Here is a 72,089-nt window from a genome sequence, read left to right on the forward strand (position 1 = left end):
ATGTCCGTCTTGTGATCAATGCTCTGCTCCCATAGAGCCAACGTATTTTCAGGTAATTTTGTCGAACATAAATAGGTAATAATCGCATCCCAATTTGAAACATCGATCTGATGTGTTTTTAAAGATGCCAAGCAATTATTTATGTCGCGCTGTAAGGTTTTGATAAAGCTGCCGCACTCACTATCTATCTTTTTTAAATTAAACAAAATTTGTAGTTGTGAGTTTACGAGAATCCGTTTATTCTCGTATCTCTCACATAGGTTTTTCCAGGCTGTTTCGAAGCCTTCATTTGTCAAAGGACATTTCTTGACAATGTCCTTTGCCTCACCTTGGGTTTTTTGGTTAAGGTGGAATAACTTTTCTACCGGGCTTAAGCGACTGTTATTTTTATAGATGGCCGTGAACAGGTCACGAAACGTTGGCCATCGCACGCTGGCAGGCGGATACTGTGTTCGCGCCCGCGTTCTCCCTCAGGTTTGACTGCCCTATCTTTTTCCTCCTTCAATTTGGCTTGAAGTTCAGCCATGTTTGACATGCATCTCAGGAATACGGCATATGCCGCTTTATGCTTGATCTTGACCGCTGCAATTTTCTTTGCGTCGAGCGTGTCAGAGCCAAGCAACTCATCTAGGGCGTTCTCTGCTTTTTCCCACTTAGCTTGCAACTCTTTTTGCTGTATTGCAAGAGTGTGTACAGTGTGCAGGGCCGCATTGATGTCATTAAAATCGGCCTCGAATTCGATTATTCGATCGGCCAATCTAATATATGATTCCATGTTCATGGATTAAAATTTGTGATCAAATTAAAAGGGGTTGTAACACTGAAAAAACCTGTGCGAATCACCCAACCAACAACGATTAAAATATAGAAAAAACTCTTTATTTAACGCTTTCAATTTGTTTATTTTTTCACTGACTTTGCAGCTTATTTGTGCCGAAAACCAGGGAGAAGGGGAGAGCAACAACAACGTCTTTTGTGGAATTAAAGGGGGCCACTCGCCACTTCAACGTTCAAATTTGTTATAAATAAGTGCGCGCGCTGATATAACAACTCGACGAAAAGTGTAAAAACTCAGTGAAAACTGTTGTAAAAACTGTGTCGATTGAATTAGTGAAAATTAAAGTGCTCGAAAGAAAATGAAAATTGCCACAGCCGTATGGCGTGAGATTTTAATGTGAATGTGAGGTTATGTACACCTCTTCCTTGTGCTGTGTCCGGAGAGCCTTACCGCTGGTGGGGGGACAGACCAGATAGTCACAAGGAATGTTAAACGACGTTTATGCAACGCGTTTGCACTTATTTTCCTTTTCGGCACTAAATTTTTTACACTTTTCGCGGTCAATCAGAAATCACTTCGCACTTTAAATTGATTTTTCGCACTTTTTATTTGTTGTTTTAACCAAAAAAAAATGTGGCAAGAAATATTGCACTTACTCAGGTATTTTTTGGTGACTTGTATTCCGGTGTGGCAAGTAGCTTGCGATGGTGCTGATGTGGCAAGATGGCTTAATCTCTCAGTGTTTTTTTTTCACGCTGGTATGATATCATAGACTTTTCGTTGGTGGGCAAACTTCTTTTTCGGATGAATTTTTTGTGAGGAATTTGAAATTAGTGCGGTCAGCTATGATCTTATGTTGTGGACTGTAATTTATATCGCTGTGGTTCCTTTTTCGGGGAGAAGGACCAAATGTTCGGCCGGTGTGCGTCTAATCCTGGAGAGGTGGGCGCACCGGGTCGATCTCAGTGGGAAGAGAAGATTCACACAAACGAGACAAATAAGAAGCACAGGAGGATTTTCCTCGTTATAATGGGTGAACTTTATTATGTGAATAGATATATATAACCTGGTTACAATATTACCTGAATATATTCTGGAAAACAGTGGAGATCGTTGGCGGCAGATGCGTGCTGGTTGGCGGTTGAAATCAAAGAGACCGGTTGTATAGCAAGCTACAACCGTTGACCCGCAAAATCCTCCGTTTTGGAGGGGAAAGGCACCCACACATCAACCCCGACATGCATATGCATGAGTGCTGACTAAAAGCACACATACACGTGCATGTACATGCATGCACATGCATGAGGGTGATGGTGTGGGTGGTTATAAATTAATTCGAGTATCGAGTATCGATTTGCAGAGTTGCATTGGGGGGGGGGGGGGGGGGGGGGGTCGCAATCAGATGCGGAAAAGTTAGGCATCCTGCCTAAACAAAAACTTTTAAGAACTATATCAAAAATTATTGTTCTGAAGCCAACAACTGCTGAGTGATCTACTCAAATTTGTTGAACGAAACGACTTAAGTATTCTAACCATGCTTAACCTTTAGGCCGGTAAATTTTAAAGAAAAACGCAATATGTAAGCTAACGAGAAAGGAGCGGGCGAGTAAACAAAACAAAATGGTTAAAAAAAATCGTTTGCGATATTTATCAGATTTAACTCTAGAATTAAAGGATATAGAACGAGAAACAACGTTTTAAACCCTTTAAAAACTTTTAATAACTATATAAAAATTATTGTTCTGAAGCTAACAACTGCTGTGTGATCTACTCAAATTTGTTGAACGAAACGACTTAAGTATTCTAACCATGCTTAACCTTTAGGCCTTTAAGTTTATTTAGAAAAACGCAATATGTAGGCTACACGGGGATGGAGCAGTCGAGTAACCAAAACGAATGGGTTAAAAAAATGCGTACGCAGTTTTTATCATATTCAGCTCTAATATTAAAGGATATAGAACGAGAAACAACGTTGGAAACCCTTTAAAAACTTTTAATAACTATTTCAAAAATTATTGTTCTGAAGCCAACAACTGCTGAGTGATCTACTCAAATTTGTTAAACGAAACGACTTAAGTATTCTAACCATGCTTAACCTTTATGCCGGTAAGTTTATTTAGAAAAACGCAATATGTAGGCTACACGGGCATGGAGCGGAAGAGTAACCAAAACGAATGGGTTAAAAAATTCGTACGCAGTTTTTATCATATTTAGCTCTAATATTATAGGATATAGAAAGAGAAACAACGTTTGAAACCCTTTAAAAGCTTTTAATAACTATATCAAAAATTATTGTTGTGAAGCCAACAACTGCTGAGTGATCTACTCAAATTTGTTTAAACGAAACGACTTAAGTATTCTAACCATGCTTAACCTTTATGCCGGTAAGTTTATTTAGAAAAACGCAATATGTAGGCTACACGGGGATGGAGCAGCCGAGTAATCAAAACGAATGGGTTAAAAAAATTCGTACACGGTATTTATCATATCTAACTCTAATATTAAAGGATATAAAACGAGAAACAACGTTTGACACCCTTTAAAAAGTTTTAATAACTATCTCAAAAATTGTCGCTCTGAAGCAAACAACTGCTGAGCGATCTACTCAAATTTGTTAAACGAAACGACTTAAGTATTCTAACCATGCTTAACCTTTAGGCAGGTAAATTTATTTAGAAAAACGCAGTTTTTATAAGATTTAACTCTAGAATTAAAGGATATAGAACAAGAAACAACGTTTGAAACCCTTTAAAAACTTTTAAGAACTATATCAAAAATTATTTTTCTGAAGCCAACAACTGCTGAGTGATCTACTCAAATTTGTTGAACGAAACGACTTAAGTATTCTAACCATGCTTAACCTTTATGCCGGTAAATTTGTTTAGAAAAACGCAATATGTAAGCTAACGAGAACGGGGCGTTCGAGTAAACAAAACAAAATTTTGAAAAAATTCGTTTGCGGTATTTATCAGGTTTAACTTTAGAATTAAAGGATATAGAACGAGAAACAACGTTTGAAACCCTTTAAAAACTTTTACTAACTATATCAAAAATTATTGTTCTGAAGCTAACAACTGCTGAGTGATCTACTCAAATTTGTTGAACGAACCGATATAAGTATTTTAACCATGCTTAACCTTTAGGCCGGTAAGTTTATTTAGAAAAACGCAATATGTAAGCTAACGAGGAAGGAGCCGTCGAGTAAACAAAACAAAATCGTTAAAAAAATTCGTACGCGGTATTTATCAGATTTAATTCTAGAACTAAAGGATATAGAACGAGAAACAACGTTTGAAACCCTTTAAAAACTTTTAATAACTATATCAAAAATTATTGTTCTGAAGCCAACAACTGCTGAGTGATCTACTCAAATTTGTTAAACGAAACGACTTAAGTATTCTAACCATGCTTAACCTTTAGGTCGGTAAGTTTATGTAGAAAAACGCAATATGTAGGCTACACGGGGATGGAGCAGCCGAGTAATAAAAACGAATGGGTTAAAAAAATTCGTACACGGTATTTATCATATTTAACTCTAATATTAAAGGATATAAAACGAGAAACAACGTTTGACACCCTTTAAAAAGTTTTAATAACTATCTCAAAAATTGTCGCTCTGAAGCAAACAACTGCTGAGCGATCTACTCAAAATTGTTAAACGAAACGACTTACCAACCAACAACTGCTGAGTGATCTACTCAAATTTGTTGAACGAAACGACTTAAGTATTCTAACCATGCTTAACCTTTATGCCGGTAAATTTGTTTAGAAAAACGCAATATGTAAGCTAACGAGAACGGAGCGTTCGAGTAAACAAAACAAAATGGTGAAAAATTCGTATGCGGTATTTATCAGGTTTAACTTTAGAATTAAAGGATATAGAACGAGAAACAACGTTTGAAACCCTTTAAAAACTTTTACTAAATATATAAAAAATTATTGTTCTGAAGCTAACAACTGCTGAGTGATCTACTCAAATTTGTTGAACGAACCGACTTACGTATTTTAAGCATGCTAACCTTTAGCCCGGTAAGCAAATTAAAAAAACAAAACGCAATATGTAGGCTACACGAGAACGGAGCCGTTGAGTAACCAAAACAAATGGGTTAAACAAATTCGTACACGGTATTTATCAATTTAACTCTTAAATTAAAGGATATACAGCGAGAAACAACGTTTGACAACCTTTAAACAGTTTTAATAACTATCTCAAAAATTGTCGCTCTGATGCAAACAACTGTTGAGTTATCTACTCAAATTTGTTGAACAAAACGACTTACGTATTTTAAGCATGCTAACCTTTAGCCCGGGAAGCAAATTAAAAAAAACGCAATATGTAGGCTACACGAGAACGGAGCAGTCGAGTAACCAAAACAAATAGGTTAAACAAATTCGTACACGGTATTTATCAATTTAACTCTAGAATTAAAGGATATACAGCGAGAAACAACGTTTGACAACCTTTAAACAGTTTTAATAACTATCTCAAAAATTGTCGCTCTGATGCAAACAACTGCTGAGTTATCTACTCAAATTTGTTGAACAAAACGACTTACGTATTTTAAGCATGCTAAACTTTAGCCCGGGAAGCAAATTAAAAAAAAACGCAATATGTAGGCTACACGAGAACGGAGCAGTCGAGTAACCAAAACAAATAGGTTAAACAAATTCGTACACGGTATTTATCAATTTAACTCTAGAATTAAAGGATATACAACGAGAAACATCGTTTGACAACCTTTAAATAGTTTTAATAACTATCTCAAAAATTGTAGCTCTGATGCAAACAACTGCTGAGTTATCTACTCAAATTTGTTGAACAAAACGACTTACGTATTTTAAGCATGCTAACCTTTAGCCCGGTAAGCAAATTTAAAAAAAACGCAATATGTAGGCTACACGAGAACGGAGCCATCGAATAACCAAAACAAATGGGTTAAACAAGTTCGTACACGTTATTTATCAATTTAACTCTAGAAATAAAGGATATACAACGAGAAACAACGTTTGACAACCTTTAAACAGTTTTAATAACTTTCTCAAAAATTGTCGCTCTGATGCAAACAACTGCTGAGTTATCTACTCAAATTTGTTGAACAAAACGACTTACGTATTTTAAGCATGCTAACCTTTAGCCCGGTAAGCAAATTAAAAAAAAAACGCAATATGTAGGCTACACGAGAACGGAGCCGTCGAGTAACCAAAACAAATGCGTTAAACAAGTTCGTACACGTTATTTATCAATTTAACTCTAGAATTAAAGGATATACAACGAGAAACATCGTTTGACAACCTTTAAACAGTTTTAATAACTATCTCAAAAATTGTCGCTCTGATGGAAACAACTGCTGAGTTATCTACTCAAATTTGTTGAACAAAACGACTTACGTATTTTAAGCATGCTAACCTTTAGCCCGGTAAGCAAATTAAAAAAAAAAACGCAATATGTAGGCTACACGAGAACGGAGACGTCGAGTAACCAAAACAAATGCGTTAAACAAATTCGTACACGTTATTTAACAATTTAACTCTAGAATTAAAGGATATACAACGAGAAACATCGTTTGACAACCTTTAAATAGTTTTAATAACTATCTCAAAAATTGTCGCTCTGATGCAAACAACTGCTGAGTTATCTACTCAAATTTGTTGAACAAAACGACTTACGTATTTTAAGCATGCTAACCTTTAGCCCGGTAAGCAAATTAAAAAAAAAAACGCAATATGTAGGCTACACGAGAACGGAGCCGTCGAGTAACAAAAACAAATGCGTTAAACAAATTCGTACACGTTATTTATCAATTTAACTCTAGAATTAAAGGATATACAACGAGAAACATCGTTTGACAACCTTTAAATAGTTTTAATAACTATCTCAAAAATTGGCGCTCTGATGCAAACAACTGCTGAGTTATCTACTCAAATTTGTTGAACAAAACGACTTACGTATTTTAAGCATGCTAACCTTTAGCCCGGTAAGCAAATTAAAAAAAAAACGCAATATGTAGGCTACACGAGAACGGAGCCGTCGAGTAACCAAAACAAATGCGTTAAACAAGTTCGTACACGTTATTTATCAATTTAACTCTAGAATTAAAGGATATACAACGAGAAACATCGTTTGACAACCTTTAAACAGTTTTAATAACTATCTCAAAAATTGTCGCTCTGATGGAAACAACTGCTGAGTTATCTACTCAAATTTGTTGAACAAAACGACTTACGTATTTTAAGCATGCTAACCTTTAGCCCGGTAAGCAAATTAAAAAAAAAAACGCAATATGTAGGCTACACGAGAACGGAGACGTCGAGTAACCAAAACAAATGCGTTAAACAAATTCGTACACGTTATTTATCAATTCAACTCTAGAATTAAAGGATATACAACGAGAAACAACGTTTCACAACCTTTAAACAGTTTTAATAACTATCTCAAAAATTGTCGCTCTGATGCAAACAACTGCTGAGTTATCTACTCAAATTTGTTGAACAAAACGACTTACGTATTTTAAGCATGCTAACCTTTAGCCCGGTAAGCAAATTAAAAAAAAAACGCAATATGTAGGCTACACGAGAACGGAGACGTCGAGTAACCAAAACAAATGCGTTAAACAAATTCGTACACGTTATTTATCAATTTAACTCTAGAATTAAAGGATATACGACGAGAAACATCGTTTGACAACCTTTAAACAGTTTTAATAACTATCTCAAAAATTGTCGCTCTGCTGGAAACAACTGCTGAGTTATCTACTCAAATTTGTTGAACAAAACGACTTACGTATTTTAAGCATGCTAACCTTTAGCCCGGTAAGCAAATTAAAAAAAAACACGCAATATGTAGGCTACGCGAGAACGGAGACGTCGAGTAACCAAAACAAATGCGTTAAACAAATTCGTACACGTTATTTATCAATTTAACTCTAGAATTAAAGGATATACAACGAGAAACAACGTTTGACAATCTTTAAACAGTTTTAATAACTATCTCAAAAATTGTCGCTCTGATGCAAACAACTGCTGAGTTATCTACTCAAATTAGTTGAACAAAACGACTTACGTATTTTAAGCATGCTAACCTTTAGCCCGGTAAGCAAATTAAAAAAAAACGCAATATGTAGGCTACACGAGAACGGAGCCGTCGAGTAACCAAAACAAATGCGTTAAACAAATTCGTACACGGTATTTATAAATTTAACACTAGAATTAAAGGATATACAACGAGAAACAACGTTTGACAACCTTTAAACAGCTTTAATAACTATCTCAAAAATTGTCGCTCTGATGCAAACAAATGCCGAGTTATCTACTCAAATTTGTTGAACAAAATGACTTAGGTATTTTAAGCATGATAACCTTTAGCCCGGTAAGCAAATTAAAAAAAACGCAATATGTAGGCAACACGAGAACGGAGACGTCGAGTAACCAAAACAAATGCGTTAAACAAATTCGTACACGTTAATTATCAATTTAACTCTAGAATTAAAGGATATACAACGAGAAACAACGTTTGACAACCTTTAAACAGTTTTAATAACTATCTCAAAAATTGTCGCTCTGATGGAAACAACTGCTGAGTTATCTACTCAAATTTGTCGACTTACGTATTTTAAGCATGCTTACCTTTAGCCCGGTAAGCAAATTAAAATAAAAACGCAATATGCAGGCTACACGAGAACGGAGCCGTCGAGTAACCAAAACAAATGCGTTAAACAAATTCGTACACGTTATTTATCAATTTATCTCTAGAATTAAAGGATATACAACGAGAAACAACGTTTGACAACCTTTAAACAGTTTTAATAAATATCTCAAAAATTGTCGCTCTGATGCAAACAACTGCTGAGTTATCTACTCAAATTTGTTGAACAAAACGACTTACGTATTTTAAGCATGCTAACCTTTAGCCCGGTAAGCAAATTAAGCAAAAAAACGCAATATGTAGGCTACACGAGAACGGAGCCGTCGAGTAACCAAAACAAATGGGTTAAACAAATTCGTACAAGGTATTTATCAATTTAACTCTAGAATTAAAGGATATACAACGAGAAACATCGTTTGACAACCTTTAAATAGTTTTAATAACTATCTCAAAAATTGCCGCTCTGATGCAAACAACTGCTGAGTTATCTACTAAATTTGTTGAACAAAACGACTTACGTATTTTAAGCATGCTAACCTTTAGCCCGGTAAGCAAATTTAAAAAAAAAACGCAATATGTAGGCTACACGAGAACGGAGCCGTCGAGTAACCAAAACAAATGCGTTAAACAAATTCGTACACGTTATTTATCAATTTAACTCTAGAATTAAAGGATATACAACGAGAAACAACGTTTGACAACCTTTAAACAGTTTTAATAACTATCTCAAAAATTGTCGCTCTGATGGAAACAACTGCTGAGTTATCTACTCAAATTTGTTGAACAAAACGACTTACGTATTTTAAGCATGCTAACCTTTAGCCCGGTAAGCAAATTAAAATAAAACGCAATATGAAGGCTACACGAGAACGGAGCCGTCGAATAACCAAAACAAATGCGTTAAACAAATTCGTACACGTTATTTATCAATTTAACTCTAGAATTAAAGGATATACAACGAGAAACATCGTTTGACAACCTTTAAACAGTTTTAATAACTATCTCAAAAATTGTCGCTCTGATGGAAACAACTGCTGAGTTATCTACTCAAATTTGTTGAACAAAACGACTTACGTATTTTAAGCATGCTAACCTTTAGCCCGGTAAGCAAATTAAAATAAAACGCAATATGAAGGCTACACGAGAACGGAGCCGTCGAATAACCAAAACAAATGCGTTAAACAAATTCGTACACGTTATTTATCAATTTATCTCTAGAATTAAAGGATATACAACGAGAAACAACGTTTGACAACCTTTAAACAGTTTTAATAAATATCTCAAAAATTGTCGCTCTGATGCAAACAACTGCTGAGTTATCTACTCAAATTTGTTGAACAAAACGACTTACGTATTTTAAGCATGCTAACCTTTAGCCCGGTAAGCAAATTAAAAAAAAAAACGCAATATGTAGGCTACACGAGAACGGAGCCGTCGAGTAACCAAAACAAATGCGTTAAACAAATTCGTACACGTTATTTATCAATTTAACACTAGATTTAAAGGATATACAACGAGAAACAACGTTTGACAACCTTTAAACAGTTTTAATAACTATCTCAAAAATTGTCGCTCTGATGCAAACAACTGCCGAGTTATCTACTCAAATTTGTTGAACAAAACGACTTAGGTATTTTAAGCATGCTAACCTTTAGCCCGGTAAGCAAATTAAAATAAAACGCAATATGAAGGCTACACGAGAACGGAGCCGTCGAATAACCAAAACAAATGCGTTAAACAAATTCGTACACGTTATTTATCAATTTAACTCTAGAATTAAAGGATATACAACGAGAAACATCGTTTGACAACCTTTAAACAGTTTTAATAACTATCTCAAAAATTGTCGCTCTGATGGAAACAACTGCTGAGTTATCTACTCAAATTTGTTGAACAAAACGACTTACGTATTTTAAGCATGCTAACCTTTAGCCCGGTAAGCAAATTAAAAAAAAAAAAAACGCAATATGTAGGCTACACGAGAACGGAGACGTCGAGTAACCAAAACAAATGCGTTAAACAAATTCGTACACGTTATTTAACAATTTAACTCTAGAATTAAAGGATATACAACGAGAAACATCGTTTGACAATCTTTAAATAGTTTTAATAACTATCTCAAAAATTGTCGCTCTGATGCAAACAACTGCTGAGTTATCTACTCAAATTTGTTGAACAAAACGACTTACGTATTTTAAGCAATCTAACCTTTAGCCCGGTAAGCAAATTAAAAAAAAAACGCAATATGTAGGCTACACGAGAACGGAGCCGTCGAATAACCAAAACAAATGCGTTAAACAAATTCGTACACGTTATTTATCAATTTAACTCTAGAATTAAAGGATATACAACGAGAAACATCGTTTGACAACCTTTAAACAGTTTTAATAACTATCTCAAAAATTGTCGCTCTGATGGAAACAACTGCTGAGTTATCTACTCAAATTTGTTGAACAAAACGACTTACGTATTTTAAGCATGCTAACCTTTAGCCCGGTAAGCAAATTAAAAAAAAAAACGCAATATGTAGGCTACACGAGAACGGAGCCGTCGAGTAACCAAAACAAATGCGTTAAACAAGTTCGTACACGTTATTTATCAATTTAACTCTAGAATTAAAGGATATACAACGAGAAACATCGTTTGACAACCTTTAAACAGTTTTAATAACTATCTCAAAAATTGTCGCTCTGATGGAAACAACTACTGAGTTATCTACTCAAATTTGTTGAACAAAACGACTTACGTATTTTAAGCATGCTAACCTTTAGCCCGGTAAGCAAATTAAAAAAAAAAACGCAATATGTAGGCTACACGAGAACGGAGACGTCGAGTAACCAAAACAAATGCGTTAAACAAATTCGTACACGTTATTTATCAATTCAACTCTAGAATTAAAGGATATACAACGAGAAACAACGTTTCACAACCTTTAAACAGTTTTAATAACTATCTCAAAAATTGTCGCTCTGATGCAAACAACTGCTGAGTTATCTACTCAAATTTGTTGAACAAAACGACTTACGTATTTTAAGCATGCTAACCTTTAGCCCGGTAAGCAAATTAAAAAAAAAACGCAATATGTAGGCTACACGAGAACGGAGACGTCGAGTAACCAAAACAAATGCGTTAAACAAATTCGTACACGTTATTTATCAATTTAACTCTAGAATTAAAGGATATACGACGAGAAACATCGTTTGACAACCTTTAAACAGTTTTAATAACTATCTCAAAAATTGTCGCTCTGCTGGAAACAACTGCTGAGTTATCTACTCAAATTTGTTGAACTAAACGACTTACGTATTTTAAGCATGCTAACCTTTAGCCCGGTAAGCAAATTAAAAAAAAACACGCAATATGTAGGCTACGCGAGAACGGAGACGTCGAGTAACCAAAACAAATGCGTTAAACAAATTCGTACACGTTATTTATCAATTTAACTCTAGAATTAAAGGATATACAACGAGAAACAACGTTTGACAATCTTTAAACAGTTTTAATAACTATCTCAAAAATTGTCGCTCTGATGCAAACAACTGCTGAGTTATCTACTCAAATTAGTTGAACAAAACGACTTACGTATTTTAAGCATGCTAACCTTTAGCCCGGTAAGCAAATTAAAAAAAAAACGCAATATGTAGGCTACACGAGAACGGAGCCGTCGAGTAACCAAAACAAATGCGTTAAACAAATTCGTACACGGTATTTATAAATTTAACACTAGAATTAAAGGATATACAACGAGAAACAACGTTTGACAACCTTTAAACAGCTTTAATAACTATCTCAAAAATTGTGGCTCTGATGCAAACAAATGCCGAGTTATCTACTCAAATTTGTTGAACAAAATGACTTAGGTATTTTAAGCATGATAACCTTTAGCCCGGTAAGCAAATTAAAAAAAACGCAATATGTAGGCAACACGAGAACGGAGACGTCGAGTAACCAAAACAAATGCGTTAAACAAATTCGTACACGTTAATTATCAATTTAACTCTAGAATTAAAGGATATACAACGAGAAACAACGTTTGACAACCTTTAAACAGTTTTAATAACTATCTCAAAAATTGTCGCTCTGATGGAAACAACTGCTGAGTTATCTACTCAAATTTGTCGACTTACGTATTTTAAGCATGCTTACCTTTAGCCCGGTAAGCAAATTAAAATAAAAACGCAATATGCAGGCTACACGAGAACGGAGCCGTCGAGTAACCAAAACAAATGCGTTAAACAAATTCGTACATGTTATTTATCAATTTATCTCTAGAATTAAAGGATATACAACGAGAAACAACGTTTGACAACCTTTAAACAGTTTTAATAAATATCTCAAAAATTGTCGCTCTGATGCAAACAACTGCTGAGTTATCTACTCAAATTTGTTGAACAAAACGACTTACGTATTTTAAGCATGCTAACCTTTAGCCCGGTAAGCAAATTAAGCAAAAAAACGCAATATGTAGGCTACACGAGAACGGAGCCGTCGAGTAACCAAAACAAATGGGTTAAACAAATTCGTACAAGGTATTTATCAATTTAACTCTAGAATTAAAGGATATACAACGAGAAACATCGTTTGACAACCTTTAAATAGTTTTAATAACTATCTCAAAAATTGTCGCTCTGATGCAAACAACTGCTGAGTTATCTACTCAAATTTGTTGAACAAAACGACTTACGTATTTTAAGCATGCTAACCTTTAGCCCGGTAAGCAAATTAAAAAAAAAAAACGCAATATGTAGGCTACACGAGAACGGAGCCGTCGAGTAACCAAAACAAATGCGTTAAACAAATTCGTACACGGTATTTATCAATTTAACACTAGATTTAAAGGATATACAACGAGAAACAACGTTTGACAACCTTTAAACAGTTTTAATAACTATCTCAAAAATTGTCGCTCTGATGCAAACAACTGCCGAGTTATCTACTCAAATTTGTTGAACAAAACGACTTAGGTATTTTAAGCATGCTAACCTTTAGCCCGGTAAGCAAATTAAAATAAAACGCAATATGAAGGCTACACGAGAACGGAGCCGTCGAATAACCAAAACAAATGCGTTAAACAAATTCGTACACGTTATTTATCAATTTAACTCTAGAATTAAAGGATATACAACGAGAAACATCGTTTGACAACCTTTAAACAGTTTTAATAACTATCTCAAAAATTGTCGCTCTGATGGAAACAACTGCTGAGTTATCTACTCAAATTTGTTGAACAAAACGACTTACGTATTTTAAGCATGCTAACCTTTAGCCCGGTAAGCAAATTAAAAAAAAAAAAAACGCAATATGTAGGCTACACGAGAACGGAGACGTCGAGTAACCAAAACAAATGCGTTAAACAAATTCGTACACGTTATTTAACAATTTAACTCTAGAATTAAAGGATATACAACGAGAAACATCGTTTGACAACCTTTAAATAGTTTTAATAACTATCTCAAAAATTGTCGCTCTGATGCAAACAACTGCTGAGTTATCTACTCAAATTTGTTGAACAAAACGACTTACGTATTTTAAGCATGCTAACCTTTAGCCCGGTAAGCAAATTAAAAAAAAAACGCAATATGTAGGCTACACGAGAACGGAGCCGTCGAATAACCAAAACAAATGCGTTAAACAAATTCGTACACGTTATTTATCAATTTAACTCTAGAATTAAAGGATATACAACGAGAAACATCGTTTGACAACCTTTAAACAGTTTTAATAACTATCTCAAAAATTGGCGCTCTGATGCAAACAACTGCTGAGTTATCTACTCAAATTTGTTGAACAAAACGACTTAGGTATTTTAAGCATGCTAACTTTTAGCCCGGTAAGCAAATTAAAAAAAAACGCAATATGAAGGCTACACGAGAACGGAGCCATCGAATAACCAAAACAAATGCGTTAAACAAATTCGTACACGTTATTTATCAATTTAACTCTAGAATTAAAGGATATACAACGAGAAACATCGTTTGACAACCTTTAAACAGTTTTAATAACTATCTCAAAAATTGTCGCTCTGATGGAAACAACTGCTGAGTTATCTACTCAAATTTGTTGAACAAAACGACTTACGTATTTTAAGCATGCTAACCTTTAGCCCGGTAAGCAAATTAAAAAAAAAAAACGCAATATGTAGGCTACACGAGAACGGAGCCGTCGAGTAACAAAAACAAATGCGTTAAACAAATTCGTACACGTTATTTATCAATTTAACTCTAGAATTAAAGGATATACAACGAGAAACATCGTTTGACAACCTTTAAATAGTTTTAATAACTATCTCAAAAATTGGCGCTCTGATGCAAACAACTGCTGAGTTATCTACTCAAATTTGTTGAACAAAACGACTTACGTATTTTAAGCATGCTAACATTTAGCCCGGGAAGCAAATTAAAAAAAAAACGCAATATGTAGGCTACACGAGAACGGAGCCGTCGAGTAACCAAAACAAATGGGTTAAACAAATTCGTACACGGTGTTTATCAATTTAACTCTAGAAATAAAGGATATACAACGAGAAACATCGTTTGACAACCTTTAAATAGTTTTAATAACTATCTCAAAAATTGTCGCTCTGATGCAAACAACTGCTGAGTTATCTACTCAAATTTGTTGAACAAAACGACTTACGTATTTTAAGCATGCTAACCTTTAGCCCGGTAAGCAAATTAAAAAAAAAAAACGCAATATGTAGGCTACACGAGAACGGAGACGTCGAGTAACCAAAACAAATGCGTTAAACAAATTCGTACACGTTATTTATCAATTTAACTCTAGAATTAAAGGATATACAACGAGAAATAACGTTTGACAACCTTTAAACAGTTTTAATAACTATCTCAAAAATTGTCGCTCTGATGCACACAACTGCTGAGTTATCTACTCAAATTTGTTGAACAAAACGACTTACGTATTTTAAGCATGCTAAACTTTAGCCCGGTAAGCAAATTAAAAAAAAAAACCCAATATGTAGGCTACACGAGAACGGAGCCGTCGAGTAACCAAAACAAATGCGTTAAACAAATTCGTGCACGTTATTTATCAATTTAACTATAGAATTAAAGGATATACAACGAGAAACATTGTTTGACAACCTTTAAATAGTTTTAATAACTATCTCAAAAATTGTCGCTCTGATGCAAACAACTGCTGAGTTATCTACTCAAATTTGTTGAACAAAACGACTTAAGTATTTTAAGCATGCTAACCTTTAGCCCGGTAAGCAAATTAAAAAAAAAACGCAATATGTAGGCTACACGAGAACGGAGACGTCGAGTAACCAAAACAAATGCGTTAAACAAATTCGTACACGTTATTTATCAATTTAACTCTAGAATTAAAGGATATACAACGAGAAACAACGTTTGACAACCTTTAAACAGTTTTAATAACTATCTCAAAAATTGTCGCTCTGATGCAAACAACTGCTGAGTTATCTACTCAAATTTGTTGAACAAAACGACTTACGTATTTTAAGCATGCTAACCTTTAGCCCGGTAAGCAAATTAAAAAAAAAAAACGCAATATGTAGGCTACACGAGAACGGAGACGTCGAGTAACCAAAACAAATGCGTTAAACAAATTCGAACACGTTATTTATCAACTTAACTCTAGAATTAAAGGATATACAACGAGAAACATCGTTTGACAACCTTTAAGCAGTTTTAATAACTATCTCAAAAATTGTCGCTCTGATGGAAACAACTGCTGAGTTATCTACTCAAATTTGTTGAACAAAACGACTTACGTATTTTAAGCATGCTAACCTTTAGCCCGGTAAGCAAATTAAAAAAAAAACGCACTATGTAGGCTACACGAGAACGGAGACGTCGAGTAACCAAAACAAATGCGTTAAACAAATTCGTACACGTTATTTATCAATTTAACTCTAGAATTAAAGGATGTACAACGAGAAACAACGTTTGACAACCTTTAAACAGTTTTAATAACTATCTCAAAAATTGTCGCTCTGATGCAAACAACTGCTAAGTTATCTACTCAAATTTGTTGAACAAAACGACTTACGTATTTTAAGCATGCTAACCTTTAGCCCGGTAAGCAAATTAAAAAAAAAACCCAATATGTAGGCTACACGAGAACGGAGCCGTCGAGTAACCAAAACAAATAGGTTAAACAAATTCGTACACGGTATTTATCAATTTAACTCTAGAATTAAAGGATATACAACGAGAAACCACGTTTGACAACCTTTAAACCGTTTTAATAACTATCTCAAAAATTGTCGCTCTGATGCAAACAACTGCTGAGTTATCTACTCAAATTTGTTTAACAAAACGACTTACGTATTTTAAGCATGCTAACCTTTAGCCCGGTAAGCAAATTAAAAAAAAAAACGCAATATGTAGGCTACACGAGAACGGAGCCGTCGAGTAACCAAAACAAATGCGTTAAACAAATTCGTACACGTTTTTTATCAATTTAACTCTAGAATTAAAGGATACACAACGAGAAACATCGTTTGACAACCTTTAAATAGTTTTAATAACTATCTCAAAAATTGTCGCTCTGATTCAAACAACTGCCGAGTTATCTACGCAAATTTGTTGAACAAAACGACTTACGTATTTTAAGCATGCTAATCTTTAGCCCGGTAAACAAGGTAAAAAAAAAACGCAATATGTAGGCTACACGAGAACGGAGCCGTCGAGTAACCAAAACAAATGGGTTAAACAAATTCGTACACGTTATTTATCAATTTAACTCTAGAATTAAAGGATATACAACGAGAAACATCGTTTGACAACCTTTAAACAATTTTAATAACTATCTCAAAAATTGTCGCTCTGATGGAAACAACTGCTGAGTTATCTACTCAAATTTGTTGAACAAAACGACTTACGTATTTTAAGCATGCTAACCTTTAGTCCGGTAAGCAAATTAAAAAAAAAACGCAATATGTAGGCTACACGAGAACGGAGCCGTCGAGTAACCAAAACAAATGCGTTAAACAAATTCGTACACGTTATTTATCAATTTAACTCTAGAATTAAAGGATATACAACGAGAAACATCGTTTGACAACCTTTAAATAGTTTTAATAACTATCTCAAAAATTGTCGCTCTGATGCAAACAACTGCTGAGTTATCTACTCAAATTTGTTGAACAAAACGACTTACGTATTTTAAGCATGCTAACTTTTAGCCCGGTAAGCAAATTAAAAAAAAACGCAATATGTAGGCTACACGAGAACGGAGCCGTCGAGTAACCAAAACAAATGGGTTAAACAAATTCGTACACGGTATTTATCAATTTAACTCTAGAAATAAAGGATATACAACGAGAAACAACGTTTGACAACCTTTAAACAGTTTTAATAACTTTCTCAAAAATTGTCGCTCTGATGCAAACAACTGCTGAGTTATCTACTCAAATTTGTTGAACAAAACGACTTACGTATTTTAAGCATGCTAACCTTTAGCCCGGTAAGCAAATTAAAAAAAAAAACGCAATATGTAGGCTACACGAGAACGGAGACGTCGAGTAACCAAAACAAATGCGTTAAACAAATTCGTACACGTTATTTATCAATTTAACTCTAGAATTAAAGGATATACAACGAGAAACAACGTTTCACAACCTTTAAACAGTTTTAATAACTATCTCAAAAATTGTCGCTCTGAAGCAAACAACTGCTGAGTTATCTACTCAAATTTGTTGAACAAAACGACTTACGTATTTTAAGCATGCTAACCTTTCGCCCGGTAAGAAAATTAAAAAAAAACGCAATATGTAGGCTACACGAGAACGGAGACGTCGAGTAACCAAAACAAATGCGTTAAACAAATTCGTACACGCTATTTATCAATTTAACTCTAGAATTAAAGGATATACAACGAGAAACATCGTTTGACAACCTTTAAACAGTTTTAATAACTATCTCAAAAATTGTCGCTCTGATGGAAACAACTGCTGAGTTATCTACTCAAATTTGTTGAACAAAACGACTTACGTATTTTAAGCATGCTAAGCTTTAGCCCGGTAAGCAAATTAAAAAAAAAACGCAATATGTAGGCTACACGAGAACGGAGACGTCGAGTAACCAAAACAAATGCGTTAAACAAATTCGTCCACGTTATTTATCAATTTAACTCTAGAATTAAAGGATATACAACGAGAAACAACGTTTGCCAACCTTTAAACAGTTTTAATAACTATCTCAAAAATTGTCGCTCTGATGCAAACAACTGCTGAGTTATCTACTCAAATTAGTTGAACAAAACGACTTACGTATTTTAAGCATGCTAACATTTAGCCCGGTAAGCAAATTAAAAAAAAAAAAAAACCCAATATGTAGGCTACACGAGAACGGAGCCGTCGAGTAACCAAAACAAATGCGTTAAACAAATTCGTACACGTTATTTATCAATTTAATTCTAGAAATAAAGGATATACGACGAGAAACAACGTTTGACAACCTTTAAACAGTTTTAATAACTATCTCAAAAATTGTCGCTCTGATGCAAACAACTGCTGAGTTATCTACTCAAATTTGTTGAACAAAACGACTTACGCATTTTAATCATGCTAACCTTTAGCCCGGTAAGCAAATTAAAAAAAAAACGCAATAAGTAGGCTACACGAGAACGGAGCCGTCGAGTAACCAATACAAATACATTAAACAAATTCGTACACGTTATTTATCAATTTAACTCTAGAAATTAAGGATATACAACGAGAAACAACGTTTGACAACCTTTAAACAGTTTTAATAACTATCTCAAAAATTGTCGCTCTGATGCAAACAACTGCTGAGTTATCTACTCAAATTTGTTGAACAAAACGACTTACGTATTTTAAGCATGCTAACTTTTAGCCCGGTAAGGAAATTAAAAATAAAAAAACGCAATATGTAGGCTACACGAGAACGGAGCCGTCGAGTAACCAAAACAAATACGTTAAACAAATTCGTACACGTTATTTATCAATTTAACTCTAGAAATAAAGGATATACAACGAGAAACAACGTTTGACAACCTTTAAACAGTTTTAATAACTATCTCAAAAATTGTCGCTCTGATGCAAACAACTGCTGAGTTATCTACTCAAATTTGTTGAACAAAACGACTTACGTATTTTAAGCATGCTAACCTTTAGCCCGGGAAACAAATTAAAAAAAAACGCAATATGTAGGCTACACGAGAACGCAGCCGTCGAGTAACCAAAACAAATAGGTTAAACAAATTCGTACACGGTATTTATCAATTTAACACTAGAATTAAAGGATATACAACGAGAAACCACTTTGGACAACCTTTAAACAGTTTTAATAACTATCTCAAAAATTGTCGCTCAGATGCAAACAACTGCTGAGTTATCTACTCAAATTTGTTGAACAAAACGACTTACGCATTTTAAGCATGCTAACCTTTAGCCCGGTAAGCAAATTAAAAAAAAAACGCAATATGTAGGCTACACGAGAACGGAGCCGTCGAGTAACCAAAACAAATGCGTTAAACAAATTCGTACACGTTATTTATCAATTTAACTCTAGAATTAAAGGATATACAACGAGAAACATCGTTTGACAACCTTTAAATAGTTTTAATAACTATCTCAAAAATTGTCGCTCTGATGCAAACAACTGCTGAGTTATCTACTCAAATTTGTTGAACAAAACGACTTACGTATTTTAAGCATGCTAACCTTTAGCCCGGTAAGCAAATTAAAAAAAAACGCAATATGTAGGCTACACGAGAACGGAGCCGTCGAGTAACCAAAACAAATGGTTAAACAAATTCGTACACGGTATTTATCAATTTAACTCTAGAAATAAAGGATATACAACGAGAAACAACGTTTGACAACCTTTAAACAGTTTTAATAACTTTCTCAAAAATTGTCGCTCTGATGCAAACAACTGCTGAGTTATCTACTCAAATTTGTTGAACAAAACGACTTACGTATTTTAAGCATGCTAACCTTTAGCCCGGTAAGCAAATTAAAAAAAAAAACGCAATATGTAGGCTACACGAGAACGGAGACGTCGAGTAACAAAAACAAATGCGTTAAACAAATTCGTACACGTTATTTATCAATTTAACTCTAGAATTAAAGGATATACAACGAGAAACAACGTTTCACAACCTTTAAACAGTTTTAATAACTATCTCAAAAATTGTCGCTCTGAAGCAAACAACTGCTGAGTTATCTACTCAAATTTGTTGAACAAAACGACTTACGTATTTTAAGCATGCTAACCTTTCGCCCGGTAAGCAAATTAAAAAAAAACGCAATATGTAGGCTACACGAGAACGGAGACGTCGAGTAACCAAAACAAATGCGTTAAACAAAATCCTACACGCTATTTATCAATTTAACTCTAGAATTAAAGGATATACAACGAGAAACATCGTTTGACAACCTTTAAACAGTTTTAATAACTATCTCAAAAATTGTCGCTCTGATGGAAACAACTGCTGAGTTATCTACTCAAATTTGTTGAACAAAACGACTTACGTATTTTAAGCATGCTAACCTTTAGCCCGGTAAGCAAATTAAAAAAAAAAACGCTATATGTAAGCTACACGAGAACGGAGACGTCGAGTAACCAAAACAAATGCGTTAAACAAATTCGTCCACGTTATTTATCAATTTAACTCTAGAATTAAAGGATATACAACGAGAAACAACGTTTGACAACCTTTAAACAGTTTTAATAACTATCTCAAAAATTGTCGCTCTGATGCAAACAACTGCTGAGTTATCTACTCAAATTAGTTGAACAAAACGACTTACGTATTTTAAGCATGCTAACCTTTAGCTCGGTAAGCAAATTAAAAAAAAAAACCCAATATGTAGGCTACACGAGAACGGAGCCGTCGAGTAATCAAAACAAATACGTTAAACAAATTCGTACACGTTATTTATCAATTTAACTCTAGAAATAAAGCATATACAACGAGAAACAACGTTTGACAACCTTTAAACAGTTTTAATAACTATCTCAAAAATTGTCGCTCTGATGCAAACAACTGCTGAGTTATCTACTCAAATTTGTTGAACAAAACGACTTACGTATTTTAAGCATGCTAACCTTTAGCCCGGGAAACAAATAAAAAAAAACGCAATATGTAGGCTACACGAGAACGCAGCCGTCGAGTAACCAAAACAAATAGGTTAAACAAATTCGTACACGGTATTTATCAATTTGACACTAGAATTAAAGGATATACAACGAGAAACCACTTTTGACAACCTTTAAACAGTTTTAATAACTATCTCAAAAATTGTCGCTCTGATGCAAACAACTGCTGAGTTATCTACTCAAATTTGTTGAACAAAACGACTTACGTATTTTAAGCATGCTAACTTTTAGCCCGGTAAGGAAATTAAAAATAAAAAAACGCAATATGTAGGCTACACGAGAACGGAGCCGTCGAGTAACCAAAACAAATGCGTTAAACAAATTCGTACACGTTATTTATCAATTTAACTCTAGAAATAAAGGATATACGACGAGAAACAAGGTTTGACAACCTTTAAACAGTTTTAATAACTATCTCAAAAATTGTCGCTCTGATGCAAACAACTGCTGAGTTATCTACACAAATTTGTTGAACAAAACGACTTACGCATTTTAAGCATGCTAACCTTTAGCCCGGTAAGCAAATTAAAAAAAAAACGCAATATGTAGGCTACACGAGAACGGAGCCGTCGAGTAACCAAAGCAAATACATTAAACAAATTCGTACACGTTATTTATCAATTTAACTCTAGAAATAAAGGATATACAACGAGAAATAACGTTTGACAACCTTTAAACAGTTTTAATAACTATCTCAAAAAATGTCGCTCTGATGCAAACAACTGCTGAGTTATCTACTCAAATTTGTTGAACAAAACGACTTACGTATTTTAAGCATGCTAACTTTTAGCCCGGTAAGGAAATTAAAAATAAAAAACGCAATATGTAGGCTACACGAGAACGGAGCCGTCGAGTAACCAAAACAAATACGTTAAACAAATTCGTACACGTTATTTATCAATTTAACTCTAGAAATAAAGGATATACAACGAGAAACAACGTTTGACAACCTTTAAACAGTTTTAATAACTATCTCAAAAATTGTCGCTCTGATGCAAACAACTGCTGAGTTATCTACTCAAATTTGTTGAACAAAACGACTTACGTATTTTAAGCATGCTAACCTTTAGCCCGGGAAACAAATTAAAAAAAAAACGCAATATGTAGGCTACACGAGAACGCAGCCGTCGAGTAACCAAAACAAATAGGTTAAACAAATTCGTACACGGTATTTATCAATTTAACACTAGAATTAAAGGATATACAACGAGAAACCACTTTTGACAACCTTTAAACAGTTTTAATAACTATCTCAAAAATTGTCGCTCTGATGCAAACAACTGCTGAGTTATCTACTCAAATTTGTTGAACAAAACGACTTACGTATTTTAAGCATGCTAACCTTTCGCCCGGGAAACAAATTAAAAAAAAACGCAATATGTAGGCTACACGAGAACGGAGCCGTCGAGTAACCAAAACAAATACATTAAACAAATTCGTACACGTTATTTATCAATTTAACTCTAGAAATAAAGGATATATAACGAGAAACAACGTTTGACAACCTTTAAACAGTTTTAATAACTATCTCAAAAATTGTCGCTCTGATGCAAACAACTGCTGAGTTATCTACTCAAATTTGTTGAACAAAACGACTTACGCATTTTAAGCATGCTAACCTTTAGCCCGGTAAGCAAATTAAAAAAAAAAACGCAATATGTAGGCTACACGAGAACGGAGCCGTCGAGTAACCAAAACAAATACGTTAAACAAATTCGTACACGTTATTTATCAATTTAACTCTAGAAATAAAGAATATACAACGAGAAACAACGTTTGACAACCTTTAAACAGTTTTAATAACTATCTCAAAAATTGTCGCTCTGATGCAAACAACTGCTGAGTTATCTACTCAAATTTATTGAACAAAACGACTTACGTATTTTAAGCATGCTAACCTTTAGCCCGGTAAGCAAATTAAAAAAAAACGCAATATGTAGGCTACACGAGAACGGAGCCGTCGAGTAACTAAAACAAATGCGTTAAACAAATTCGTACACGTTATTTATCAATTTAACTCTAAAATTAAAGGATATACAACGAGAAACATCGTTTGACAACCTTTAAATAGTTTTAATAACTATCTCAAAAATTGTCGCTCTGATACAAACAACTGCTGAGTTATCTACTCAAATTTATTGAACAAAACGACTTACGTATTTTAAGCATGCCCACCTTTAGCCCGGTAAGCAAATTAAAAAAAAAACGCAATATGTAGGCTACACGAGAACGGAGCCGTCGAGTAACCAAAACAAATGGGTGAAACAAATTCGTACACGGTATTTATCAATTTAACTCTAGAAATAAAGGATATACAACGAGAAACAACGTTTGACAACCTTTAAACAGTTTTAATAACTATCTCAAAAATTGTCGCTCTGATGCAAACAACTGCTGAGTTATCTACTCAAATTAGTTGAACAAAACGACTTACGTATTTTAAGCATGCTAACCTTTAGCCCGGTAAGCAAATTAAAAAAAAAAACGCAATATGTAGGCCACACGAGAACGGAGACGTCGAGTAACCAAAACAAATGCGTTAAACAAATTCGTACACGTTATTTATCAATTTAACTCTAGAATTAAAGGATATACAACGAGAAACAACGTTTCACAACCTTTAAACAGTTTTAATAACTATCTCAAAAATTGTCGCTCTGAAGCAAACAACTGCTGAGTTATCTACTCAAATTTGTTGAACAAAACGACTTACGTATTTTAAGCATGCTAACCTTTCGCCCGGTAAGCAAATTAAAAAAAAACGCAATATGTAGGCTACACGAGAACGGAGACGTCGAGTAACCAAAACAAATGCGTTAAACAAATTCGTACACGCTATTTATCAATTTAACTCTAGAATTAAAGGATATACAACGAGAAACATCGTTTGACAACCTTTAAACAGTTTTAATAACTAACTCAAAAATTGTCGCTCTGATGGAAACAACTGCTGAGTTATCTACTCAAATTTGTTGAACAAAACGACTTACGTATTTTAAGCATGCTAACCTTTAGCCCGGTAAGCAAATTAAAAAAAAAACGCAATATGTAAGCTACACGAGAACGGAGACGTCGAGTAACCAAAACAAATGCGTTAAACAAATTCGTCCACGTTATTTATCAATTTAACTCTAGAATTAAAGGATATACAACGAGAAACAACGTTTGACAACCTTTAAACAGTTTTAATAACTATCTCAAAAATTGTCGCACTGATGCAAACAACTGCTGAGTTATCTACTCAAATTAGTTGAACAAAACGACTTACGTATTTTAAGCATGCTAACCTTTAGCCCGGTAAGCAAATTAAAAAAAAAACCCAATATGTAGGCTACACGAGAACGGAGCCGTCGAGTAACCAAAACAAATACGTTAAACAAATTCGTACACGTTATTTATCAATTTAACTCTAGAAATAAAGCATATACAACGAGAAACAACGTTTGACAACCTTTAAACAGTTTTAATAACTATCTCAAAAATTGTCGCTCTGATGCAAACAACTGCTGAGTTATCTACTCAAATTTGTTGAACAAAACGACTTACGTATTTTAAGCATGCTAACCTTTAGCCCGGGAAACAAATTAAAAAAAAACGCAATATGTAGGCTACACGAGAACGCAGCCGTCGAGTAACCAAAACAAATAGGTTAAACAAATTCGTACACGGTATTTATCAATTTAACACTAGAATTAAAGGATATACAAAGAGAAACCACTTTTGACAACCTTTAAACAGTTTTAATAACTATCTCAAAAATTGTCGCTCTGATGCAAACAACTGCTGAGTTATCTACTCAAATTTGTTGAACAAAACGACTTACGTATTTTAAGCATGCTAACTTTTAGCCCGGTAAGGAAATTAAAAATAAAAAAACGCAATATGTAGGCTACACGAGAACGGAGCCGTCGAGTAACCAAAACAAATGCGTTAAACAAATTCGTACACGGTATTTATCAATTTAACACTAGAATTAAAGGAACAACGAGAAACAACGTTTGACAACCTTTAAACAGTTTTAATAACTATCTCAAAAATTGTCGCTCTGATGCAAACAACTGCCGAGTTATCTACTCAAATTTGTTGAACAAAACGACTTAGGTATTTTAAGCATGCTAACCTTTAGCCTGGTAAGCAAATTAAAAAAAACGCAATATGTAGGCTACACGAGAACGGAGACGTCGAGTAACCAAAACAAATGCGTTAAACAAATTCGTACACGTTATTTATCAATTTAACTCTAGAATTAAAGGATATACAACGAGAAACATCGTTTGACAACCTTTAAACAGTTTTAATAACTATCTCAAAAATTGTCGCTCTGATGGAAACAACTGCTGAGTTATCTACTCAAATTTGTTGAACAAAACGACTTACGTATTTTAAGCATGCTAACCTTTAGCCCGGTAAGCAAATTAAAAAAAAAACGCAATATGTAGGCTACACGAGAACGGAGCCGTCGAGTAACCAAAACAAATGCGTTAAACAAATTCGTACACGTTATTTATCAATTTAACTCTAAAATTAAAGGATATACAACGAGAAACAACGTTTGACAACCTTTAAACAGTTTTAATAACTATCTCAAAAATTGTCGCTCTGATGCAAACAACTGCCGAGTTATCTACTCAAATTTGTTGAACAAAACGACTTACGTATTTTAAGCATGCTAACCTTTAGCCCGGTAAGCAAATTAAAAAAAAACGCAATATGTAGGCTACAGAAACGGAGCCGTCGAGTAACCAAAACAAATGCGTTAAACAAATTCGTACACGTTATTCATCAATTTAACTCTAGAAATAAAGGATATACAACGAGAAACATCGTTTGACAACCTTTAAACAGTTTTAATAACTATCTCAAAAATTGTCGCTCTGATGGAAACAACTGCTGAGTTATCTACTCAAATTTGTTGAACAAAACGACTTACGTATTTTAAGCATGCTAACCTTTAGCCCGGTAAGCAAATTAAAAAAAAAACGCAATATGTAGGCTACACGAGAACGGAGCCGTCGAGTAACCAAAACAAATGCGTTAAACAAATTCGTACACGTTATTTATCAATTTAACTCTAAAATTAAAGGATATACAATGAGAAACAACGTTTGACAACCTTTAAACAGTTTTAATAACTATCTCAAAAATTGTCGCTCTGATGCAAACAACTTCTGAGTTATCTACTCAAATTTGTTGAACAAAACGACTTACGTATTTTAAGCATGCTAACTTTAGCCCGGTAAGCAAATTAAAAAAAAAACGCAATATGTAGGATAAACGAGAATGGAGCCGTCGAGTAACCAAAGCAAATGGGTTAAACAAATTCGTACACGGTATTTATCAATTTAACTCTAGAATTAAAGGATATACAACGAGAAACAACGTTTGACAACCTTTAAACAGTTTTAATAACTATCTCAAAAATTGTCGCTCTGATGCAAACAACTGCTGAGTTATCTACTCAAATTTGTTGAACAAAACGACTTACGTATTTTAAGCATGCTAACCTTTAGCCCGGGAAGCAAATTAAAAAAAAAACGCAATATGCAGGCTACACGAGAATGGAGCCGTCGAGTAACCAAAACAAATAGGTTAAACAAATTCGTACACGGTATTTATCAATTTAACTCTAGAATTAAAGGATATACAACGAGAAACCACGTTTGACAACCTTTAAACAGTTTTAATAACTATCTCAAAAATTGTCGCTCTGATGCAAACAACTGCTGAGTTATCTACTCAAATTTGTTGAACAAAACGACTTACGTATTTTAAGCATGCTAACCTTTAGCCCGGTAAGCAAATTAAAAAAAAAAAAAACGCTATATGTAGGCTACACGAGAACGGAGCCGTCGAGTAACCAAAACAAATGCGTTAAACAAATCCGTGCACGTTATTTATCAATTTAACTCTAGAATTAAAGGATATACAACGAGAAACATCGTTTGACAACCTTTAAATAGTTTTAATAAATATCTCAAAAATTGTCGCTCTGATGCAAACAACTGCCGAGTTATCTACTAAAATTTGTTGAACAAAACGACTTACGTATTTTAAGCATGCTAACCTTTAGCCCGGTAAGCAAATTAAAAAAAAACGCAATATGTAGGCTACACGAGAAAGGAGCCGTTGAGTAACCAAAACAAATGGGTTAAACAAATTCGTACACGGTATTTATCAATTTAACTCTAGAATTAAAGGATATACAACGAGAAACATCGTTTGACAACCTTTAAATAGTTTTAATAACTATCTCAAAAATTTTCGCTCTGATGCAAACAACTGCTGAGTTATCTACTCAAATTTGTTGAACAAAACGACTTACGTATTTTAAGCATGCTAACCTTTAGCCCGGTAAGTAAATTAAAAAAAAACGCAATATGTAGGCTACACGAGAACGGAGCCGTCGAGTAACCAAAACAAATGCGTTAAACAAATTCGTACACATTATTTATCAATTTAACTCTAGAATTAAAGGATATACAACGAGAAACATCGTTTGACAACCTTTAAATAGTTTTAATAACTATCTCAAAAATTGTCGCTCTGATGCAAACAATTGCTGAGTTATCTACTCAAATTTGTTGAACAAAACGACTTACGTATTTTAAGCATGCTAACCTTTAGCCCGGTAAGCAAATTAAAAAAAAAAAACGCAATATGTAGGCTACACGAGAAAGGAGCCGTCGAGTAACCAAAACAAATGGGTTAAACAAATTCGTACACGGTATTTATCAATTTAACTCTAGAATTAAAGGATATACAACGAGAAACATCGTTTGACAACCTTTAAATAGTTTTAATAACTATCTCAAAAATTGTCGCTCTGATGCAAACTGCTGAGTTATCTACTCAAATTTGTTGAACAAAACGACTTACGTTTTTTAAGCATGCTAAACTTTAGCTGGTAAGCAATTTAAAAAACAAAACGCAATATGTAGGCTACACGAGAACGGAGACGTCGAGTAACCAAAACAAATGCGTTAAACAAATTTGTACACGTTATTTATCAATTTAACTCTAGAATTAAAGGATATACAACGAGAAACAACGTTTGACAACCTTTAAATAGTTTTAATGACTATCTCAAAAATTGTCGCTCTGATGCAAACAACTGCTGAGTTATCTACTCAAATTTGTTGAACAAAACGACTTACGTATTTTAAGCATGCTAACCTTTAGCCCGGTAAGCAAATTAAAAAAAAAACGCAATATGTAGGCTACACGAGAACGGAGGCGTCGAGTAACGAAAACAAATGCGTTAAACAAATTCCTACACGTTATTTATCAATTTAACTCTAGAATTAAAGGATATACAACGAGAAACAACGTTTGACAACCTTTAAACAGTTTTAATAACTATCTCAAAAATTGTCGCTCTGATGCAAACAACTGCTGAGTTATCTACTCAAATTTGTTGAACAAAACGACTTACGTATTTTAAGCATGCTAATCTTTAGTCCGGTAAGCAAATTAAAAAAAAAAACGCAATATGTAGGCTACACGAGAACGGAGACGTCGAGTAACCAAAACAAATGCGTTAAACAAATTCGTACACGTTATTTATCAATTTAACTCTAGAATTAAAGGATATACAACGAGAAACAACGTTTGACAACCTTTAAGCAGTTTTAATAACTATCTCAAAAATTGTCGCTCTGATGGAAACAACTGCTGAGTTGTCTACTCAAATTTGTTGAACAAAACGACTTACGTATTTTAAGCATGCTAACCTTTAGCCCGGTAAGCAAATTAAAAAAAAAAACGCAATATGTAGGCTACACGAGAACGGAGACGTCGAGTAACCAAAACAAATGGGTTAAACAAATTCGTACACGGTATTTATCAATTTAACTCTAGAATTAAAGGATATACAACGAGAAACAACGTTTGACAACCTTTAAACAGTTTTAATAACTATCTCAAAAATTGTCGCTCTGATGCAAACAACTGCTGAGTTATCTACTCAAATTTGTTGAACAAATCGACTTACGTATTTTAAGCATGCTAACCTTTAGCCCGGTAAGCAAATTAAAAAAAAAACGCAATATGTAGGCTACACGAGAACGGAGCCGGCGAGTAACCAAAACAAATGGGTTAAACAAATTCGTACATGGTATTTATCAATTTAACTCTAGAATTAAAGGATATACAACGAGAAACAACGTTTGACAACCTTTAAACAGTTTTAATAACTATCTCAAAAATTGTCGCTCTGATGCAAACAACTGCCGATTTATCTACTCAAATTTGTTGAACAAAACGACTTACGTATTTTAAGCATGCTAACTTTTAGCCCGGTAAGCAAATTAAAAAAAACGCAATATGTAGGCTACACGAAAACGGAGCCGTCGAGTAACCAAAACAAATGCGTTAAACAAATTCGTATACGGTATTTATCAATTTAACACTAGAATTAAAGGATATACAACGAGAAACAACGTTTGACAACCTTAAACAGTTTTAATAACTATCTCAAAAATTGTCGCTCTGATGCAAACAACTGCCGAGTTATCTACTCAAATTTGTTGAACAAAACGACTTAGGTATTTTAAGCATGCTAACCTTTAGCCCAGTAAGCAAATTAAAAAAAAAAACGCAATATGTAGGCTACACGAGAACGGAGACGTCGAGTAACCAAAACAAATGCGTTAAACAAATTCGTACACGTTTTTTATCAATTTAACTCTAGAATTAAAGGATATACAACGAGAAACATCGTTTGACAACCTTTAAACAGTTTTAATAACTATCTCAAAAATTGTCGCTCTGATGGAAACAACTGCTGAGTTATCTACTCAAATTTGTTGAACAAAACGACTTACGTATTTTAAGCATGCTAACCTTTAGCCCGGTAAGCAAATTAAAAAAAAAAAAACGCAATATGTAGGCTACACGAGAAAGGAGACGTCGAGTAACCAAAACAAATGCGTTAAACAAATTCGTACACGTTATTTATCAATTTAACTCTAGAATTAAAGGATATACAACGAGAAACATCGTTTGACAACCTTTAAATAGTTTTAATAACTATCTCAAAAATTGTCGCTCTGATGCAAACAACTGCTGAGTTATCTACTCAAATTTGTTGAACAAAACGACTTACGTATTTTAAGCATGCTAACCTTTAGCCCGGTAAGCAAATTAAAAAAAAAACGCAATATGTAGGCTACACGAGAACGGAGCCGTCGAGTAACCAAAACAAATGCGTTAAACAAATTCGTACACGTTATTTATCAATTTAACTCTAGAATTAAAGGATATACAACGAGAAACATCGTTTGACAACCTTTAAATAGTTTTAATAACTATCTCAAAAATTGTCGCTCTGATGCAAACAACTGCTGAGTTATCTACTCAAATTTGTTGAACAAAACGACTTAGGTACGTATTTTAAGCATGCTAACCTTTAGCCCGGTAAGCAAATTAAAAAAAAAAAACGTAATATGTAGGCTACACGAGAACGGAGACGTCGAGTAACCAAAACAAATGGGTTAAACAAATTCGTACACGGTATTTATCAATTTAACTCTAGAGTTAAAGGATATACAACGAGAAACCACGTTTGACAACCTTTAAACAGTTTTAATAACTATCTCAAAAATTGTCGCTCTGATGCAAACAACTGCTGAGTTATCTACTCAAATTTGTTGAACAAAACGACTTACGCATTTTAAGCATGCTAACCTTTAGCCCGGTAAGCAAATTAAAAAAAAAAAACGCAATATGTAGGCTACACGACAACGGAGACGTCGAGTAACCAAAACAAATGTGTTAAACAAATTCGTACACGTTATTTATCAATTTAACTCTAGAATTAAAGGATATACAACGAGAAACAACGTTTGACAACCTTTAAACAGTTTTAATAACTATCTCAAAAATTGTCGCTCTGATGGAAACAACTGCTGAGTTATCTACTCAAATTTGTTGAACAAAACGGCTTACGTATTTTAAGCATGCTAACATTTAGCCCGGTAAGCAAATTAAAAAAAAAAAAACGCAATATGTAGGCTACACGAGAACGGAGACGTCGAGTAACCAAAACAAATGGGTTAAACAAATTCGTACACGGTATTTATCAATTTAACACTAGAATTAAAGGATATACAACGAGAAACAACGTTTGACGACCTTTAAACAGTTTTAATAACTATCTCAAAAATTGTCGCTCTGATGCAAACAACTGCCGAGTTATCTACTCAAATTTGTTGAACAAAACGACTTAGGTATTTTAAGCATGCTAACCTTTAGCCCGGTAAGCAAATTAAAAAAAAAAAACGCAATATGTAGGCTACACGAGAACGGAGACGTCGAGTAACCAAAACAAATGGGTTAAACAAATTCGTACACGGTATTTATCAATTTAACTCTAGAATTAAAGGATATACAACGAGAAATAACGTTTGACAACCTTTAAACAGTTTTAATAACTATCTCAAAAATTGTCGCTCTGATGCAAACAACTGCTGAGTTATCTACTCAAATTTGTTGAACAAAACGACTTACGTATTTTAAGCATGCTAACCTTTAGCCCGGTAAGCAAATTAAAAACAAGTAAGGAAGGCTAAGTTCGGGTGTAACCGAACATAACATACTCAGTTGAGAGCTATGGAGACAAAATAAGGAAAATCAATCTGGGGTAACCCTGGAATGTGGTTGTATAACATGTGTATCAAATGAAAGGTATTAAAGAGTATTTTAAGAGAGAATAGGCCATAGTAGGCCATTTAGGGATATCGCCATAAAGGTAGACCAGGGCTGACTGTAGAATTTGTTTGTACGATATGGGTATCAAATGAAAGGTGTTACTGAGCATTTTAAGAGGGAGTGGGCCTTAGGTCTATCGGTGGACGCCTTTTCGAGATGTCCCCATTAAGGTGGACCAGGGGTGATTCTATAATGTGTTTGTACGATATGGGTATCAAATGAAAGCTGTTAATGAGTATTTTGAAAAGGAGTGATCCTTAGTTCCATAGGTGGACGCCGTTTCGAGATATCGCCATAAAGGTGGACCAGGGGTGTCTCTAGAATGTGTTTGTACGATATGGGAATCAAATGAAAGGTGTTACTGAGCATTTTAAGAGGGAGTGGGCATTAGGTCTATAGATGGACGCCTTTTCGAGATATAGCCATTAGGGTGGGCCAGGGGTGACTCTAGAATGTTTGTACGGTATGGGTATCAAACGAAAGGTGTTACTGAGCATTTTAAGAGGGAGTGGGCATGAGGTCTATAGGTGGACGCCTTTTCGAGATATTGTCATTAGGGTGGGCCAGGGGTGACTCTAGAATGTGTTTGTACGATATGTGCATCAAACGAAAGGTGTTACTGAGCATTTTAAGAGGGAGTGGGCATTTGGTCTATAGGTGGACGCCCTTTCGAGATATCGCCATTAGGGTGGGCCAGGGGTGACTCTAGAATGTTTGTACGATATGGGTATCAAACGAAAGGTGTTACTGAGCATTTTAAGAGGGAGTGGGCATTAGGTCTATAGGTGGACGCCTTTTCGAGATATCGCCATTAGGGTCGGCCAGGGGTGACTCTAGAATGTGTTTGTACGATATGGGTATCAAATGAAAGGTGGTAAGGAGTATTTTAAAAGGGAGTACTCCTTAGTTCTACAGGTGGACGCCTTTTCGAGATATCGCCATAAAGGTGGACCAAGGGTGACTCTAGAATGTTTGTACGATATGGGTATCAAACGAAAGGTGTTACTGAGCATTCTAAGAGGGAGTGGGCATTAGGTCTATAGGTGGACGCCTTTTCGAGATATCGCCATTAGGGTGGGCCAGGGTGACTCTAGAATGTGTTTGTACGATATGGGTATCAAATGAAAGGTGGTAATGAGTATTTTAAAAGGGAGTAATCCTTAGTTCTATAGGTGGACGCCTTTTCGAGATGTCGCCATAAAGCTGGACCAAGGGTGACTCTAGAATGTTTGTACGGTATGGGTATCAAACGAAAGGTGTTACTGAGCATTTTAAGAGGGAGTGTACATTAGGTCTATAGGTGGACGCCTTTTCGAGATATCGCCATTAGGGTGGGCCAGGGGTGACTCTAGAATGTTTGTACGATATGGGTATCAAACGAAAGGTGTTACTGAGCATTTTAAGAGGGAGTGGGCATTAGGTCTATAGGTGGACGCCTTTTCGAGATATCGCCATTAGGGTGGGCCAGGGTGACTCTAGAATGTGTTTGTACGATATGGGTATCAAATGAAAGGTGGTAATGAGTATTTTAAAAGGGAGTAATCCTTAGTTCTATAGGTGGACGCCTTTTCGAGATATCGCCATTAGGGTGGGCCAGGTGTGACTCTAGAATGTTTGTACGATATGGTTATCAAACGAAAGGTGTTACTGAGCATTTTAAGAGGGAGTGGGCATTAGGTCTATAGGTGGACGCCTTTTCGAGATATCGCCATTAGGGTGGGACAGGGGTGACTCTAGAATGTTTGTACGATATGGGTATCAAACGAAAGGTGTTACTGAGCATTTTAAGAGGGAGTGTACATTAGGTCTATAGGTGGACGCCTTTTCGAGATATCGCCATTAGGGTGGGCCAGGGGTGACTCTAGAATGTTTGTACGATATGGGTATCAAACGAAAGGTGTTACTGAGCATTTTAAGAGGGAGTGGACATTAGGTCTATAGGTGGACGCCTTTTCGAGATATCGCCATTAGGGTGGGCCAGGGTGACTCTAGAATGTGTTTGTACGATATGGGTATCAAATGAAAGGTGGTAATGAGTATTTTAAAAGGGAGTAATCCTTAGTTCTATAGGTGGACGCCTTTTCGAAATATCGCCATTAGGGTGGGCCAGGTGTGACTCTAGAATGTTTGTACGATATGGGTATCAAACGAAAGCTGTTACTGAGCATTTTAAGAGGGAGTGGGCATTAGGTGTATAGGTGGACGCCTTTTCGAGATATTGCCATTAGGGTGGGCCAGGGGTGACTCTAGAATGCTTGTACGATATGGGTATCAAACGAAAGGTGTTACTGAGCATTTTAAGAGGGAGTGGACACTAGGTCTATAGGTGGACGCCTTTTCGAGATATCGCCATTAGGGTGGGCCAGGGGTTACTCTAGAATGTTTGTACGATATGGGTATCAAACGAAAGGTGTTACTAGCATTTTAAGAGAGAGGGGGCATTAGTTCTATAGGTGGACGCCTTTTCGAGATATCGCCATTAGGGTGGGACAGGGGTGACTCTGGTATGTTTTTGTACGATATGGATATCAAATTAAAGGTATTAATGAGGGTTTTAAAAGCGAGTGGCCCTTAGATGTATATGTGAAGGCGTTCTCGTGATATCCACCAAAATGTGGACCAGGTGATCCAGAAAATCATCTGTCGGGTGCTGCTAATTTATTTATATATGCAATACCACTAACAGTATTCCTGCCAAGATTCCAAGGGCTGTTGATTTCGCCTTGTAGAACTTTTTCATTTTCTTCTACTTAATATGGTAGGTGTCACACCCATTTTACAAAGATTTTTCCAAAGTTATATTTTGCGTCAACAAACCAATCCAGTTACCATGTTTCATCCCTTTTTTCGTATTTGGTATAGAATTATGGCATTTTTTTCATTTTTCGTAATTTTCGATATCGATAAAGTGGGCGTGGTTATGGTCAGATTTCGCCCATTTTTTATACCAAGAAAAAGTGAGCTCAGGTAAGTACGTGGGCTAAGTTTAGTAAAGATATATCGGATTTTGCTCAAGTTATTGTGTTAATGGCTGAGCGGAAGGACAGACGGTGGACTGTGTATAAAAACAGGGCGTGGCTTCCACCGATTTCGCCCATTTTCACAGAGAACAGTTACCGTCATAGACTCTATGCTCCTACCAAATTTGAGAAGGATTGGTAAATTTTTGTTCGACTTATGGCAATAAAAGTATTCTAGACAAACTAAATGAAAATGGGCGGAGCCACGCCCATTTTGAAATTTTATTTTATTTTTGTATTTTGTTGCATCATATCATTACTGGAGTTGAATTTTGACTTAATTTACTTATATACAGTAAAGATATTAAATTTTTTGTTAAAATTTGAATTTAAAAAAATTTTTTTTAAAAAGTGGGCGTGTTCTTAATCCAATTTTGCTAATTTTTATTTAGCACATATAGAGTAATAGTAGTAACGTTCCTGCCAAATTTCATCATGATATCTTCAACGACTGCCAAATTACAGCTTGCAAAACTTTTAAATTACCTTCTTGTAAAAGTGGGCGGGGCCACGCCCATTGTCCAAAATCTTACTAATTTTCTATTCTGCGTCATAACGTCAACCCATCTACCAAGTTTCGTCGCTTTATCTGTCTTTTGTAATGAGTTATCGCACTTTTTCGGTTTTTCGAAATTTTCGATATCGAAAAAGTGGGCGTGGTTATAGTCCGATATCGTTCATTTTAAATAGCGATCTGAGATGAGTGCTCAGGAACCTACATACCAAATTTCATCAAGATACCTCAAAATTTACTCAAGTTATCGTGTTAACGGACGGACGGACGGACGGACGGACGGACGGACGGACGGACATGGCTCAATCAAATTTTTTTTCGATCCTGATTATTTTGATATATGGAAGTCTATATCTATCTCGATTCCTTTATATATGTACAACCAACCGTTATCCAATCAAACTTAATATACTCTGTGAGCTCTGCTCAACTGAGTATAAAAAAAAAACGCAATATGTAGGCTACACGAGAACGGAGCCGTCGAGTAACCAAAACAAATGGGTTAAACAAATTCGTACACGGTATTTATCAATTTAACTCTAGAATTAAAGGATATACAACGAGAAACAACGTTTGACAACCTTTAAACAGTTTTAATAACTATCTCAAAAATTGTCACTCTGATGCAAACAACTGCTGAGTTATCTACTCAAATTTGTTGAACAAAACGACTTACGTATTTTAAGCATGCTAACCTTTAGCCCGGTAAGCAAATTAAAAAAAAAACGCAATATGTAGGCTACACGAGAACGGAGACGTCGAGTAACCAAAACAAATGGGTTAAACAAATTCGTACACGTTATTTATCAATTTAACTCTAGAATTAAAGGATATACAACGAGAAACATCGTTTGACAACCTTTAAACAGTTTTAATAACTATCTCAAAAATTGTCGCTCTGATGCAAACAACTGCTGAGTTATCTACTCAAATTTGTTGAACAAAACGACTTAGGTACGTATTTTAAGCATGCTAACCTTTAGCCCGGTAAGCAAAAAAAAAAAAACGCAATATGTAGGCTACACGAGAACGGAGACGTCGAGTAACCAAAACAAATGGGTTAAACAAATTCGTACACGGTATTTATCAATTTAACTCTAGAGTTAAAAGGTATACAACGAGAAACCACGTTTGACAACCTTTAAACAGTTTTAATAACTATCTCAAAAATTGTCGCTCTGATGCAAACAACTGCTGAGTTATCTACTCAAATTTGTTGAACAAAAAGACTTAGGTACATATTTTAAGCATGCTAACCTTTAGCCCGGTAAGCAAATTAAAAAAAAAAACGCAATATGTAGGCTACACGAGAACGGAGACGTCGAGTAACCAAAACAAATGGGTTAAACAAATTCGTACACGGTATTTATCAATTTAACCCTAGAATTAAAGGATATACAACGAGAAACAACGTTTGACAACCTTTAAACTGTTTTAATAACTATCTCAAAAATTGTCGCTCTGATGCAAACAACTGTTGAGTTATCTACTCAAATTTGTTGAACAAAACGACTTACGTATTTTAAGCATGCTAACCTTTAGCCCGGTAAGCAAATTAAAAAAAAAACGCAATATGTAGGCTACACGAGAACGGAGCCGGCGAGTAACCAAAACAAATGGGTTAAACAAATTCGTACACGGTATTTATCAACTTAACTCTAGAATTAAAGGATATACAGCGAGAAACAACGTTTGACAACCTTTAAGCAGTTTTAATAACTATCTCAAAAATTGTCGCTCTGATGGAAACAACTGCTGAGTTGTCTACTCAAATTTGTTGAACAAAACGACTTACGTATTTTAAGCATGCTAACCTTTAGCCCGGTAAGCAAATTAAAAAAAAAACGCAATATGTAGGCTACACGAGAACGGAGACGTCGAGTAACCAAAACAAATGGGTTAAACAAATTCGTACATGGTATTTATCAATTTAACTCTAGAATTAAAGGATATACAACGAGAAACATCGTTTGACAACCTTTAAATAGTTTTAATAACTATCTCAAAAATTGTCGCTCTGATGCAAACAATTGCTGAGTTATCTACTCAAATTTGTTGAAAAAAACGACTTACGTATTTTAAGCATGCTAACCTTTAGCCCGGTAAGCAAATTAAAAAAAAAACGCAATATGTAGGCTACACGAGAAAGGAGCCGTCGAGTAACCAAAACAAATGGGTTAAACAAATTCGTACACGGTATTTATCAATTTAACTCTAGAATTAAAGGATATACAACGAGAAACATCGTTTGACAACCTTTAAATAGTTTTAATAACTATCTCAAAAATTGTCGCTCTGATGCAAACAACTGCTGAGTAATCTACTCAAATTTGTTGAACAAAACGACTTACGTATTTTAAGCATGCTAACCTTTAGCCCGGTAAGCAAATTAAAAAAAAAACGCAATATGTAGGCTACACGAGAACGGAGCCGTCGAGTAACCAAAACAAATGCGTTAAACAAATTCGTACACGTTATTTATCAATTTAACTCTAGAATTAAAGGATATACAACGAGAAACATCGTTTAACAACCTTTAAATAGTTTTAATAACTATCTCAAAAATTGTCGCTCTGATGCAAACAATTGCTGAGTTATCTACTCAAATTTGTTGAACAAAACGACTTACGTATTTTAAGCATGCTAACCTTTAGCCCGGTAAGCAAATTAACAAAAAAAACGCAATATGTAGGCTACACGAGAAAGGAGCCGTCGAGTAACCAAAACAAATGGGTTAAACAAATTCGTACACGGTATTTATCAATTTAACTCTAGAATTAAAGGATATGCAACGAGAAACATCGTTTGACAACCTTTAAATAGTTTTAATAACTATCTCAAAAATTGTCGCTCTGATGCAAACTGCTGAGTTATCTACTCAAATTTGTTGAACAAAACGACTTACGTATTTTAAGCATGCTAAACTTTAGCCCGGTAAGCAGTTTAAAAAACAAAACGCAATATGTAGGCTACACGAGAACGGAGACGTCGAGTAACCAAAACAAATGCGTTAAACAAATTCGTACACGTTATTTATCAATTTAACTCTAGAATTAAAGGATATACAACGAGAAACAACGTTTGACAACCTTTAAATAGTTTTAATAACTATCTCAAAAATTGTCGCTCTGATGCAAACAACTGCTGAGTTATCTACTCAAATTTGTTGAACAAAACGACTTACGTATTTTAAGTATGCTAACCTTTAGCCCGGTAAGCAAATTAAAAAAAACAAGTAAGGAAGGCTAAGTTCGGGTGTAACCGAACATAACATACTCAGTTGAGAGCTATGGAGACAAAATAAGGAAAATCAATCTGGGGTAACCCTGGAATGTGGTTGTATAACATGTGTATCAAATGAAAGGTATTAAAGAGTATTTTAAGAGAGAATAGGTCATAGTTCTATGGATGAACGCCATTTAGGGATATCGCCATAAAGGTAGACCAGGGCTGACTCTAGAATTTGTTTGTACGATATGGGTATCAAATGAAAGGTGTTACTGAGCATTTTAAGAGGGAGTGGGCCTTAGGTCTATCGGTGGACGCCTTTTCGAGATGTCCCCATTAAGGTGGACCAGGGGTGATTCTATAATGTGTTTGTACGATATGGGTATCAAATGAAAGCTGTTAATGAGTATTTTGAAAAGGAGTGATCCGTAGTTCCATAGGTGGACGCCGTTTCGAGATATCGCCATAAAGGTGGACCAGGGGTGTCTCTAGAATGTGTTTGTACGATATGGGAATCAAATGAAAGGTGTTACTGAGCATTTTAAGAGGGAGTGGGCATTAGGTCTATAGATGGACGCCTTTTCGAGATATAGCCATTAGGGTGGGCCAGGGGTGACTCTAGAATGTTTGTACGGTATGGGTATCAAACGAAAGGTGTTACTGAGCATTTTAAGAGGGAGTGGGCATGAGGTCTATAGGTGGACGTCTTTTCGAGATATCGTCATTAGGGTGGGCCAGGGGTGACTCTAGAATGTGTTTGTACGATATGTGCATCAAACGAAAGGTGTTACTGAGCATTTTAAGAGGGAGTGGGCATTTGGTCTATAGGTGGACGCCCTTTCGAGATATCGCCATTAGGGTGGGCCAGGGGTGACTCTAGAATGTTTGTACGATATGGGTATCAAACGAAAGGTGTTACTGAGCATTTTAAGAGGGAGTGGGCATTAGGTCTATAGGTGGACGCCTTTTCGAGATATCGCCATTAGGGTGGGCCAGGGTGACTCTAGAATGTGTTTGTACGATATGGGTATCAAATGAAAGGTGGTAATGAGTATTTTAAAAGGGAGTAATCCTTAGTTCTATAGGTGGACGCCTTTTCGAGATGTCGCCATAAAGCTGGACCAAGGGTGACTCTAGAATGTTTGTACGGTATGGGTATCAAACGAAAGGTGTTACTGAGCATTTTAAGAGGGAGTGGGCATTAGGTCTATAGCTGGACGCCTTTTCGAGATATCGCCATTAGGGTGGGCCAGGGTGACTCTAGAATGTGTTTGTACGATATGGGTATCAAATGAAAGGTGGTAATGAGTATTTTAAAAGGGAGTAATCCTTAGTTCTATAGGTGGACGCCTTTTCGAGATATCGCCATTAGGGTGGGCCAGGTGTGACTCTAGAATGTTTGTACGATATGGTTATCAAACGAAAGGTGTTACTGAGCATTTTAAGAGGGAGTGGGCATTAGGTCTATAGGTGGACGCCTTTTCGAGATATCGCCATTAGGGTGGGACAGGGGTGACTCTAGAATGTTTGTACGATATGGGTATCAAACGAAAGGTGTTACTGAGCATTTTAAGAGTGAGTGTACATTAGGTCTATAGGTGGACGCCTTTTCGAGATATCGCCATTAGGGTGGGCCAGGGGTGACTCTAGAATGTTTGTACGATATGGGTATCAAACGAAAGGTGTTACTGAGCATTTTAAGAGGGAGTGGACATTAGGTCTATAGGTGGACGCCTTTTCGAGATATCGCCATTAGGGTGGGCCAGGGTGACTCTAGAATGTGTTTGTACGATATGGGTATCAAATGAAAGGTGGTAATGAGTATTTTAAAAGGGAGTAATCCTTAGTTCTATAGGTGGACGCCTTTTCGAAATATCGCCATTAGGGTGGGCCAGGTGTGACTCTAGAATGTTTGTACGATATGGGTATCAAACGAAAGCTGTTACTGAGCATTTTAAGAGGGAGTGGGCATTAGGTGTATAGGTGGACGCCTTTTCGAGATATTGCCATTAGGGTGGGCCAGGGGTGACTCTAGAATGCTTGTACGATATGGGTATCAAACGAAAGTTGTTACTGAGCATTTTAAGAGGGAGTGGACACTAGGTCTATAGGTGGACGCCTTTTCGAGATATCGCCATTAGGGTGGGCCAGGGGTTACTCTAGAATGTTTGTACGATATGGGTATCAAACGAAAGGTGTTACTAGCATTTTAAGAGAGAGGGGGCATTAGTTCTATAGGTGGACGCCTTTTCGAGATATCGCCATTAGGGTGGGACAGGGGTGACTCTGGTATGTTTTTGTACGATATGGATATCAAATTAAAGGTATTAATGAGGGTTTTAAAAGCGAGTGGCCCTTAGATGTATATGTGAAGGCGTTCTCGTGATATCCACCAAAATGTGGACCAGGTGATCCAGAAAATCATCTGTCGGGTACTGCTAATTTATTTATATATGCAATACCACTAACAGTATTCCTGCCAAGATTCCAAGGGCTGTTGATTTCGCCTTGTAGAACTTTTTCATTTTCTTCTACTTAATATGGTAGGTGTCACACCCATTTTACAAAGATTTTTCCAAAGTTATATTTTGCGTCAACAAACCAATCCAGTTACCATGTTTCATCCCTTTTTTCGTATTTGGTATAGAATTATGGCATTTTTTTCATTTTTCGTAATTTTCGATATCGATAAAGTGGGCGTGGTTATGGTCAGATTTCGCCCATTTTTTATACCAAGAAAAAGTGAGCTCACGTAAGTACGTGGGCTAAGTTTAGTAAAGATATATCGGATTTTGCTCAAGTTATTGTGTTAATGGCTGAGCGGAAGGACAGACGGTGGACTGTGTATAAAAACTGGGCGTGGCTTCCACCGATTTCGCCCATTTTCACAGAGAACAGTTACCGTCATAGACTCTATGCTCCTACCAAATTTGAGAAGGATTGGTAAATTTTTGTTCGACTTATGGCAATAAAAGTATTCTAGACAAACTAAATGAAAATGGGCGGAGCCACGCCCATTTTGAAATTTTCTTTTATTTTTGTATTTTGTTGCATCATATCATTACTGGAGTTGAATTTTGACTTAATTTACTTATATACAGTAAAGATATTAAATTTTTTGTTAAAATTTGAATTTAAAAAAATTTTTTTTAAAAAGTGGGCGTGTTCTTAATCCAATTTTGCTAATTTTTATTTAGCACATATAGAGTAATAGTAGTAACGTTCCTGCCAAATTTCATCATGATATCTTCAACGACTGCCAAATTACAGCTTGCAAAACTTTTAAATTACCTTCTTGTAAAAGTGGGCGGGGCCACGCCCATTGTCCAAAATCTTACTAATTTTCTATTCTGCGTCATAACTTCAACCCATCTACCAAGTTTCGTCGCTTTATCTGTCTTTTGTAATGAGTTATCGCACTTTTTCGGTTTTTCGAAATTTTCGATATCGAAAAAGTGGGCGTGGTTATAGTCCGATATCGTTCATTTTAAATAGCGATCTGAGGTGAGTGCTCAGGAACCCACATACCAAATTTCATCAAGATACCTCAAAATTTACTCAAGTTATCGTGTTAACGGACGGACGGACGGACGGACGGACGGACGGATGGACGGACATGGCTCAATCAAATTTTTTTTCGATCCTAATTATTTTGATATATGGAAGTCTATATCTATCTCGATTCCTTTATATATGTACAACCAACCGTTATCCAATCAAACTTAATATACTCTGTGAGCTCTGCTCAACTGAGTATAAAAACGCAATATGTAGGCTACACGAGAACGGAGACGTCGAGTAACGAAAACAAATGCGTTAAACAAATTCGTACACGTTATTTATCAATTTAACTCTAGAATTAAAGGATATACAACGAGGAACAACGTTTGACAACCTTTAAACAGTTTTAATAACTATCTCAAAAATTGTCGCTCTGATGCAAACAACTGCTGAGTTATCTACTCAAATTTGTTGAACAAAACGACTTACGTATTCTAAGCATGCTAATCTTTAGTCCGGTCAGCAAATTAAAAAAAAAAAACGCAATATGTAGGCTACACGAGAACGGAGACGTCGAGTAACCAAAACAAATGCGTTAAACAAATTCGTACACGTTATTTATCAATTTAACTCTAGAATTAAAGGATATTCAACGAGATATCGCCATTAGGGTGGGCCAGCGGTGACTCTAGAATGTTTGTACGATATGGGTATCAAACGAAAGGTGTTACTGAGCATTTTAAGAGGGAGTGGGCATTAGGTCTATAGGTGGACGCCTTTTCGAGATATCGCCATTAGGGTGGGCCAGGGTGACTCTAGAATGTGTTTGTACGATATGGGTATCAAATGAAAGGTGGTAATGAGTATTTTAAAAGGGAGTAATCCTTAGTTCTATAGGTGGACGCCTTTTCGAGATGTCGCCATAAAGCTGGACCAAGGGTGACTCTAGAATGTTTGTACGGTATGGGTATCAAACGAAAGGTGTTACTGAGCATTTTAAGAGGGAGTGGGCATTAGGTCTATAGCTGGACGCCTTTTCGAGATATCGCCATTAGGGTGGGCCAGGGTGACTCTAGAATGTGTTTGTACGATATGGGTATCAAATGAAAGGTGGTAATGAGTATTTTAAAAGGGAGTAATCCTTAGTTCTATAGGTGGACGCCTTTTCGAGATATCGCCATTAGGGTGGGCCAGGTGTGACTCTAGAATGTTTGTACGATATGGTTATCAAACGAAAGGTGTTACTGAGCATTTTAAGAGGGAGTGGGCATTAGGTCTATAGGTGGACGCCTTTTCGAGATATCGCCATTAGGGTGGGACAGGGGTGACTCTAGAATGTTTGTACGATATGGGTATCAAACGAAAGGTGTTACTGAGCATTTTAAGAGGGAGTGTACATTAGGTCTATAGGTGGACGCCTTTTCGAGATATCGCCATTAGGGTGGGCCAGGGGTGACTCTAGAATGTTTGTACGATATGGGTATCAAACGAAAGGTGTTACTGAGCATTTTAAGAGGGAGTGGACATTAGGTCTATAGGTGGACGCCTTTTCGAGATATCGCCATTAGGGTGGGCCAGGGTGACTCTAGAATGTGTTTGTACGATATGGGTATCAAATGAAAGGTGGTAATGAGTATTTTAAAAGGGAGTAATCCTTAGTTCTATAGGTGGACGCCTTTTCGAAATATCGCCATTAGGGTGGGCCAGGTGTGACTCTAGAATGTTTGTACGATATGGGTATCAAACGAAAGCTGTTACTGAGCATTTTAAGAGGGAGTGGGCATTAGGTGTATAGGTGGACGCCTTTTCGAGATATTGCCATTAGGGTGGGCCAGGGGTGACTCTAGAATGCTTGTACGATATGGGTATCAAACGAAAGTTGTTACTGAGCATTTTAAGAGGGAGTGGACACTAGGTCTATAGGTGGACGCCTTTTCGAGATATCGCCATTAGGGTGGGCCAGGGGTTACTCTAGAATGTTTGTACGATATGGGTATCAAACGAAAGGTGTTACTAGCATTTTAAGAGAGAGGGGGCATTAGTTCTATAGGTGGACGCCTTTTCGAGATATCGCCATTAGGGTGGGACAGGGGTGACTCTGGTATGTTTTTGTACGATATGGATATCAAATTAAAGGTATTAATGAGGGTTTTAAAAGCGAGTGGCCCTTAGAGGTATATGTGAAGGCGTTCTCGTGATATCCACCAAAATGTGGACCAGGTGATCCAGAAAATCATCTGTCGGGTACTGCTAATTTATTTATATATGCAATACCACTAACAGTATTCCTGCCAAGATTCCAAGGGCTGTTGATTTCGCCTTGTAGAACTTTTTCATTTTCTTCTACTTAATATGGTAGGTGTCACACCCATTTTACAAAGATTTTTCCAAAGTTATATTTTGCGTCAACAAACCAATCCAGTTACCATGTTTCATCCCTTTTTTCGTATTTGGTATAGAATTATGGCATTTTTTTCATTTTTCGTAATTTTCGATATCGATAAAGTGGGCGTGGTTATGGTCAGATTTCGCCCATTTTTTATACCAAGAAAAAGTGAGCTCACGTAAGTACGTGGGCTAAGTTTAGTAAAGATATATCGGATTTTGCTCAAGTTATTGTGTTAATGGCTGAGCGGAAGGACAGACGGTGGACTGTGTATAAAAACTGGGCGTGGCTTCCACCGATTTCGCCCATTTTCACAGAGAACAGTTACCGTCATAGACTCTATGCTCCTACCAAATTTGAGAAGGATTGGTAAATTTTTGTTCGACTTATGGCAATAAAAGTATTCTAGACAAACTAAATGAAAATGGGCGGAGCCACGCCCATTTTGAAATTTTCTTTTATTTTTGTATTTTGTTGCATCATATCATTACTGGAGTTGAATTTTGACTTAATTTACTTATATACAGTAAAGATATTAAATTTTTTGTTAAAATTTGAATTTAAAAAAATTTTTTTTAAAAAGTGGGCGTGTTCTTAATCCAATTTTGCTAATTTTTATTTAGCACATATAGAGTAATAGTAGTAACGTTCCTGCCAAATTTCATCATGATATCTTCAACGACTGCCAAATTACAGCTTGCAAAACTTTTAATTACCTTCTTGTAAAAGTGGGCGGGGCCACGCCCATTGTCCAAAATCTTACTAATTTTCTATTCTGCGTCATAACTTCAACCCATCTACCAAGTTTCGTCGCTTTATCTGTCTTTTGTAATGAGTTATCGCACTTTTTCGGTTTTTCGAAATTTTCGATATCGAAAAAGTGGGCGTGGTTATAGTCCGATATCGTTCATTTTAAATAGCGATCTGAGGTGAGTGCTCAGGAACCCACATACCAAATTTCATCAAGATACCTCAAAATTTACTCAAGTTATCGTGTTAACGGACGGACGGACGGACGGACGGACGGACGGATGGACGGACATGGCTCAATCAAATTTTTTTTCGATCCTAATTATTTTGATATATGGAAGTCTATATCTATCTCGATTCCTTTATATATGTACAACCAACCGTTATCCAATCAAACTTAATATACTCTGTGAGCTCTGCTCAACTGAGTATAAAAACGCAATATGTAGGCTACACGAGAACGGAGACGTCGAGTAACGAAAACAAATGCGTTAAACAAATTCGTACACGTTATTTATCAATTTAACTCTAGAATTAAAGGATATACAACGAGGAACAACGTTTGACAACCTTTAAACAGTTTTAATAACTATCTCAAAAATTGTCGCTCTGATGCAAACAACTGCTGAGTTATCTACTCAAATTTGTTGAACAAAACGACTTACGTATTCTAAGCATGCTAATCTTTAGTCCGGTCAGCAAATTAAAAAAAAAAAACGCAATATGTAGGCTACACGAGAACGGAGACGTCGAGTAACCAAAACAAATGCGTTAAACAAATTCGTACACGTTATTTATCAATTTAACTCTAGAATTAAAGGATATTCAACGAGAAACAACGTTTGACAACCTTTAAGCAGTTTTAATAACTATCTCAAAAATTGTCGCTCTGATGGAAACAACTGCTGAGTTGTCTACTCAAATTTGTTGAACAAAACGACTTACGTATTTTAAGCATGCTAACCTTTAGCCCGGTAAGCAAATTAAAAAAAAAACCGCAATATGTAGGCTACACGAGAACGGAAACGTCGAGTAACCAAAACAAATGGGTTAAACAAATTCGTACACGGTATTTATCAATTTAACTCTAGAATTAAAGGATATACAACGAGAAACAACGTTTGACAACCTTTAAACAGTTTTAATTACTATCTCAAAAATTGTCGCTCTGATGCAAACAACTGCTGAGTTATCTACTCAAATTTGTTGAACAAATCGGCTTACGTATTTTAAGTATGCTAACCTTTAGCCCGGTAAGCAAATTAAAAAAAAAACGAAATATGTAGGCTACACGAGAACGGAGCCGGCGAGTAACCAAAACAAATGGGTTAAACAAATTCGTACACGGTATTTATCAATTTAACTCTAGAATTAAAGGACATACAACGAGAAACAACGTTTGACAACCTTTAAACAGTTTTAATAACTATCTCAAAAATTGTCGCTCTGATGCAAACAACTGCTGAGTTATCTACTCAAATTTGTTGAACAAAACGACTTACGTATTTTAAGCATGCTAACTTTTAGCCCGGTAAGCAAATTAAAAAAAAAACGCAATATGTAGGCTACACGAAAACGGAGCCGTCGAGTAACCAAAAGAAATGCGTTAAACCAATTCGTATACGGTATTTATCAATTTAACACTAGAATTAAAGGATATACAACGAGAAACAACGTTTGACAACCTTAAACAGTTTTAATAACTATCACAAAAATTGTCGCTCTGATGCAAACAACTGCTGAGTTATCTACTCAAATTTGTTGAACAAATCGGCTTACGTATTTTAAGTATGCTAACCTTTATCCCGGTAAGCAAATTAAAAAAAAAAACGCAATATGTAGGCTACACGAGGACGGAGACGTCGAGTAACCAAAACAAATGCGTTAAACAAATTCGTACACGTTTTTTATCAATTTAACTCTAGAATTAAAGGATATACAACGAGAAACATCGTTTGACAACCTTTAAACAGTTTTAATAACTATTTCAAAAATTGTCGCTCTGATGGAAACAACTGCTGAGTTATCTACTCAAATTTGTTGAACAAAACGGCTTGCGTATTTTAAGCATGCTAACCTTTAGCCCGGTAAACAAATTAAAAAAAAAAAAAACGCAATATGTAGGCTACACGAGAACGGAGACGTCGAGTAACCAAAACAAATGCGTTAAACAAATTCGTACACGTTATTTATCAATTTAACTCTAGAATTAAAGGATATACAACGAGAGACATCGTTTGACAACCTTTAAATAGTTTTAATAACTATCTCAAAAATTGTCGCTCTGATGCAAACAACTGCTGAGTTATCTACTCAAATTTGTTGAACAAAACGACTTACGTATTTTAAGCATGCTAACCTTTAGCCCGGTAAGCAAATTAAAAAAAAAACGCAATATGTAGGCTACACGAGAACGGAGCCGTCGAGTAACCAAAACAAATGCGTTAAACAAATTCGTATACGTTATTTATCAATTTAACTCTAGAATTAAAGGATATACAACGAGAAACATCGTTTGACAACCTTTAAATAGTTTTAAGAACTATCTCAAAAATTGTCGCTCTGATGCAAACAACTGCTGAGTTATCTACTCAAATTTGTTGAACAAAACGACTTAGGTACGTATTTTAAGCATGCTAACCTTTAGCCCGGTAAGCAAATTAAAAAAAAAAAACGTAATATGTAGGCTACACGAGAACGGAGACGTCGAGTAACCAAAACAAATGGGTTAAACAAATTCGTACACGGTATTTATCAATTTAACTCTAGAGTTAAAGGATATACAACGAGAAACCACGTTTGACAACCTTTAAACAGTTTTAATAACTATCTCAAAAATTGTCGCTCTGATGCAAACAACTGCTGAGTTATCTACTCAAATTTGTTGAACAAAACGACTTACGCATTTTAAGCATGCTAACCTTTAGCCCGGTAAGCAAATTAAAAAAAAAAACGCAATATGTAGGCTACACGACAACGGAGACGTCGAGTAACCAAAACAAATGCGTTAAACAAATTCGTACACGTTATTTATCAATTTAACTCTAGAATTAAAGGATATACAACGAGAAACAACGTATGACAACCTTTAAACAGTTTTAATAACTATCTCAAAAATTGTCGCTCTGATGGAAACAACTGCTGAGTTATCTACTCAAATTTGTTGAACAAAACGACTTACGTATTTTAAGCATGCTAACCTTTAGCCCGGTAAGCAAATTAAAAAAAAAACGCAATATGTAGGCTACACGAGAACGGAGACGTCGAGTAACCAAAACAAATGGGTTAAACAAATTCGTACACGGTATTTATCAATTTAACACTAGAATTAAAGGATATACAACGAGAAACAACGTTTGACGACCTTTAAACAGTTTTAATAACTATCTCAAAAATTGTCGCTCTGATGCAAACAACTGCCGAGTTATCTACTCAAATTTGTTGAACAAAACGACTTAGGTATTTTAAGCATGCTAACCTTTAGCCCGGTAAGCAAATTAAAAAAAAAAACGCAATATGTAGGCTACACGAGAACGGAGACGTCGAGTAACCAAAACAAATGGGTTAAACAAATTCGTACACGGTATTTATCAATTTAACTCTAGAATTAAAGGATATACAACGAGAAACAACGTTTGACAACCTTTAAACAGTTTTAATAACTATCTCAAAAATTGTCGCTCTGATGCAAACAACTGCTGAGTTATCTACTCAAATTTGTTGAACAAAACGACTTACGTATTTTAAGCATGCTAACCTTTAGCCCGGTAAGCAAATTAAAAAAAAAAACGCAATATGTAGGCTACATGAGAACGGAGCCGTAGAGTAACCAAAACAAATGGGTTAAACAAATTCGTACACGGTATTTATCAATTTAACTCTAGAATTAAAGGATATACAACGAGAAACAACGTTTGACAACCTTTAAACAGTTTTAATAACTATCTCAAAAATTGTCACTCTGATGCAAACAATTGCTGAGTTATCTACTCAAATTTGTTGAACAAAACGACTTACGTATTTTAAGCATGCTAACCTTTAGCCCGGTAAGCAAATTAAAAAAAAAACGCAATATGTAGGCTACACGAGAACGGAGACGTCGAGTAACCAAAACAAATGGGTTAAACAAATTCGTACACGTTATTTATCAATTTAACTGTAGAATTAAAGGATATACAACGAGAAACATCGTTTGACAACCTTTAAACAGTTTTAATAACTATCTCAAAAATTGTCGCTCTGATGCAAACAACTGCTGAGTTATCTACTCAAATTTGTTGAACAAAACGACTTAGGTACGTATTTTAAGCATGCTAACCTTTAGCCCGGTAAGCAAATAAAAAAAAAACGCAATATGTAGGCTACACGAGAACGGAGACGTCGAGTAACCAAAACAAATGGGTTAAACAAATTCGTACACGGTATTTATTAATTTAACTCTAGAGTTAAAAGGTATACAACGAGAAACCACGTTTGACAACCTTTAAACAGTTTTAATAACTATCTCAAAAATTGTCGCTCTGATGCAAACAACTGCTGAGTTATCTACTCAAATTTGTTGAACAAAAAGACTTAGGTACATATTTTAAGCATGCTAACCTTTAGCCCGGTAAGCAAATTTAAAAAAAAAAAACGCAATATGTAGGCTACACGAGAACGGAGACGTCGAGTAACCAAAACAAATGGGTTAAACAAATTCGTACACGGTATTTATCAATTTAACCCTAGAATTAAAGGATATACAACGAGAAACAACGTTTGACAACCTTTAAACAGTTTTAATAACTATCTCAAAAATTGTCGCTCTGATGCAAACAACTGTTGAGTTATCTACTCAAATTTGTTGAACAAAACGACTTACGTATTTTAAGCATGCTAACCTTTAGCCCGGTAAGCAAATTAAAAAAAAAAACGCAATATGTAGGCTACACGAGAACGGAGCCGTCGAGTAACCAAAACAAATGGGTTAAACAAATTCGTACACGGTATTTATCAATTTAACTCTAGAATTAAAGGATATACAACGAGAAACAACGTTTGAAAACCTTTAAACAGTTTTAATAACTATCTCAAAAATTGTCACTCTGATGCAAACAACTGCTGAGTTATCTACTCAAATTTGTTGAACAAAACGACTTACGTATTTTAAGCATGCTAACCTTTAGCCCGGTAAGCAAATTTAAAAAAAAAAACGCAATATGTAGGCTACACGAGAACGGAGCCGTCGAGTAACCAAAACAAATGCGTTAAACAAATTCGTACACGGTATTTATCAATTTAACACTAGAATTAAAGGATATACAATGAGAAACAACGTTTGACGACCTTTAAACAGTTTTAATAACTATCTCAAAAATTGTCGCTCTGATGCAAACAACTGCCGAGTTATCTACTCAAATTTGTTGAACAAAACGACTTAGGTATTTTAATCATGCTAACCTTTAGCCCGGTAAGCAAATTAAAAAAAAAACGCAATATGTAGGCTACACGAGAACGGAGACGTCGAGTAACCAAAACAAATGCGTTAAACAAATTCGTACACGTTATTTATCAATTTAACTCTAGAATTAAAGGATATACAACGAGAAACATCATTTGACAACCTTTAAACAGTTTTAATAACTATCTCAAAAATTGTCGCTCTGATGGAAACAACTGCTGAGTTATCTACTCAAATTTGTTGAACAAAACGACTTACGTATTTTAAGCGTGCTAACCTTTAGCCAGGTAAGCAAATTAAAAAAAAAACGCAATATGTAGGCTACACGAGAACGGAGACGTCGAGTAACCAAAACAAATGCGTTAAACAAATTCGTACACGTTATTTATCAATTTAACTCTAGAATTAAAGGATATACAACGAGAAACATCGTTTGACAACCTTTAAATAGTTTTAATAACTATCTCAAAAATTGTCGCTCTGATGAAAACAACTGCTGAGTTATCTACTCAAATTTGTTGAACAAAACGACTTACGTATTTTAAGCATGCTAACCTTTAGCCCGGTAAGCAAATTAAAAAAAAAAACGCAATATGTAGGCTACACGAGAACGGAGCCGTCGAGTAACCAAAACAAATGCGTTAAACAAATTCGTACACGTTATTTATCAATTTAACTCTAGAATTAAAGGATATACAACGAGAAACATCGTTTGACAACCTTTAAATAGTTTTAATAACTATCTCAAAAATTGTCGCTCTGATGCAAACAACTGCTGAGTTATCTACTCAAATTTGTTGAACAAAACGACTTACGTATTTTAAGCATGCTAACCTTTAGCCCGGTAAGCAAATTAAAAAAAAAACGCAATATGTAGGCTACACGAGAACGGAGACGTCAAGTAACCAAAACAAATGGGTTAAACAAATTCGTACACGGTATTTATCAATTTAACTCTAGAATTAAAGGATATACAACGAGAAACAACGTTTGACAACCTTTAAACAGTTTTAATAACTATCTCAAAAATTGTCGCTCTGATGGAAACAACTGCTGAGTTATCTACTCAAATTTGTTGAACAAAACGACTTACGTATTTTAAGCATGCTAACCTTTAGCCCGGTAAGCAAATTAAAAAAAAACGCAATATGTAGGCTACACGAGAACGGAGACGTCGAGTAACCAAAACAAATGGGTTAAACAAATTCGTACACGGTATTTATCAATTTAACTCTAGAATTAAAGGATATACAACGAGAAACAACGTTTGACAACCTTTAAAGATTTTTAATAACTATCTCAAAAATTGTCGCTCTGATGCAAACAACTGCTGAGTTATCTACTCAAATTTGTTGGACAAAACGACTTACGTATTTTAAGCATGCTAACCTTTAGCCCGGTAAGCAAATTAAAAAAAAAACGCAATATGTAGGCTACACGAGAACGGAGCCGTCGAGTAACCAAAACAAATGGGTTAAACAAATTCGTACACGGTATTTATCAATTTAACTCTAGAATTAAAGGATATACAACGAGAAACAACGTTTGACAACCTTTAAACAGTTTTAATAACTATCTAAAAAATTGGCGCTCTGATGCAAACAACTGCTGAGTTATCTACTCAAATTTGTTGAACAAAACGACTTACGTATTTTAAGCATGCTAACCTTTAGCCCGGTAAGCAAATTAAAAAAAAAAACGCAATATGTAGGCTACACGAGAACGGAGCCGTCGAGTAACCAAGACAAATGCGTTAAACAAATTCGTACACGGTATTTATCAATTTAACACTAGAATTAAAGGATATACAACGAGAAACAACGTTTGACAACCTTTAAACAGTTTTAATAACTATCTCAAAAATTGTTGTTGTGATGCAAACAACTGCCGAGTTATCTACTCAAATTTGTTGAACAAAACGACCTAGGTATTTTAAGCATGCTAACCTTTAGCCCGGTATGCAAATTAAAAAAAAACGCAATATGTAGGCTACACGAGAACGGAGACGTCGAGTAACCAAAACAAATGCGTTAAACAAATTCGTACACGTTATTTATCAATTTAACTCTAGAAATAAAGGATATACAACGAGAAACAACGTTTGACAACCTTTAAACAGTTTTAATAACTATCTCAAAAATTGTCGCTCTGATGCAAACAACTGCTGAGTTATCTACTCAAATTTGTTGAACAAAACGACTTACGTATTTTAAGCATGCTAACCTTTAGCCCGGTAAGCAAATTAAAAAAAAAAACGCAATATGTAGGCTACACGAGAACGGAGCCGTCGAGTAACCAAAACAAATGGGTTAAACAAATTCGTACACGGTATTTATCAATTTAACTCTAGAATTAAAGGATATACAACGAGAAACAACGTTTGAAAACCTTTAAACAGTTTTAATAACTATCTCAAAAATTGTCACTCTGATGCAAACAACTGCTGAGTTATCTACTCAAATTTGTTGAACAAAACGACTTACGTATTTTAAGCATGCTAACCTTAAGCCCGGTAAGCAAATTTAAAAAAAAAAACGCAATATGTAGGCTACACGAGAACGGAGCCGTCGAGTAACCAAAACAAATGCGTTAAACAAATTCGTACACGGTATTTATCAATTTAACACTAGAATTAAAGGATATACAACGAGAAACAACGTTTGACGACCTTTAAACAGTTTTAATAACTATCTCAAAAATTGTCGCTCTGATGCAAACAACTGCCGAGTTATCTACTCAAATTTGTTGAACAAAACGACTTAGGTATTTTAATCATGCTAACCTTTAGCCCGGTAAGCAAATTAAAAAAAAAACGCAATATGTAGGCTACACGAGAACGGAGACGTCGAGTAACCAAAACAAATGCGTTAAACAAATTCGTACACGTTATTTATCAATTTAACTCTAGAATTAAAGGATATACAACGAGAAACATCATTTGACAACCTTTAAACAGTTTTAATAACTATCTCAAAAATTGTCGCTCTGATGGAAACAACTGCTGAGTTATCTACTCAAATTTGTTGAACAAAACGACTTACGTATTTTAAGCGTGCTAACCTTTAGCCAGGTAAGCAAATTAAAAAAAAAACGCAATATGTAGGCTACACGAGAACGGAGACGTCGAGTAACCAAAACAAATGCGTTAAACAAATTCGTACACGTTATTTATCAATTTAACTCTAGAATTAAAGGATATACAACGAGAAACATCGTTTGACAACCTTTAAATAGTTTTAATAACTATCTCAAAAATTGTCGCTCTGATGAAAACAACTGCTGAGTTATCTACTCAAATTTGTTGAACAAAACGACTTACGTATTTTAAGCATGCTAACCTTTAGCCCGGTAAGCAAATTAAAAAAAAAAACGCAATATGTAGGCTACACGAGAACGGAGCCGTCGAGTAACCAAAACAAATGCGTTAAACAAATTCGTACACGTTATTTATCAATTTAACTCTAGAATTAAAGGATATACAACGAGAAACATCGTTTGACAACCTTTAAATAGTTTTAATAACTATCTCAAAAATTGTCGCTCTGATGCAAACAACTGCTGAGTTATCTACTCAAATTTGTTGAACAAAACGACTTACGTATTTTAAGCATGCTAACCTTTAGCCCGGTAAGCAAATTAAAAAAAAAACGCAATATGTAGGCTACACGAGAACGGAGACGTCAAGTAACCAAAACAAATGGGTTAAACAAATTCGTACACGGTATTTATCAATTTAACTCTAGAATTAAAGGATATACAACGAGAAACAACGTTTGACAACCTTTAAACAGTTTTAATAACTATCTCAAAAATTGTCGCTCTGATGGAAACAACTGCTGAGTTATCTACTCAAATTTGTTGAACAAAACGACTTACGTATTTTAAGCATGCTAACCTTTAGCCCGGTAAGCAAATTAAAAAAAAACGCAATATGTAGGCTACACGAGAACGGAGACGTCGAGTAACCAAAACAAATGGGTTAAACAAATTCGTACACGGTATTTATCAATTTAACTCTAGAATTAAAGGATATACAACGAGAAACAACGTTTGACAACCTTTAAAGATTTTTAATAACTATCTCAAAAATTGTCGCTCTGATGCAAACAACTGCTGAGTTATCTACTCAAATTTGTTGGACAAAACGACTTACGTATTTTAAGCATGCTAACCTTTAGCCCGGTAAGCAAATTAAAAAAAAAACGCAATATGTAGGCTACACGAGAACGGAGCCGTCGAGTAACCAAAACAAATGGGTTAAACAAATTCGTACACGGTATTTATCAATTTAACTCTAGAATTAAAGGATATACAACGAGAAACAACGTTTGACAACCTTTAAACAGTTTTAATAACTATCTAAAAAATTGGCGCTCTGATGCAAACAACTGCTGAGTTATCTACTCAAATTTGTTGAACAAAACGACTTACGTATTTTAAGCATGCTAACCTTTAGCCCGGTAAGCAAATTAAAAAAAAAAACGCAATATGTAGGCTACACGAGAACGGAGCCGTCGAGTAACCAAGACAAATGCGTTAAACAAATTCGTACACGGTATTTATCAATTTAACACTAGAATTAAAGGATATACAACGAGAAACAACGTTTGACAACCTTTAAACAGTTTTAATAACTATCTCAAAAATTGTTGTTGTGATGCAAACAACTGCCGAGTTATCTACTCAAATTTGTTGAACAAAACGACCTAGGTATTTTAAGCATGCTAACCTTTAGCCCGGTATGCAAATTAAAAAAAAACGCAATATGTAGGCTACACGAGAACGGAGACGTCGAGTAACCAAAACAAATGCGTTAAACAAATTCGTACACGTTATTTATCAATTTAACTCTAGAAATAAAGGATATACAACGAGAAACAACGTTTGACAACCTTTAAACAGTTTTAATAACTATCTCAAAAATTGTCGCTCTGATGCAAACAACTGCTGAGTTATCTACTCAAATTTGTTGAACAAAACGACTTACGTATTTTAAACATGCTAACCTTTAGCCCGGTAAGCAAATTAAAAAAAAACGCAATATGTAGCCTACACGAGAACGGAGACGTCGAGTAACCAAAACAAATGCGTTAAACAAATTCGTACACGTTATTTATCAATTTAACTCTAGAATTAAAGGATATACAACGAGAAACATCGTTTGACAACCTTTAAATAGTTTTAATAACTATCTCAAAAATTGTCGCTCTGATGCAAACAACTGCTGAGTTATCTACTCAAATTTGTTGAACAAAACGACTTACGTATTTTAAGCATGCTAACCTTTAGCCCGGTAAGCAAATTAAAAAAAAAAACGCAATATGTAGGCTACACGAGAACGGAGACGTCGAGTAACCAAAACAAATGCGTTAAACAAATTCGTACACGTTATTTATCAATTTAACTCTAGAATTAAAGGATATACAACGAGAAACCACGTTTGACAACCTTTAAACAGTTTTAATAACTATCTCAAAAATTGTCGCTCTGATGCAAACAACTGCTGAGTTATCTACTCAAATTTGTTGAACAAAAGGACTTACGTATTTTAAGCATGCTAACCTTTAGCCCGGTAAGCAAATTAAAAAAAACGCAATATGTAGGCTACAGAGAACGGAGCCGTCGAGTAACCAAAACAAATGGGTTAAACAAATTCGTACACGGTATTTATCAATTTAACACTAGAATTAAGGATATACAACGAGAAACCACGTTTGACAACCTTTAAACAGTTTTAATAACTATCTCAAAAATTGTCGCTCTGATGCAAACAACTGCTGAGTTATCTACTCAAATTTGTTGAACAAAACGACTTACGTATTTTAAGCATGCTAACCTTTATCCCGGTAAGCAAATTAAAAAAACGCAATATGTAGGCTACAGAGAACGGAGCCGTCGAGTAACCAAAACAAATGGGTTAAACAAATTTGTACACGGTATTTATCAATTTAACTCTAGAAATAAAGGATATACAACGAGAAACAACTTTTGACAACCTTTAAACAGTTTTAATAACTATCTCAAAAATTGTCGCTCTGATGCAAACAACTGCTGAGTTATTTACTCAAATTTGTTGAACAAAACGACTTACGTATTTTAAGCATGCTAACCTTTAGCCCGGTAAGCAAATTAAAAAAAAAAACGCAATATGTAGGCTACACGAGAACGGAGCCGTCGAGTAACCAAAACAAATGCGTTAAACAAATTCGTACACGGTATTTATCAATTTAACTCTAGAATTAAAGGATATACAACGAGAAACAACGTTTCACAACCTTTAAACAGTTTTAATAACTATCTCAAAAATTGTCGCTCTGATGCAAACAACTGCTGAATTATCTACTCAAATTTGTTGAACAAAACGACTTACGTATTTTAAGCATGCTAACCTTTAGCCCGGTAAGCAAATTAAAAAAAAAAAACGCAATATATAGGCTACACGAGAACGGAGCCATCGAGTAACCAAAACAAATGCGTTAAACAAATTCGTACACGTTATTTATCAATTTAACTATAGAAATAAAGGATATACAACGAGAAACAACGTTTGACAACCTTTAAACAGTTTTAATAACTATCTCAAAAATTGTCGCTCTGATGGAAACAACTGCTACACGAGAACGGAGCCGTCGAGTAACCAAAACAAATGCGTTAAACAAATTCGTACACGTTATTTATCAATTTAACTCTAGAATTAAAGATATACAACGAGAAACATCGTTTGACAACCTTTAAATAGTTTTAATAACTATCTCAAAAATTGTCGCTCTGATGCAAACAACTGCTGAGTTATCTACTCAAATTTGTTGAACAAAACGACTTACGTATTTTAAGCATGCTAACCTTTAGCCCGGTAAGCAAATTAAAAAAAACGCAATATGTAGGCTACACGAGAACGGAGCCGTCGAGTAACCAAAACAAATGGGTTAAACAAATTCGTACACGGTATTTATCAATTTAACTCTAGAAATAAAGGATATACAACGAGAAACAACGTTTGACAACCTTTAAACAGTTTTAATAACTATCTCAAAAATTGTCGCTCTGATGCAAACAACTGCCGAGTTATCTACTCAAATTTGTTGGACAAAACGACTTAGCTATTTTAAGTATGCTAACCTTTAGCCCGGTAAGCAAATTAAAAAAAAAACGCAATATGTAGGCTACACGAGAACGGAGACGTCGAGTAACCAAAACAAATGCGTTAAACAAATTCGTACACGTTATTTATCAATTTAACTTTAGAAATAATGGATATACAACGAGAAACAACGTTTGACAACCTTTAAACAGTTTTAATAACTATCTCAAAAATTGTCGCTCTGATGCAAACAACTGCTGAGTTATCTACTCAAATTTGTTGAACAAAACGACTTACGTATTTTAAGCATGCTAACCTTTAGCCCGGTAAGCAAATTAAAAAAAAAAACGCAATATGTAGCCTACACGAGAACGGAGCCGTCGAGTAACCAAAACAAATGGGTTAAACAAATTCGTACACGGTATTTATCAATTTAACTCTAGAATTAAAGGATATACAACGAGAAACAACGTTTGACAAACTTTAAACAGTTTTAATAACTATCTCAAAAATTGTCGCTCTGATGCAAACAACTGCTGAGTTATCTACTCAAATTTGTTGAACAAAACGACTTACGTATTTTAAGCATGCTAACCTTTAGCCCGGTAAGCAAATTAAAAAAAACGCAATATGTAGACTACAGAGAACGGAGCCATCGAGTAACCAAAACAAATGGGTTAAACAAATTCGTACACGGTATTTATCAATTTAACACTAGAATTAAAGGATATACAACGAGAAACAACGTTTGACAACCTTTAAACAGTTTTAGTAACTATCTCAAAAATTTTCGCTCTGATGGAAACATCTGCTGAGTTATCTACTCAAATTTGTTGAACAAAACGACTTACGTATTTTAAGCATGCTAACCTTTAGCCCGGTAAGCAAATTAAAAAAAAAAAACGCAATATGTAGGCTACACGAGAACGGAGCCGTCGAGTAACCAAAACAAATGGGTTAAACAAATTCGTACACGTTATTTATCAATTTACCTCTAGAATTAAAGGATATACAACGAGAAACAATGTTTGACAACCTTTAAACAATTTTAATAACTATCTCAAAAATTGTCGCTCTGATGCAAACAACTGCTGAGTTATCTACTCAAATTTGTTGAACAAAACGACTTACGTATTTTAAGCATGCTAACCTTTAGCACGGTAAGCAAATTAAAAAAAAAACGCAATATGTAGGCTACACGAGAACGGAGCCGTCGAGTAACCAAAACAAATGTGTTAAAGGATATACAACGAGAAACATCGTTTGACAACCTTTAAACAGTTTTAATAACTATCTCAAAAATTGTCGCTCTGATGCAAACAACTGCTGAGTTATCTACTCAAATTTGTTGAACAAAACGACTTACGTATTTTAAGCATGCTAACATTTAGCACGGTAAGCAAATTAAAAAAAAAACGCAATATGTAGGCTACACGAGAACGGAGCCGTCGAGTAACCAAAACAAATGTGTTAAACAAATTCGTACACGGTATTTATCAATTTAACTCTAGAATTAAAGGATATACAACGAGAAACAACGTTTGACAATCTTTAAACAGTTTTAATAACTTTCTCAAAAATTGTCGCTCTCTTGCAAACAACTGCTGAGTTATCTACTCAAATTTGTTGAACAAAACGACTTACGTATTTTAAGCATGCTAACCTTTAGCCCGGTAAGCAAATTAAAAAAAAACGCAATATATAGGCTACACGAGAAAGGAGCCGTCGAGTAACCAAAACAAATGCGTTAAACAAATTCGTACACGGTATTTATCAATTTAACTCTAGAAATAAAGGATATACAACGAGAAACCACGTTTGACAACCTTTAAACAGTTTTAATAACTATCTCAAAAATTGTCGCTCTGATGCAAACAACTGCTGAGTTATCTACTCAAATTTGTTGAACAGAACGACTTACGTATTTTAAGCATGCTAACCTTTAGCCCGGTAAGCAAATTAAAAAAAAAAACGCAATATGTAGGCAACACGAGAACGGATCCTTAGAGTAACCAAAACAAATGGGTTAAACAAATTCGTACACGTTATTTATCAATTTAACTCTAGAATTAAAGGATATACAACGAGAAAAAACGTTTGACAACCTTTAAACTGTTTTAATAACTATCTCAAAAATTTTCGCTCTGATGCAAACAACTGCTGAGTTATCTACTCAAATTTGTTGAACAAAACGACTTACGTATTTTAAGCATGCTAACCTTTAGCCCGGTAAGCAAATTAAAAAAAAAAACGCAATATGTAGGCTACACGAGAACGGAGCCGTCGAGTAACCAAAACAAATGCGTTAAACAAATTCGTACACGGTATTTATCAATTTAACTCTAGAATTAAAGGATATACAACGAGAAACAACGTTTCACAACCTTTAAACAGTTTTAATAACTATCTCAAAAATTGTCGCTCTGATGCAAACAACTGCTGAATTATCTACTCAAATTTGTTGAACAAAACGACTTACGTATTTTAAGCATGCTAACCTTTAGCCCGGTAAGCAAATTAAAAAAAAAAAACGCAATATATAGGCTACACGAGAACGGAGCCATCGAGTAACCAAAACAAATGCGTTAAACAAATTCGTACACGTTATTTATCAATTTAACTATAGAAATAAAGGATATACAACGAGAAACAACGTTTGACAACCTTTAAACAGTTTTAATAACTATCTCAAAAATTGTCGCTCTGATGGAAACAACTGCTACACGAGAACGGAGCCGTCGAGTAACCAAAACAAATGCGTTAAACAAATTCGTACACGTTATTTATCAATTTAACTCTAGAATTAAAGATATACAACGGTAAACATCGTTTGACAACCTTTAAATAGTTTTAATAACTATCTCAAAAATTGTCGCTCTGATGCAAACAACTGCTGAGTTATCTACTCAAATTTGTTGAACAAAACGACTTACGTATTTTAAGCATGCTAACCTTTAGCCCGGTAAGCAAATTAAAAAAAACGCAATATGTAGGCTACACGAGAACGGAGCCGTCGAGTAACCAAAACAAATGGGTTAAACAAATTCGTACACGGTATTTATCAATTTAACTCTAGAAATAAAGGATATACAACGAGAAACAACGTTTGACAACCTTTAAACAGTTTTAATAACTATCTCAAAAATTGTCGCTCTGATGCAAACAACTGCCGAGTTATCTACTCAAATTTGTTGAACAAAACGACTTAGCTATTTTAAGTATGCTAACCTTTAGCCCGGTAAGCAAATTAAAAAAAAAACGCAATATGTAGGCTACACGAGAACGGAGACGTCGAGTAACCAAAACAAATGCGTTAAACAAATTCGTACACGTTATTTATCAATTTAACTTTAGAAATAATGGATATACAACGAGAAACAACGTTTGACAACCTTTAAACAGTTTTAATAACTATCTCAAAAATTGTCGCTCTGATGCAAACAACTGCTGAGTTATCTACTCAAATTTGTTGAACAAAACGACTTACGTATTTTAAGCATGCTAACCTTTAGCCCGGTAAGCAAATTAAAAAAAAAAACGCAATATGTAGCCTACACGAGAACGGAGCCGTCGAGTAACCAAAACAAATGGGTTAAACAAATTCGTACACGGTATTTATCAATTTAACTCTAGAATTAAAGGATATACAACGAGAAACAACGTTTGACAAACTTTAAACAGTTTTAATAACTATCTCAAAAATTGTCGCTCTGATGCAAACAACTGCTGAGTTATCTACTCAAATTTGTTGAACAAAACGACTTACGTATTTTAAGCATGCTAACCTTTAGCCCGGTAAGCAAATTAAAAAAAACGCAATATGTAGACTACAGAGAACGGAGCCATCGAGTAACCAAAACAAATGGGTTAAACAAATTCGTACACGGTATTTATCAATTTAACACTAGAATTAAAGGATATACAACGAGAAACAACGTTTGACAACCTTTAAACAGTTTTAGTAACTATCTCAAAAATTTTCGCTCTGATGGAAACATCTGCTGAGTTATCTACTCAAATTTGTTGAACAAAACGACTTACGTATTTTAAGCATGCTAACCTTTAGCCCGGTAAGCAAATTAAAAAAAAAAAACGCAATATGTAGGCTACACGAGAACGGAGCCGTCGAGTAACCAAAACAAATGGGTTAAACAAATTCGTACACGTTATTTATCAATTTACCTCTAGAATTAAAGGATATACAACGAGAAACAATGTTTGACAACCTTTAAACAATTTTAATAACTATCTCAAAAATTGTCGCTCTGATGCAAACAACTGCTGAGTTATCTACTCAAATTTGTTGAACAAAACGACTTACGTATTTTAAGCATGCTAACCTTTAGCACGGTAAGCAAATTAAAAAAAAAACGCAATATGTAGGCTACACGAGAACGGAGCCGTCGAGTAACCAAAACAAATGTGTTAAAGGATATACAACGAGAAACATCGTTTGACAACCTTTAAACAGTTTTAATAACTATCTCAAAAATTGTCGCTCTGATGCAAACAACTGCTGAGTTATCTACTCAAATTTGTTGAACAAAACGACTTACGTATTTTAAGCATGCTAACATTTAGCACGGTAAGCAAATTAAAAAAAAAACGCAATATGTAGGCTACACGAGAACGGAGCCGTCGAGTAACCAAAACAAATGTGTTAAACAAATTCGTACACGGTATTTATCAATTTAACTCTAGAATTAAAGGATATACAACGAGAAACAACGTTTGACAATCTTTAAACAGTTTTAATAACTTTCTCAAAAATTGTCGCTCTCTTGCAAACAACTGCTGAGTTATCTACTCAAATTTGTTGAACAAAACGACTTACGTATTTTAAGCATGCTAACCTTTAGCCCGGTAAGCAAATTAAAAAAAAACGCAATATATAGGCTACACGAGAAAGGAGCCATCGAGTAACCAAAACAAATGCGTTAAACAAATTCGTACACGGTATTTATCAATTTAACTCTAGAAATAAAGGATATACAACGAGAAACCACGTTTGACAACCTTTAAACAGTTTTAATAACTATCTCAAAAATTGTCGCTCTGATGCAAACAACTGCTGAGTTATCTACTCAAATTTGTTGAACAGAACGACTTACGTATTTTAAGCATGCTAACCTTTAGCCCGGTAAGCAAATTAAAAAAAAAACGCAATATGTAGGCAACACGAGAACGGATCCTTAGAGTAACCAAAACAAATGGGTTAAACAAATTCGTACACGTTATTTATCAATTTAACTCTAGAATTAAAGGATATACAACGAGAAAAAACGTTTGACAACCTTTAAACTGTTTTAATAACTATCTCAAAAATTTTCGCTCTGATGCAAACAACTGCTGAGTTATCTACTAAAATTTGTTGAACAAAACGACTTACGTATTTTAAGCATGCTAACCTTTAGCCCGGTAAGCAAATTTAAAAAAAAACGCAATATGTAGGCTACACGAGAACGGAGACGTCGAGTAACCAAAACAAATGCGTTAAACAAATTCGAACACGGTATTTATCAATTTAACTCTAGAATTAAAGTATATACAACGAGAAACAACGTTTGACAACCTTTAAACAGTTTTAATAACTATCTCAAAAATTGTCGCTCTGATGGAAACATCTGCTGAGTTATCTACTCAAATTTGTTGAACAAAACGACTTACGTATTTTAGCATGCTAACCTTTAGCCCGGTAAGCAAATTAAAAAAAAAACGCAATATGTAGGCTACACGAGAACGGAGCCGTCGAGTAACCAAAACAAATGGGTTAAACAAATTCGTACACGTTATTTATCAATTTGACTCTAGAATTAAAGGATATACAACGAGAAACATCGTTTGACAACCTTTAAACAGTTTTAATAACTATCTCAAAAATTGCCGCTCTGATGCAAACAACTGCCGAGTTATCTACACAAATTTGTTGAACAAAACGACTTACGTATTTTAAGCATGCTAACCTTTAGCCCGGTAAGCAAATTAAAAAAAAAAAACGCAATATGTAGGCTACACGAGAACGGAGCCGTCGAGTAACCAAAACAAATGGGTTAAACAAATTCGTACACGGTATTTATCAATTTAACTCTAGAATTAAAGGATATACAACGAGAAACAACGTTTGACAACCTTTAAACAGTTTTAATAACTTTCTCAAAAATTGTCGCTCTGATGCAAACAACTGCTGAGTTATCTACTCAAATTGGTTGAACAAAACGACTTACGTATTTTAAGCATGCTAACCTTTAGCCCGGTAAGCAAATTAAAAAAAAAAACGCAATATGTAGGCTACACGAGAACGGAGCCGTCGAGTAACCAAAACAAATGCGTTAAACAAAACACAGTTTTAATAACTTTCTCAAAAATTGTCGCTCTGATGCAAACAACTGCTGAGTTATCTACTCAAATTTGTTGAACAAAACGACTTACGTATTTTAAGCATGCTAACCTTTAGCCCGGTAAGCAAATTAAAAAAAAACGCAATATGTAGGCTACACGAGAAAGCAGCCGTCGAGTAACCAAAACAAATGCGCTAAACAAATTCGTACACGGTATTTATCAATTTAACCCTAGAATTAAAGGATATACAACGAGAAACATCGTTTGACAACCTTTAAATAGTTTTAATAACTATCTCAAAAATTGTCGCTCTGATGCAAACAACTGCTGAGTTATCTACTGAAATTTGTTGAACAAAACGACTTACGTATTTTAAGCATGCTAACCTTTAGCCCGGTAAGCAAATTAAAAAAAACGCAATATGTAGGCTACACGAGAACGGAGCCGTCGAGTAACCAAAACAAATGGGTTAAACAAATTCGTACACGGTATTTATCAATTTAACTCTAGAAATAAAGGATATACAACGAGAAACCACGTTTGACAACATTTAAACAGTTTTAATAACTATCTCAAAAATTGTCGCTCTGATGCAAACAACTGCTGAGTTATCTACTCAAATTTGTTGAGCAAAACGACTTACGTATTTTAAGCATGCTAACCTTTAGCCCGGTAAGCAAATTTAAAAAAAAAAACGCAATATGTAGGCTACACGAGAACGGAGCCGTCGAGTAACCAAAACAAATGGGTTAAACAAATTCGTACACGTTATTTATCAATTTAACTCTAGAATTAAAGGATATACAACGAGAAACAACGTTTGACAACCTTTAAACAGTTTTAATAACTATCTCAAAAATTGTCGCTCTGATGCAAACAACTGCTGAGTAATCTACTCAAATTTGTTGAACAAAACGACTTACGTATTTGAAGCATGCTAACCTTTAGCCCGGTAAGCAAATTAAAAAAAACGCAATATGTAGGCTACAGAGAACCGAGCCGTCGAATAACCAAAACAAATGTGTTAAACAAATTCGTACACGGTATTTATCAATTTAACACTAGAATTAAAGGATATACAACGAGAAACAGCGTTTGACAACATTTAAAGAGTTTTAATAACTAACTCAAAAATTGTCGCTCTGATGGAAACAACTGCTGAGTTATCTACTCAAATTTGTTGAACAAAACGACTTACGTATTTTAAGCATGCTAACCTTTAGCCCGGTAAGCAAATTAAAAAAAAAAACGCTATATGTAGGCTACACGAGAACGGAGACGTCGAGTAACCAAAACAAAAGCGTTAAACAAATTCGTACACGTTATTTATCAATTTAACTCTAGAATTAAAGGATATACAACGAGAAACATCGTTTGACAACATTTAAACAGTTTTAATAACTATCTCAAAAATTGTCGCTCTGATGCAAACAACTGCTGAGTTATCTACTCAAATTTGTTGAACAAAACGACTTACGTATTTTAAGCATGCTAACCTTTAGCCCGGTAAGCAAATTAAAAAAAAAAAACGCAATATGTAGGCTACACGAGAACGGAGCCGTCGAATAACCAAAACAAATGGGTTAAACAAATTTCGTACACGGTATTTATAAATTTAACTCTAGAATTAAAGGATATACAACGAGAAACAACGTTTGACAACCTTTAAACAGTTTTAATAACTATCTCAAAAATTGTCGCTCTGATGCAAACAACTGCTGAGTTATCTACTGAAATTTGTTGAACAAAACGACTTACGTATTTTATGCACGCTAACCTTTATTTAACCCGGTAAGCAAATTAAAAAAAACGCAATATGTAGGCTACACGAGAACAGCGCCGTCGAGTAACCAAAACAAATGGGTTAAACAAATTCGTACACGGTATTTATCAATTTAACTCTAGAAATAAAGGATATACAACGAGAAACAACATTTGACAACCTTTAAACAGTTTTAATAACTATCTCAAAAATTGTCGCTCTGATGCAAACAACTGCTGAGTTATCTAGTCAAATTTGTTGAACAAAACGACTTACGTATTTTAAGCATGCTAACCTTTAGCCCGGTAAGCAAATTTAAAAAAAAGCAATATGTAGGCTACACGAGAACGGAGCCGTCGAGTAACCAAAACAAATGGGTTAAACAAATTCGTACACGGTATTTATCAATTTAACTCTAGAATTAAAGGATATACAACGAGAAACAACGTTTGACAACCTTTAAACAGTTTTAATAACTATCTCAAAAATTGTCGCTCTGATGCAAACAACTGCTGAGTTATCTACTCAAATTTGTTGAACAAAACGACTTACGTATTTTAAGCATGCTAACCTTTAGCCCGGTAAGCAAATTAAAAAAAAAAACGCAATATGTAGGCTACACGAGAACGGAGCCGTCGAGTAACCAAAACAAATGGGTTAAACAAATTCGTACACGGTATATATCAATTTAACTCTAGAATTAAAGGATATACAACGAGAAACAACGTTTGACAACCTTTAAACAGTTTTAATAACTATCTCAAAAATTGTCGCTCTGATGCAAACAACTGCTGAGTTATCTACTCAAATTTGTTGAACAAAACGACTTACGTATTTTAAGCATGCTAACCTTTAGCCCGGTAAGCAAATTAAAAAAAAAACGCAAATGTAGGCTACACGAGAACGTAGCCGTCGAGTAACCAAAACAAATGGATTAAACAAATTCGTACACGGTATTTATCAATTTAACTCTAGAATTAAAGGATATACAACGAGAAACAACGTTTCACAACCTTTAAACAGTTTTAATAACTATCTCAAAAATTGTCGCTCTGATGCAAACAACTGCTGAGTTATCTACTCAAATTTGTTGAACAAAACGACTTACGTATTTTAAGCATGCTAACCTTTAGCCCGGTAAGCAAATTAAAAAAAAAAACGCAATATGTAGGCTACACGAGAACGGAGCCGTCGAGTAACCAAAACAAATGGGTTAAACAAATTCGTACACGGTATTTATCAATTTAACTCTAGAATTAAAGGATATACAACGAGAAACATCGTTTGACAACCTTTAAATAGTTTTAATAACTATCTCAAAAATTGTCGCTCTGATGGAAACAACTGCTGAGTTATCTACTCAAATTTGTTGAACAAAACGACTTACGTATTTTTGCATGCTAACCTTTAGCCCGGTAAGCAAATTAAAAAAAAAAAAACGCAATATGTAGGCTACACGAGAACGGAGCCGTCGAGTAACCAAAACAAATGGGTTAAACAAATTCGTACACGGTATTTATCAATTTAACTCTAGAATTAAAGGATATACAACGAGAAACAACGTTTCACAACCTTTAAACAGTTTTAATAACTATCTCAAAAATTGTCGCTCTGATGGAAACAACTGCTGAGGTATCTACTCAAATTTGTTGAACAAAACGACTTACGTATTTTAAGCAATCTAACCTTTAGCCCGGTAAGCAAATTAAAAAAAAACGCAATATGTAGGCTACACGAGAACGGAGCCGTCGAGTAACCAAAACAAATGGATTAAACAAATTCGTACACGGTATTTATCAATTTAACTCTAGAATTAAAGGATATACAACGAGAAACAACGTTTCACAACCTTTAAACAGTTTTAATAACTATCTCAAAAATTGTCGCTCTGATGCAAACAACTGCTGAGTTATCTACTCAAATTTGTTGAACAAAACGACTTACGTATTTTAAGCATGCTAACCTTTAGCCCGGTAAGCAAATTAAAAAAAAAAACGCAATATGTAGGCTACACGAGAACGGAGCCGTCGAGTAACCAAAACAAATGGGTTAAACAAATTCGTACACGATATTTATCAATTTAACTCTAGAATTAAAGGATATACAACGAGAAACAACGTTTCGCAACCTTTAAACCGTTTTACTAACTATCTCAAAAATTGTCGCTCTGATGCAAACAACTGCTGAGTTATCTACCCAAATTTGTTGAACAAAACGACTTACGTATTTTAAGCATGCTAACCTCTAGCCACGTAAGCAAATAAAAAAAAAAAACGCAATATGTAGGCTACACGAGAACGGAGACATCGAGTAACCAAAACAAATGCGTTAAACAAATTCGTACACGGTATTTATCAATTTAACTCTAGAATTAAAGGATATACAACGAGAAACAACGTTTGACAACCTTTAAACAGTTTTAATAACTATTTCAAAAATTGTCGCTCTGATGCAAACAACTGCTGAGTTATCTACTCAAATTTGTTGAAAAAAACGACTTACGTATTTTAAGCATGCTAACCTTTAGCCCGGTAAGCAAATTAAAAAAAAAAAACGCAATATGTTGGCTACACGAGAACGGAGCCGTCGAGTAACCAAAACAAATGCGTTAAACAAATTCGTACACGTTATTTATCAATTTAACTCTAGAATTAAAGGATATACAACGAAAAACAACGTTTGACAACCTTTAAACAGTTTTAATAACTATCTCAAAAATTGTCGCTCTGATGCAAACAACTGCTGAGTTATCTACTCAAATTTGTTGAACAAAACGACTTACGCATTTTAGGCATGCTAACCTTTAGCCCGGTAAGCAAATTAAAAAAAAAAACGTGATATGTAGGCTACACGAGAACGGAGACGTCGAGTAACCAAAACAAATGCGTTAAACAAATTCGTACACGTTATTTATCAATTTAACTCTAGAATTAAAGGATATACAACGAGAAACCACGTTTGACAACCTTTAAACAGTTTAAATAACTATCTCAAAAATTGTCGCTCTGATGCAAACAACTGCTGAGTTATCTACTCAAATTTGTTGAACAAAACGACTTACGTATTTTAAGCATGCTAACCTTTAGCCCGGGAAGCAAATTAAAAAAAAAACGCAATATGTAGGCTACACGAGAACGGAGCCGTCGAGTAACCAAAACAAATATGTTAAACAAATTCGTACACGGTATTTATCAATTTAACACTAGAATTAAAGGATATACAACGAGAAACAACGTTTGACAAACCTTTAAGCTGTTTTAATAACTATCTCAAAAATTGTCGCTCTGATGCAAACAACTGCTTAGTTATCTACTCAAATTTGTTGAACAAAACGACTTACGTATTTTAAGCATGCTAACCTTTAGCCCGGTAAGCAAATTAAAAAAAAAAAAAACGCAATATGTAGGCTACACGAGAACGGAGCCGTCGAGTAACCAAAACAAATGGGTTAAACAAATTCGTACACGTTATTTATCAATTTAACTCTAGAGTTAAAGGATATACAACGAGAAACAACGTTTGACAACCTTTAAACAGTTTTAATAACTATCTCAAAAATTGTCGCTCTGATGCAAACAACTGCTGAGTTATCTACTCAAATTTGTTGAACAAAACGGCTTACGTATTTTAAGCATGCTAACCTTTATTTAACCCGGTAAGCAAATTAAAAAAAAAAAACGCAATATGTAGGCTACACGAGAACGGAGACGTCGAGTAACCAAAACAAATGGGTTAAACAAATTCGTACACGTTATTTATCAATTTAACTCTAGAATTAAAGGATATACAACGAGAAACATCGTTTGACAACCTTTAAATAGTTTTAATAACTATCTCAAAAATTCTCGCTCTGATGCAAACAACTGGTGAGTTATCTACTCAAATTTGTTGAACAAAACGACTTACGTATTTTAATCATGCTAACCTTTAGTCCGCTAAGCATATTAAAAAAAAAAAACGCAATATGTAGGCTACACGAGAACGGAGCCGTCGAGTAACCAAAACAAATGGGATAAACAAATTCGTACACGGTATTTATCAATTTAACTCTAGAATTAAAGGATATACACCGAGAAACATCGTTTGACAACCTTTAAACAGTTTTAATAACTATCTCAAAAATTGTCGCTCTGATGGAAACAACTGCTGAGTTATCTACTCAAATTTCTTGAACAAAACGACTTCCGTATTTTAAGCATGCTAACCTTTAGCCCGGTAAGCAAATTAAAAAAAAAAACGCAATATGTAGGCTACACGAGAACGGAGCCGTCGAGTAACCAAAACAAATGCGTTAAACAAATTCGTACACGGTATTTATCAATTTAACTCTAGAATTAAAGGATATACAACGAGAAACAACGTTTGACAACCTTTAAACAGTTTTAATAACTATCTCAAAAATTGTCGCTCTGATGCAAACAACTGCTGAGTTATCTACTCAAATTTGTTGAACAAAACGACTTACGTATTTTAAGCATGCTAACCTTTAGCCCGGTAAGCAAATTAAAAAAGGAAAGGATATACAAACGGAAGGATATACAACGAGAAACCACGTTTGACAACCTTTAAACAGTTTAAATAACTATCTCAAAAATTGTCGCTCTGATGCAAACAACTGCTGAGTTATCTACTCAAATTTGTTGAACAAAACGACTTACGTATTTTAAGCATGCTAACCTTTAGCCCGGGAAGCAAATTAAAAAAAAAACGCAATATGTAGGCTACACGAGAACGGAGCCGTCGAGTAACCAAAACAAATATGTTAAACAAATTCGTACACGGTATTTATCAATTTAACACTAGAATTAAAGGATATACAACGAGAAACAACGTTTGACAAACCTTTAAGCTGTTTTAATAACTATCTCAAAAATTGTCGCTCTGATGCAAACAACTGCTTAGTTATCTACTCAAATTTGTTGAACAAAACGACTTACGTATTTTAAGCATGCTAACCTTTAGCCCGGTAAGCAAATTAAAAAAAAAAAAAAACGCAATATGTAGGCTACACGAGAACGGAGCCGTCGAGTAACCAAAAGAAATGGGTTAAACAAATTCGTACACGTTATTTATCAATTTAACTCTAGAGTTAAAGGATATACAACGAGAAACAACGTTTGACAACCTTTAAACAGTTTTAATAACTATCTCAAAAATTGTCGCTCTGATGCAAACAACTGCTGAGTTATCTACTCAAATTTGTTGAACAAAACGGCTTACGTATTTTAAGCATGCTAACCTTTATTTAACCCGGTAAGCAAATTAAAAAAAAAAACGCAATATGTAGGCTACACGAGAACGGAGACGTCGAGTAACCAAAACAAATGGGTTAAACAAATTCGTACACGTTATTTATCAATTTAACTCTAGAATTAAAGGATATACAACGAGAAACATCGTTTGACAACCTTTAAATAGTTTTAATAACTATCTCAAAAATTCTCGCTCTGATGCAAACAACTGGTGAGTTATCTACTCAAATTTGTTGAACAAAACGACTTACGTATTTTAATCATGCTAACCTTTAGTCCGCTAAGCATATTAAAAAAAAAAAACGCAATATGTAGGCTACACGAGAACGGAGCCGTCGAGTAACCAAAACAAATGGGATAAACAAATTCGTACACGGTATTTATCAATTTAACTCTAGAATTAAAGGATATACACCGAGAAACATCGTTTGACAACCTTTAAACAGTTTTAATAACTATCTCAAAAATTGTCGCTCTGATGGAAACAACTGCTGAGTTATCTACTCAAATTTCTTGAACAAAACGACTTCCGTATTTTAAGCATGCTAACCTTTAGCCCGGTAAGCAAATTAAAAAA

This window comes from Eurosta solidaginis, chromosome 3, assembly GCF_040869045.1.
Source record: "Eurosta solidaginis isolate ZX-2024a chromosome 3, ASM4086904v1, whole genome shotgun sequence".
NCBI lineage: Eukaryota > Metazoa > Arthropoda > Insecta > Diptera > Tephritidae > Eurosta > Eurosta solidaginis.